Consider the following 72,089-nt stretch of genomic DNA (forward strand, 5'->3'; position numbering starts at 1 on the left):
AAATCAATGGAAAAAGTATCCTCCCACCTCAGGTGAGGATTAAAAATATATATTTTTTAAAAACTACTTTCATAATGAGGATCTCATTGGATCCTCACACTACTGTGGTCAGTAGAACAGATACCAACCCTATCTTATAGATGAGAAAGCTGAAATCAAAAGAATTTAAAGGAATTTCTGAAAATCTAGGGGAAATTCTATTAGGATTCATCACACAGCATCAAAAGTTCTCACAACTCCATTTCTGTGACTTAGCCAAAGTGGAGAGAAATGTTGAAGAAACTGTATCTTGAACTTCACCTTGTGTTGAAGCATACTTAACTCTGAGTTTTAAACTTTTAATTCTCAGGAAGATCACTAAGAAAATGCAGTGAATGAGGATTAGGGGAGATCTGGGCCACTGGTTTGCTGGAACAGACTCTCTGGGACTCTGTTGTTTTTATTTCTCAAAGTTGAAAGAGAAGTGGAGAAGGGACCACCTGAACCAATGAGCCCTGTAATTTAACAGTGGGGGATGGGAAGGGAGGCGGGTGAATGGGAAGGTTCTGATGGTGCTGAGATCTTTGACCCAGGGTCACAATCAGGTGTTGAACAAACAGTGTGCGAATGTTAGATTTAACACAAAACAATTCTAACTGCACATCTATTTGCCTAATTTAACATTTTGGCCCTAAAAAGTATGCTAAAACCTTATCAATAATTTTGGCAAGAAATTTCCCTGAATGATTTAGGCTCTCAGAACATCAGATAATTCTTCAAAGAAGAACAGTACATAGCCATACAGGCCTACCTCGAGAAACAAGGAAAATCCCAAATAAACCATCTAACTTTACACCTAAAGGAATTAGAAAAAAGAAGAATAAACAAAACTTAAAGTAAATAGAATGGAACTAATTAAGGCCAGAGGAGAAATAGAAATTTTACAAAGAAACAATAGAAAAGATAAATGAAACCAAAAGCTGATTCTTTGAAAAGATGAACAAAATCGGCAAACCTTCAGCCAAGCTAATCAAAACAATCAAACAAAAGAGCCCAAATAAATAAAATCATAAATGAATGAAAAACCACAACAGACACCACAGAAATTCAAGGAATCATTAAAGAATACTACAAACAATTATATGCCAACAAATTCGACAATCTAAAAAGAATGGATAAATTTCTAGAAGCATACAACCTTCCAAGACAGACTGAAACTAGCAATGAAATTGAAGCAGTAATCAAACTCCCGGCAAATAAAAGTCCAGGACCAGATGACTTCAAAGATGAATTCTACCAAACATTTAAAGACGAATTCATACCTATCCTTCTTAAACTATTTCAGAACATGAAGAGGAAATTCCAACTCATTCTATGAAGCCAGTATTACCCTGGAGGTATTACCCAAGGTCTAGTGTTACTTCACATGAATATATAATACTACCGTGTTTCCCCGAAAATAAGACATCCTCCGAAAATAAGACCTAGCGCATGGAAAGATAAGACATCCCCTGAAAATAAGACCTAGCGCAACTTTGGGAGAAAAAAATTAATATAGGACACTGTCTTATTTTCGGGGAAACAGGGTATATCTAACAAATCCCCTATTGTTAAACATTAAGATTGCTGGCGATGCTTTATTACTTACATGTAGAAATATGTATATTAACATGTAAATAAAAATATACATAATTTATGTAGATTATAAATAAGTGTACAGTTCATGGAATATACAAATAAATACTGTTTATAGGCAATAAAATACTTCACATATAATGTATAAATATAAAATTCCATATATAATACAAAATGTATATATGAATCTTTAGCTGTTCCTTGTTTATTTTCCTGAAATAAGTTGGATCAACAGCAGGTCCTGATTCTGAATTTGTGTGACTCTGCCTCACTCACTTCATCTAAGCAGTTATAGAAAAGCATTTTGAATGACATATGAGAGGTTTAAGCCTTATGTGAAAGCTTCATAATGTACTAGAGGCCCGGTGCATGAAATTCCTGCACTGGGTAGAGGGTTGGAGGTCCCTCGGCCCGGCCTGTGCCCTCTCACAGTCCAGGTCTCCTAGGGGGATGTCTGCCCGCCAGCTTAGGCTCAATCCCCCCTAAGCCAGCAGTCAGACATCCCTTTCACAGTCCAGGGCTCTCACAGTCTGGGACCCCTCACTGCTTGCCACCCGTTTGCAGCAGAGGTGGGAGAGGCTCCTGCCACTGCCACTGCCACTGCTCTCACAGCCGTGAGCCTGGCTTCTGGCTGAGCGGCACTCCCCCTGTTGGAGGACACTGACCAACAGGGGGCAGCTCCTGCATTAATGGTCTGTCCCCTGGAGATCGGTGTGCTGTCTGAGTGATGGGTCTTTCTGCCACCGTGGTTCCACAGTTCAACTGATTTCCATATGAGGGTTTTATTATATAAGATGATTACTTTTCCTTGTCTCAAGGGACAAAGAGCCTGTACCAGGAAACCTGCCCCACAGAAACAAGTTCAGCCCCACCCACTGAACACACCCAAACTGATTAAAAGCCTCAGCAGGGAAACAGATTGAACCTCTACCTTTGCACAAGGTGAGAGGCTGGAGCACAAAGCCTCTGAGAGTTCAAAACACTGGTGTCTTAAGAAAATATGATACCAATAACTGCTCGCCAGAGGACTAGGAGAGTCTGTTTCACAAATTGGATCCAGATGTCAGGGACTAATAAATGATTCATGGGTGGAAAATGTTCTTTTTCCTTCCATTATTTTTTTCTCTTACAATACCTATTCATTATAGGGAAACTATAAAATGCAGGTGAGCAAAAATAATAAACAAATTAATCAATTAATTAAGTACTTAATTAACTACCTAACATTCCCACTACCAAAATATAATTGTTGTTAGTAATTTGGCACACGGCATATCTTTCTAAGCTTTATCTATGCAAATATATGTAAATTTTTCCCGAAAATGTCAATTTACACCTTTAGGTGTAAAGTTAGGTGAAGTAACAATAGTTACACTCTGCACACTATTGTTCATATATCGATATCCAGAATATATTGCCAGAGCATGAGTGTACTCCCCACGACTGTGCTGTCCGTGTGACAGCCTGCCTCTCCCTTTCAGGCATACCTTGACAAGTACTACACAAAGAAAGGAGGCCACCAGGTTGGTGAGATGGTTGTGCGAGGAAGCAACTCCATAGTGAAGAAGATTAAGGAGCTACAAGCCTTCTTTGGCCTTCAAGTCACGGGGAAGTTGGACCGGTCCACAATGGACGTGATAAAGAGGCCTCGCTGCGGAGTCCCTGACGTGGCAAACTACCGCCTCTTCCCAGGTGAACCCAAATGGAAAAAAAATACCTTGACCTACAGGTAATGAGACCTGAGTCTTCCCAAATTCAGACAGAAATGCTTCTCTCATTTTCCTTCTTTTCTTTTAAAAAATCTTCCTTCTGTTCTGTATAAATATCGTGACTCATCACAACCACAAGAAAGAATGTCTTGGTCCGATCTTTAGACAATGACAATGCAGAATTCACTAGAAAGTAAGATTTCAGAGTGACTGCAATTGCTGGCCATCTTAGGTATTACAATCTTACCAGTTAGAGACAACACATTTATCTTTTAAAGAAAAATAATCTAGTCTAGGGTTTAATAACCTGACAGTATCTACCCATGTCCTTAAACAACCTGTTCAATCAGAAGGATATTATATAACTCGCCTATCGATAAATTAATTGTTTTCATGGATTGAAAAAGTCATTTATTGATGACTTATTAACTACCTACCATAGGCATTCAATTTTGGAAATAATTTGTCCTTTGTGGGCCCTTAGCCCCAGGTTCCTCTCCCCCCCCCCCTCCCTCCCATACCCCTCCTCCTCCCCCTCCACATTCACTGTCACCCTCTAGCCTCCTCCTGCCCAGAGCAAGGATTCTATGTAGTCCGAGGGGACATGGCCAACCAGAACCTGCATTCCCCCGGTGCCCTAGGTCATCACATAGAATTCCATCCCGGCAGCCTGGCCCCACTTCTGGGGTCAGCGCAGGCTTCCCTCGCAGGTCCGCTGGAGGGACCACGGTGGTGCCCATCCCTCCGCCTGGGGGTGGGGTGGTAAGCAGGCAGTCTGCCAGTGGACCTACGGACCACTTGCGTGCCAGACAAGAGGCAGCATGGACACAAGGCAGCTCCTGTTTCTATTTTTGCCAAAGACCTCTCAAACGTAGAGGTTTTCCAAGTAGAAAAACAGACCAAGCAAATAGCCGCAGGGAGTGTAATGGCCTGGTGTTGGAGCGGCAGTGCAGTAGGCAGGCAGGGCGTGCGGAGGAAAGAGATACAGGAAGAGCAGTGGGGGAAAGGGAGGATGGGGCAGCGGAGGGCGCTAGAACAGGAGGCTAAGCAGTTTGGACTTTAATCCAGGGCTCCGGAGAGCCAGACCAGGGTCGGGATCAGATTTCCTGGTCTGGAGGACCACATCTGGGGGATTTCTGGGCCTGGAGAAAGGCTGGGCTGTTAAAACAGTGGCAGCGGTGGTAGTGGGAGCTGGTTGCTAACAACTCACCACAGCCAATCCTGGCATTGTCTGCAGTGTTGCAGCCAGTTGTTAAGTTTCCAAGAATTTTGCGAGCTGGTTGCTAAACCGAGCCATTATTAAAAACTAAGTTATACAATCTTACAATTTAATAAATTACATTAAAAACAGAGGTAAAAACGCGACATTGTTTTTTAACTATTATACTACATTTACCTATGCTCACGAAGTCATCGACACCTATTCATTTGTATGGGGAAACTGAGGTGCCAGTTGCTCAACTCTTCCCAATTTTGTGCTCCGTGGTGGCAAGTTGGTAGCTAGAAATCAGCCATCATGAGAGTGTTTAGAATATGAAAATCTGCAAACCCTGCAAATCAAGGTTTCTCAACTGAGAGCCAGTTGTTGAACTGAATCAGAACCCCCCTGTTAGTTCCCCTGATAAAATGAGGGTCCAAACAAGGCCACTTCTTAGCTGCTATGAGCTTCTGAGTCCATAAGGTGGAGCTCTGAACACAATTATTAGCACTGGCTTCAGCTTAAAACACACACAAAAATCAAAGCATTTGTTCCCCTCATGGGAAACAACCCATAAGTGATTATGAGATGATTAGGATAAGTCAGGGAAATTTTATATAAACCCATGGAATCTTTTCCTTCATTTTCTTGAACTGTATCACAGAATTTTAGTCTGTGAATATGCACAGCAAAACAAGGGGCATAGATCAGGATAATTTAGGGCTCGGAGAAGTATAATATTCTTGTGATAAATTGGACAGCCTCAAAAGGGCCTCAACACTCCCACTGCCCATCCACACTGGCTCCTGAACCACTCCCTTCCCCATCACCGAAGGCCTAGTACTCTGTCCTACTGGATCCTAGAATAACTTCTTACAACAGAGGATTTTAAAAGTCAAAATATATCAGTGCTTGTGTGTATAAGCTATGAAGTCAGATAGAACTGGGATCAAATCCTGATGAATCATAAAATATTGATTATTATGATTAACTCTTAAGGTGTGAAAATTTTCTGGTGTGTGTTTTAAAAAAAAAAGTGCTTATATTATTATTATTATTATTATTATTATTATTATTATTACTTGGGTCAGGATTTTTCTTGTTCTCTCCCTTTCTTTGTCTCTGCCTTCTCCAGCCCAGCACACAGTTTGCTCAAAGATATGGTTGACTTGTCCTTACTGTAAGGAAATTCAAGGTGCCAACTACACAGAATTGTGATAAACCACTGAGTCTTGTTATACAGGGATCTTGGCCTATTGTGAACCCACAAAATGGCCCCTTTAAGGGTCCTTCTGGTTTCCCCTCTCTGGTGCTGCGTTGAGCTATTCACCATCCCCGGACTCCATAAGGCATGGCCCCTTCTTTTGGGGCCTCCAGGATCACCTCTGAAGGTTTCTGGTTGATATTTCACCACTTGCATCAGAATAACCTAGGACACTTGCAAAAATGCAGATTTCTGGATCACACCTGTATAATTTAAAAATCTCCCTCGGTAGTTATCGTAGGTCCTAAAATTTGAGAACCACCAAGTAGGCCCTAAAAACCATTAACTTTTATTCATCAGTTCATCCATTTATCAAGTATATTTGCTTAATACCTACTGTGTGCAAGGCACAGGACTAAAGGCTGGAGAAAGAGAGGCAGTAGGCTCAGTCCTGCTCTCAGGGTTGTCTGTCTCTCACAGACCCAGCTTCTCATTCTGCATCTGAATGCCATCCCAGCAAGGCCCCAGGTGAAGTTCCCCTCACCAGCCCTCCTATTGAATGCTGCCAGAAACCAACCCCCACTCCCACCCCACCCCGCCCCAGGGCAGCCTGTGTTAGAAAACCAACTGTCTCTTTCTACAACTGTTTGTTCCACCCCGCCCCCCCCCTCTACCCTCCCCCCAAAAAACTCCTTAATTTTGTGCCTGCAGATGTCACTGTCATACCAGGACTTGATGAAAGACTCAAGCCTTTTCCAGTTCAAGAGAGCACTTCCTCTTTTAAAATGTGTTATTTAAATATTCCCCCCAAGGCCCTGGGGGAATCCTGATGGCCTTTGAATGGAAGTTTGCAAAAGTTTCCAACTCCACATTTTTATTTTTTACAATTGAAAATTCTCAGTCCTCCCTTAGGGGAAAAAAAGGAGCTCTTCTCAATTAAAACCACATCAGGGAAAATGGACTTCTTGGTACTTGTCATGTTTCACAAGGTGTTATTCTTCAAAATGAGAGAAAATATAGTAATAATGAAAGGCAAACTCTTTCAGCACCAGATTATCTCAACTCTTCACTTTATTTTTCTTATTGTTTAACGTTTCAGTACTTTAACAAACATGAAAACAAAATAAGAATTATTGTATTGAAGAACAAAACCTACATTGAAAATCTATGTTCAATATTTAAATTTTTAATACAGACAATATAATTTTTGACTTCTTCACACAGGAGCATTTACTGAAAGAAAAACATGTTCCTTTTATTTCCCAGAATATCCAAATACACGTCTTCCATGACTTCTGCTGAGGTAGACAAGGCGGTGGAGATGGCTTTGCAGGCCTGGAGCAGCGCTGTTCCTCTGAACTTTGTGAAAATCAATTCAGGAGAAGCAGATATCATGATATCTTTTGAAACAGGAGGTACTGTGGTGCTTCTTTGATTTTTTTTTTTTTGTCTACTAATCCAAAGGAGAAATGTCCCAATACTCTTCCTTCTACAATACTTAATCCAAGTGATCAGCACAATCCTTCTTCACGCAGGAGTGTGAAGGGCAGGGGCCAAGATCACAGCAAAGTCATGATCTTCAGCTGGAGAGAGAATAGAGCCAGAGGAGTTCTTAGCATTTCTCATCTTTTTTAGACGGAGCTGTAGAATGGACTCCGTGTAACATGTTTTCATTATGGTTTCGCCCCATTAGGGACAGAGAATGTCAGATTTAGCTTTCCCATTGGTTGTGGGGGGGAGGGGGAATGACCTCATACCATCCCCATGACGGTGTTCATTGCTTCATATCCCCTTCCACATTAGTGATGAATCTCCCACCCTGAATTCTCACTGAAGGAGATAAATGTTTCGGTGGCCCTGACAGTAACATTTATTTCCTGCAGTGGGTAAGAGAGTGGGATTGCTGTCTGGGCCCCACTTATGGAATCACCAGGCCTGCCTCCTATTTGCCTGCTTCTGCATCCCTACTCACCCTGGCTAGCAGTAGAGGCATAACTTTGCACAGAGATTGGTGGAGCTCTCTGAGCCCTTTTCAAGAGGAACCTTATCTAGTTAGTAGACAAAGTGTTAGAAATAAGGTGAGCCCCTCAAGTCAGGGGTTCTGGTAGAACACAAAACACTCAGGAGCCAGGCAGTAAGGTAAACATATTTACTTCTACGTAGAAGGGTGCGCACCTATGTGTCCCGACCAGCGGGAGATCAACGTGGGGGCGAGGAGGCACCTAGAAGGGAATGATAGAGGACAGGAGACGTGAAGAAATGGAGGCAAGACAAAGTTCTGATCAAGCCTCGACTTTATTTTTTGAAATGGCTGTATATATACAGCAGGAACAAAGCGGGGCAGGGTTGCCTATGCAGAGGGGTCTTTGGCAGTGTATAATTGGTTTAGGCACTGAGTGACAAGGTGGTAAGGTATCTGGCAACACAGGATTGGCTAACTGCCAGGGCGGCGTAACATTCCAAGGTGTAACATTCCAAGGCTGGGCTAGCTATGGGGTAGGATCAGGAAGGGGAAGTTGCAAAGATGCTAAGCGGCAGGTTAATCTTAGCTTCTGGCCAAACCCTCAGGGCACCGCATAACTTCTGCTAGAAGGAACTTAATTCTATTTCCTTAAGACAGAGTTGCTTGTCTCAACTCTGATGGCTCCCAACACCCATGGTCTGGAAATGTGTGCACACCGAGCAGACCCTGACACACGTGACTTGTCCTTTGCTCTTGATTGGAGCTCAGGTGCATAGTCTTTAGCGATTGGCTAATTCAAGGGGCGGCCCCCAGGAGAGATGCAAACCATGCGGCCAACATGGCAGCTGCCAAGTCACATGATCCAAAATGGCTGCTGTCTAAACTGTTCTTTGACAGAAAAGATGACTTGTTTATTCTCACAAAAGGAAAGGCCATGAAATGACTTTCTCTTTTTATCGTCCTTATAAGCAAGCTTCCTTAGAGGCAAGGTAAGTCATCTCCCCTGCCTCCTACCTGCCAAGAATAACATTTCTAAGTGCTTCTTTTATTTCAAGTCTTGATCTTAATTTTAATCTGACGTCACTGGGAACCCTGCTTGGAACTAGGAGAGAGAAGATCCAGCAAGTGTTGCCTGAGCACAAGCCCTTTAGAGACGGTCATGGTGGGTCCCGCTCCCAGAGGACCAAGGCCACCCCAGTAGAGAGGCAGGACAGTGTGGCCAGGGCAGCTTGGGGTGATGGCATTAGCATCTTTCATGCTTGAACCCTGTCTCCTAAAACGCAATCTGAGACTAGAGTCTCTGCTGCCACTTCATTAGGGGACTCAGGTCATACAACCTACAGTGCATCTAAATCCGGAAATGACACACCAGATCTTTGTGTTGTTGTTTTTGTTTGTTTGTGTGTTGTTTTCAAGTTTTACTTTTTTATAACTTAATTTTTATTGTTGACACTATTACAGATGTCCCTATTTATTCCTTTGCCCATCTCTGCCAACCCACCCCCTCTCCCTTTGGCTATCACCACTCTGGTGTCTGTACCAACAGGGTGTGCATATCTATTGTGAGTTTTTTGTTGTTTGATTTTTTTGTTGTTGTTGTCTAAAGTTTTATACATGTCTCCTTTTTCCCTGATTGACCCCCCCCCCATATCTGTTGTTTTTTAATAAAACGTTGTATCATCACTAAAATCCTGATAAATGTTAAAACACAGCTTCTATACTATCCTCCTTTTATTCTTCCTCCTTTTCTGTTCAGTTTGTAAAGAAGTGCTCATTAATATAGATAATAAAACAAAAATATATGAAGCTTTAAAAGTTAGGATTTTAAAAATACTGATTACTTTCATGAGTTTTACACATGAAAGTCTATCAAAATTACAGAGAAATTTTTGGCACTTCCTTAAATTGCATTGTATTGTGTTGTGCTATTCAAACAGAAAGCCCACACATGTTCATTTTGCTGTTACTGTCTTAGCTAAATCATATGCTGAAAGCTGCAGTCTACCAACGCACTCACATTCCAACCAGTGGAAAAGATCACAGTCAAATGATCGTCTGTGCTTTCTCCTTTTGTAATCCGTGGCGTGCGTGCAATTCACAGTCTGCCACACATCAACTAATAGATATCACAGTAAAAATAATAACAGGAGAACAATTTTTTATTTGTAATGCTTACTATCTTTGAAATATAAAATAGCCTTTTAATTTTCCAACTAACAGGTTACTCATGGACACTAAACTTCTTATTTTAAAAAAAATGAATATTGAAAATCCATTTGTATGAGAAGTGTCAGTGCTCTTCAAAAAGTTGTTCTTTTAGGTACCCCCACCATTGCTAGATGGACTAAATGCTGTTGGCATTTCTCCCCACTTGTTTAGATCATGGGGATTCCTACCCATTCGATGGGCCCCGCGGGACGCTAGCCCATGCATTTGCACCTGGAGAAGGCCTGGGAGGAGATACGCATTTCGACAATGCTGAGAAGTGGACTATGGGAATGAATGGTATATATGCACAATTCACCATAACCTGGAAAATATTGTACCTTCTTCTGGGCCTCCATCATGAAACCCTGAGGTTCAACGTCCCAGGCCACCCTTTAACTAGGGGGGCTGGCTAGGAAAAACAAGTAAGCCAAAAATCCAAAAGGAAAGACCCTCCCTCAGTTGTGCTGTAGACTTGTCTGGTCTCTGATTCATAGCATATGATCTCAAGAAGCAGCCATCCCCTCCTCCACACACAGCTCTGTTTCTTCACCTCCATAGCATTTACTGTTTTTTTACTTGTACTTGGAAATAGGCTACATTCAGAAATGCCCTGAGGGAGTCAGGACTCTCCTGAGAAGTGATGGGGATGGGGATAAAACTCCAGAACATCTGGAATTCTCCAGTGTGAAAAGTGTGAGGATAAAAAAAAGAGAAGGCTGTAATAGCAGGGAACTAGAAAAACGCCTGTGACCTATGTCTACATATTGTTGCCACTATTATCATTTTACCACTATTGGCTCTGATTAGACCCTTGTTTATCAACCTACCGAGCATTTTGACCATGCACAAAATGGGTTGATTTACATTTCCCTCATCCCCCACCCCGAAACCCTTCCTAGCCAAGGGGGAAAGATCTATATGAAACTAAGCAAAGCTAAGTGCCAGGATAACACACTAACCTCGGAATAATCCAGTTATGGGAAGAAAGTGAATTAACTGTAATTTGGGTGTAAATTTTCCTGTAAAGATAGAAGCTATTGAAAATAAAACCCTATGCTGATGCTGCTTTTTTCTCTCTCATGTTGTCTAGGTTTCAATTTATTCACCGTTGCTGCTCACGAGTTTGGCCATGCACTGGGGCTGGCCCATTCCACAGACCCCTCAGCACTGATGTACCCAACGTATAAGTACCAGCATCCATATGGCTTTCACCTCCCCAAGGATGACGTGAAAGGGATCCAGGCATTGTACGGTACAATCACTATACTTCTTTGACAACTAACTCTGAAAGTAACAAGTGTTTGGTCTCCAACTTAGAGAAAATGTACTTTGCCAGGATTTATCTGCAGAATTAAGATCAAACTAGAGACCACAGCCCCAACTATGCCCTCTGGTGAAGAGCTTATTTACCAGAATGAATATTGCTTTGTTTTAAGATGTGCAATTAACTTTCATATCTTTCCTCCAGGGCATATGGTCCTACAATGACCATAAAAAATTCAATCATTTGTGTCTGAGTGTAGATCAGGATTTAGACTTTTGGAGAAGATGGGTGTATTTTATAGTTTATTTATATGGTGCTTTTACCCATTTTCAGATAAGTGACCTTATTTTTCTAAAAACAAATAATTATGACAATAATAACTACATAGCTCAGTTGCACAGGCAATCTGCCGTTTACAAAAACATGTCATGAGTCATCCCACACCATCCTCATGACCAGCCTGTGGGGTGTAAAGTGTTTCTCTCATTTGGTAGCTGAGGAAGCTGAGGCTTAAAGATAGTAAGTATCCCAAGATACTCAAAATTATCTCATGTTAACATTCTTTCAAATATAATAAAGGATTCCTAGAAACTCTATACCCAACTTCTTTAACAAAAGACAAATCCATTAGTTCACAAGAATGAATCTTGATGCACTTTTAGACCTTGACACTTTTTCTTTAATGGCTAAAAGGCAGCAGAAAATTCTAGAAACTGATTTTCCCTTAAGCCTTGGAGCTGAGTTTTTGGACTTAACTTGTCCCCAGAGGCAATGACTCAGCTCATGCTTCTGTTGCTGGCAGATAGTCCCTCAGGAACAGCGTGGGAGATAAAAACCACCAGCAGTCCTCCCAAGGGGTGGGTCCAGCAGAAGATGCCTTTTCCCGCCATTTATTCTCTTGTGTGGCAGGGGGTGTGGGGAAGTGTGTTGGTGAGAATAATAAACCCTGGCTGCTGAAATAAACACCTTCAGGAACTCAGGGGCCTAGTGCAATGCACAATAAAATGTATTTCTCACTCATGCAAAGACCAGTTCAGATAGTATAACTGTTGGATAGCTCTTCTCCATGTAGTGACACAAATGGACAGCCCTCTTCTAGGTTCTATATCCTTTATTGCATAGTGCTTCACTTCTACCCGTAATAGATCAAAAGCTTGGGGGAAATTATTCTCTACCTAGATGTTTCTTGGCTTCCAAGTTACTCATATCAGAGATAATGCCTTTAAATAGCAAATACCTTCAGCGTACCTCAAGGCACAAGAATTCTCCGTCTTTCCCGGGATGCTTAAAAAAAATAATTATGCACAGTGTAGGATGCCCAGAAGTGGCTGGAAATAATATGAAAACACATAAGAAAGTTATCATCTTACTGAGAACAAAGTACTTAATTACAAAGAAACAATCATTGGCAACTTTTAAAATTTCCAAGTTAGAACACCTGTAGTTATCAAAGAAGTTGTGTCTAATAATAAAATAATAATAAAATAATAGCTGTCATTCTTTGAACCAAGCTCTGTACTAAGTCCTTTCAGGCATTCTTGAATTCTCACAGAAACCTGAGGTAGGTTTTATTGCACTGCCCGTTTTGCTAATAAGGAAACGGAGGCTTCGAGAGGTTTGATAATTTGCACATTTTTCACACACTCAGTAACTAGTGAAGCTGGATGCAAACCAGGGTCTGCCTGCCATCTACAGACATGCTCTTTATCACCTTGTCATTTGCAGTGAGAGGGGGGTCTCGGGGGCAGAACTGTACAGACTCCATTCCTAGTGCCATTTGACCAAGTCGCTTTGAATCCTAGGCCCTCGGAAAGCACTCCCAGGGAAGCCCACTGCGCCAAATGTCCCCCCTCATAACCCATCCAACCCTGACCTCTGTGACTCCAGCTCGTCCTTCGATGCGGTGACCATGCTGGGGAAGGAGCTCCTACTCTTCAGGGACCGGTAAGCCTTAAATGCGCTTAAGACACGAGGTTGTCCTAGAAGTGTGGAAAAAATCCTATAGAGCCCGGCCGGTGTGGCTCAATGGTCGGCCTAGGAACCCGGAGGTCACAGTTTGATTCCCAGTCAGGGCACATGTCTGGGTTGCAGGCTCCATCCCCTGTGTGGGGCATGCAGGAGGCAGCCAATCAATGATTGTCTCGCATTATTGATGCTTCGATCTCTCTCTTCCTCTTTGAAATCGATAAAAATATATTTTTAAAAACAATTTGTAAACTATTTTCACTCAACAACACCTTATTTTTCTATGTCAATGAATTTTCATTTTTATCTTTATTTTATATATTTATATAGGGTGGGGGGCAAAAGGAGGTATATAGTTGTGAGTATGCAAAATACAGTTTATTCTTGTACTATTGTTTATTAATTATCGCATTCTTTTCCATACAGACAACTGTAAATCTACTTTAGCCCCTCTCTGTATATTATTCCAATCAATGGATATATTATTAGTTATTTAAGCAGTCCCATATTTATGAACATCTAAATTATTTCTAATTTTTTTTAAATTAAGAACAGTTTAAACTAAATCTTTAACAATGGATGGGCATCAACTTTTCAGAGGCAAAGTAGAGCAGAGCCCAGGAGCCCAGGCTTACGCATCAGGCTAAGTTGGTTTAAATTCTGGGCCTGGACAAGGTCTGTGTCAAACACATAGTGATCACAATATGTATTTAGGAGTGGGAATCAAAAATTATGTACACTGGATTGAGGCTTAGAAATTTGAGGTATTTTATTATTTATTTTTATTGATTCATTTTTATTAAGGCATTGATTATTGACTTTTTATTGACTATTATCAAAAGTAAAACTAGCCCTAACCGGTTTGGCTCAGTGGATATTGCTTTGGCCTGTGGACTGAAGGGTCCCAGGTTCAATTCCGGTCAAGGACATGTACCTTAATTGCAGGCACATCCCTAGTAGGAGGTTTGCAGGAGGCAGCTGATGGATGTTTCTCTGTCATCGATGTTTCTAACTCTCTGTTCCTCTCCCTTCCTCTCTGTAAAAAATCAATAAAAATATATTTTTTTTATAAAAAAGTAAAACTGAACAGAATTGGTAGGCATTGATTCAGGAGTGACTGCCAAGAGACAGAGCAGGAGGAACCTGGAACACAGTGCTCAGTAACGTTGGCTTCGAAGGGACAACACTGTCAGATTCTACATTCCCCAGAGGGGTGCATGTAGCAGCGCTCATTCACTGACAAAGAAATGAGGCTCTAGCCACCCTGTAGCATGGAGCTTATTCTTTGGCAAATATCAGTGACTGTGGTAGGGATAAAGGATACAGTGGAGTTAAAGATATTCGCCTTTCCATGCAATTATAACTGTTTTTTCTTTAAAAAGCATATATATATATATATATATATATATATATATATATATATATATACATATAAAGCCCTCTATCAAGCATTTAGCAATTCCCAATGACTATTTGAAGAAGATACATCTTTTGACAAAGTCTTGAGTTTAAATACTAAGGGTGGTAACAATAAAAAGGGAGGCATAGACACAAGAGACATGTAGAAATGAGGGGTCAGGGAGGGATTGTGCGTGGTGTCCTAGCACTAGGCTTGCCATTAACTCACCCTGGGACCTTGAACCTCTCTTCCTCCGTCTTAAAATGAGGTGTTACCTGACATTGATAGTGACTGGAGTGTGCTCAGTACTTACTATCTAAACACTTTGTTACCAAGTCCTCACAACAGTCCTGGTGACGTATGAATTATTATTCTCTTCTTATAAGATACAGAAAGGATTAGCAACCTCTTTGAGCACACGTTGCTCGTGATGGGTAGAACTGGGACCTGCACCTACACTGTCCCAGGGCAGAGCCTGTGCTCCTGACCGCCCTGCTCCACTGCCTCCTACATGTCGTGCAGAGAAAGAATCCCATGGCTCTGTAGCTCTGATCCTTTACCGGCTGTCGCCAAAAGTCCCAAACCGCTTGCTAAGCCTGGACAGAGAACAAAGAATTCTTTCAAGTCACAGCTACAATGGCAACCTGGGGGCTGTTATGAAAGAGCTCCCGTCTGTTCTCTCCCAACCACAAGCCTGGGATTTCCCATCACCAACATTGTCTGCTGATGAGACATTTCAGGCGGTGGATGGAATAACCACATTATTTGTTTCCAAAGCAAGATGGAATGCGGTACCTTGTAAAGTCACTGTGAGGTTGTTTCATATTCTCCATAGTGTATGAAGGTACATTGCTACATTCAAATGTTCTGTTTGGAGAGAAATAAACTTCAGGTGTAACAAGTGGAAAGGCATATATATTTAATTGATATATGTTTATTCTTTATAATAATAGATGAAAAAATATTGAGACTATCCCAGATTTCTTGAAGCACTTAGGGAAGAGAAGAGGTAAATGAATAACAGCCACACCAAAACGATATTTGCATCTCTCAGAAATATTCTGAGTTTTACGCAATATCATTTTAAGGATAAAATCAAGAATATCACCATCAACTAGAGGCATTGGAAGAGTAAAAGCATTTTACACATGGAATAAGTATAAAAGTTGTCATGATCCAATTCTTCATTTTAGAGATAAGAGAGCTAGACCCCCATCACCCAGCCTAGCAGATTCTCCACTGTGTCCCTGGTCTTCTGACTCCCAGTCCGAGCCGATCCTGTCACTTGTAAGGAAAACCTTCGTATTATGTAAGGAAACTACCAATAGATGCTCTAAAAAATGTGGATGAATGTAAGCCTTTTGACTTGATGAACTTGAGTTAGTAGGAAAGCATTAAGGACTGCTCCTGGGCTCCTGGGCTCCTGGGCCCTTGCTGCTGTCGGCTAGCCAGCCACAGGAGGAGGCTGTTCTTAGTCACCAAGTTTCCCAAAAATGTTTGATAGGCCTTTCCACATTCTGTTTTATTCCCCAAATAGGATTTATTATTTTAAAAAAAAAATCTGTCAATCACTCCTGTCACACTTTGAAAGATGTTACTACGTGTCTTAGATTAGAACGCGCAGAAATACAAGTTTAAGAGTATGCAAGTTCCCCAGGGGATCTAAGAGAAGGATGAATGAGAAAGACACTCAGGGAGGCACCGCACTAGCACGGTAATTTGCAGAGAACAATGGAGGAAAGAGTCAAAAGTAGGAGCAAAAGTTGGTGATGGGGGTCTAGCTCTCTTATCTCTAAAATTCACATAAACATGGAGTCAAGATTTGTTGGGCACACAAAGAAAAACTCAATGTTAGATGTGCTGAATTTCAGATGATGACAATCCTAGTGGGGTTTTACAAAAATAAACTAGTGCTCAGAGGAGACCTGAAGGCTTCATAGGTTATGGAATCTCCACATGGAGAAGACAGTTAAAGAAAAAAAAAATAATAAACTCCAATAATAATAATAATAATAATAATAATTGACATTGTATGATTACTTACAGTGTGATGTGTATTGTGCATTTAATCCACATTGTTATTATCTGGAATTTTAACCTAGGTCTACTTGACATCAGAGACAGAATCCCTGCAGTGGAGTACCAAATAAATCAGAGAAAAGAGGCTTTTTAAAAAAAATTAATAACAGTGGAAATGCTGCTGAGCATGCATTTGAAAATTTTATTGATAACAAGGGGGGTAAATCAATAGTTGGAGGAGGCAGCAGTCTCAGATGAGGATTTATCAAGATGGGAAGTACCTGGAAACATTCAGAGACATGAAAAGGAGCCAGTAGAAAAAAAGAAATGCAAAGTGCCATGGGAAGGAAGAATAATAAACTCAGTAATCATTATTATTAGATAGTATGTTTGGAATCTAGCATTTCCCAGGATTCCATGGGCTTAGGGAAAGCTAGCCCAACTAGAGATGTGTCTTTTCTATGATGTTGCATCATTGAAAGTCAACAAGCATCACTGTATTGACTTAAACCAATTCTCTGTTGTGTGTTAAGAATTCAAAGAGGCAGAGGATATGCTAAGATCCCTGACTCATTATTTCTTCTGAAGTCCCTCCTTCTAGCTAAAAAGGGGGTCCTTTACATTTTCACAGGTTGTGGCTTGTAAATATGATTCCCCATCATCTTCTCAGATGTTATAGACAGGTAATTTAAGGGCACCATGCACAGCTTCCACTATTTTTAACCCGCAGCACTGTCTCAACATGGGCTTTCAATTTTATAAGCTGTATTTTGCTTGGGTTTATGTGATGCTGCATGGTGAACTTCTTGGCCCCTGTAATATTCTGATAGAAGCAAACCTGGTTAGTGAACACCTCAGAAGGAAATGCTGCTCAGCCAGAGGTGGCAGTTTGTATTTCAAAGTTTTCAGTGACAGAAATGTTTTCTATCAGGAAGATACATATAGAAGGAAACTTGACTCTATTGGTAAACTCTAAGTTTATGTTTTATTTGTTATCAATTAATGAATTTATAGAGCAAAAAAACCTGTCTTTCTAAAGTATATACAAATAATTGTAAGAGTAGGTAGTCCAGAGTTTATAAAGCACTTCCATATGCATCATTTCAATTGATCCTTTCAAGTATTATCACAGATATTATCATTGCTCTCACTCTTATGTAACTGAAGGTACTTGAGTCTCAGAAAAATTAAGTGACTCTGAGATGAAACAAGGTTTCAAGCATCCCTTGGTTCTATCACTGCACCACATTGCCCAATGTCAGAGCAGAGGAGCAGCAGTTCAATTGTGAGCATCAAAAAGATAGGAAGAAGAAAGCTACCTCTTCCCCCCTGAAACTAGGGAAAAGGATAACAGAGAACAGCGTCAAGGAGAGTAAAAGGTTGAAGAGGATGGAAAACCAAGGTGTCCATTCAGCTCGTGCTGAATTACCTTGACAGTCCAGCAAATCGGAGATGAAGGCATCTGCCGAAAATGAGAGACTGGTGGGACAGGTTAGAGAGGTGGGAATAAAGATGGTTGGGTATCACAAAAAGGAACAGAGGTTTAACAAACATACATCAAGTCCCTAGATGTGCCAGGCACTGCTAAACCAATATTTAAAAGATGACTAATACATGGCCCTGCCCGCAAAGAGCACACAGGAATGGCATAGAGCAGCAAAGGGCCAGGTGACAGTTACAAATGGCCTAATCTCAAACTTCATGAAGTAGTTACTGTTCTTTCATGCAAAGGAATGAAAATTTCAGAGACTATGAAAATCAATGATCAAATAGGTTCTACTCAGCATCCTGAAACTGATATATTTCACCCACAAATATTTATTGAGCCCTGACTATATGCCAGGTATATAGTGTATATAGTGTATATAGTGTTGGCTCCTGGGAACACAAAAATAAACAATGAAGTTAAATATCTAATCTGCAGTTCCACAAGATCAATAAGTTCCATTGTTTTGTCTTCTTTATCAAAGATCAGATTACAGACTATTGATATGATGTGTTTATCTGTTTTCATTACCAGTTCAATATATCCTGCAGCTGTTCTTTTCCAAATAGCTCATGGATTTGGGGGTGTGGAGCTTATATTTTTTAAAATCCATTTACAGATGTATTAAGAGGTTATTTACTATACTATTATGTCAATTTTAATTTATTTGTTATTGTAATCTACAGCTCTAAGGTTATAAATCCTCTGAATATGTGCTCTGTTGCTTTATTACCCACCAGACATAATGTTTTTTCATTAATGTACTGAAAATTTTCATGACTATGGATTCCTCTGGAATTTGTGATACTTTAAGTGATGACTAGAGTTTATTCCTGCCTTATGCATATTATAATATGTCATAATAGTGCTTAAACCAGGGTTTCTCAACTTGGGTACTACTTATACTTGTGTTGGGCTATCCTGTGCATTGTGGGATATTTAGCAGCATCCCTGGCTTCCAGTAGACTCCAATAGTCCTGCCCAGCCCCAGTTGTAACACCAAAATTGTCACCAGACAATTCTTCTGGATACCCAAACCTATGCTCATCTTCATTTGGTGGTGAAGAAAAAGGACAAGAGAAAGCAGTCTCTCTTGCCTTCAGAAAAAGGTTGGCCTGATTGGTCAAGTTATAAACAAAGAAAAACCAAAGATCATAGCCTGAGAATGAGCAGTAGATGAGATTATGTATGTGATGAAAATCAGGACAGCTGAAGTCTAATTCGAGTCTGTCTCCCCGTAACCACCAGGTGAACTTTGGGCCCTTCAGCCATTCTGGGTCTGTCTTTCATCTGGTTATGTGTTCTAGATAAGGTTGAAATGTGTAGGGCCTGAGGCGTTGCAGTATGCCCTAAAAATGGACTCCTGCCCCCTGCGTATGGTCTACGGTGGGTGCCCAGTTAGTGGATAGTTAAGGCCTAAGTAAATAACATTTTTTATAATTATAAAATTCTAGAGGCTCAATGCAGGAAATTTATGTGAGAGGTTCGACCCTTGAAGCTACTGCAGCTGCCTTGGCCCTCACATTGTGGCAGCTGCCTTGACTTTGTTCAAGGTTGTTCGGCCGTCCAGACTAATTAGCATATTACGCTTTTATTATTATAGATAATATGTTTATAATGCACTTTCATATGCATTATTTCCTTTGATCCTCAGTGACCTCATGGGTTAGTCCAGGCATTATTTGCATTAAGAGATGATGAAACTGAGGCTTGGAGACACTGTCAGAACTCCAGCCTACACCTTCTGAACACAATGTGCTTTTCTTTCTGCCACTTAGGAAACACCAAGAATTGTCTTTCCCTTCTCAGTGTAGGTCTCTTTTAGATTTCATCATCGGTGCAAATTGCCTCACCGGGGATACCTTCACCAAACCCTTAAGTGCAATAGGGTATCCCTCTGTGTGTTCTCAGAGCATCCGGCACTTAGCTCTTTGTAGAACTAATCACTCTGAATTAGAATGTCTTAATGGCTTATCTAGTAAATCTCTACTACTAGATTTCAAGCTCCTTGAGGGCTGAGCCCAGGTCTCATTCAATGTTTCATCTTTGATGTTCCATAAATATTGGTTGAATTAATTGAATAGGAAAACCCAACATAAAATTTGAGAAATTTCTTAAGTCACTACATAGAAAGTTAAATGTCAAAACTTTATTACAGTTTCCCCATCCACTTGATAATTTTTCATATTGACTCTAGCTTTTATGGAGTCAACTATTCATATTTTTAAAAAAATAATTTTTATCTGAAAGATCAAAATGGACTACATATACATTGAAAGTTTCAACTCACAAGCCTCATGTATCCTGCCATATTTTATGGAAATAATATTGGGTAAGTGGATTCATGAATTGATAAACCTCCAGTTAATTTGTGTGTTGCTAGATTTTCTGTTAATTAGCCATCCAGTTTGAAAGCACAAATACTTTCAATAGATAAATATACAAGTAACATGATAATTTATAATTTAACATTTTTGTGTTTTTACTGGGAATAATGAGCATCTTCCAAACACAAAGTGTGGGCTTATTTATATAATGTTCATAATGCTCACCTGGACCATAAATATCTTTGTGAGATTTTAATTTTTAAAAGCTCAGAATATGAAAAGGAAGTTTGCATCAAATTATTGCAAATAGGAAGGTGCATAACTTAAGTGTGCAAATAATTTGTGATTTCCTTGTTATAACCTTCAGTATTTTAATCATCCTTACATAAATAAAGGAAAGGAGATTATAGACATACTAAGAAAATGGAAAGGGAGAAGAAACTGTTTACCAACATCAAAAAATGTATATTCCGCTTAAAAACAAGACAAAGGCAAGAGACATGTAGCAATGGCCTCTGGAAGGGTGGCTTGCAGTACATTTTCATTCAATTTTGGATCTAAATCAACTCTTGATCTTTATTTCTTTCGGGTTGCCCAATAGGATTTTCTGGCGGCGGCAGGTTCACTTGATGGCAGGAATCCGGCCCAGCACCATTACCAGCTCCTTCCCACAGCTCATGTCCAACGTGGATGCAGCTTACGAAGTGGCTGAGAGGGGCACCGCTTACTTCTTTAAAGGTACCCGACGGATTCCTCAGAGAGAGAGAGTGGCAGGCCGCAGTGCCAGTGTGTTTGGAACATGTAGCTCTGTCAGCATTTGTTCAGTAACCATGGAGCATGCTTTGGTCACTCCTTCTCCTCGGGTGGGAGAAATACCACCCCATTGTATTGTAGCAATGACAGAATTGACAATGACTATCAAACTGTTCTCAGAGCCAACCCTTTACCCTAGTGAGGCTTTGTGCTAGGGGACAGTGCCTATGGAGCTGGTTTATGCCCCTTCAGGTCCTCTTCTCGGAGTGGCATGGCATACCCTCCTGAGAGCCTCTAATGAACAAAAGCCAACATTTACCCAATGTGAGGAGAGCAATACCTTTCCTGCTCTGCCAGAGCATTTTATTTACCTTTGTTTTATTTGTGGATGGGGGACACATTTTAAGTCTTTTACTGAATTGAATAGTTAGAGACTTATAGCTCCTATTGGGTTATAGCCATGGCAAATATCCCAGAAATGCCCCTTTTATGAGCCAGCATAGAAATCCTTGTGAGTGAAGCGCACCAGTAAGAGGTACAGAGTTTTTGTAAGCTTCAACTTCTGCTTTTAGGCCCCCACTACTGGATAACAAGAGGATTCCAAATACAAGGTCCTCCTCGGACTATTTACGACTTTGGCTTTCCAAGGTACGTCCAGCGAATTGATGCTGCCGTCTATCTCAAGGATGCTCAGAAGACTCTTTTCTTTGTGGGCGATGAATACTACAGGTATGGATCTCCTCCTTTTTATTGTCCAGAGGTATTCAATGGGAAGAAAAAAACATTTTGCAGACATAAATGCAAGGCAAGTTTGCAATAGGCACCTTGACTCTTGGCCATTTACTGATGGTTGACACTGCCTTGAAGATATGGAGCCATCCAAATATCGATAATAGTGATATGTTAATTCAATAATACCATTCTTTGGTCACTAGGACACCAAACATCCTAATCTTTTAATGCACTCATTAACTGGACCCCCGGTGACCTAAAAGAGTGGATGCGGCACCCCCAAATACGTAACTACCCACTGGGAATGCCTGGGAGGAGAACTGGCTCCCTGTTATGTGAGCACCAGTGCATTTCAGAATACTCTGATTTTGTGCAATAGGACATGGTTATGACTATGGGCTCTTTCCTCTGACTATAGGAAAGTTCTGCTAAAAGGGAAAGGCCTTATTCCTGAGTCCTTTTACCCAACCCAGAACATGAAGATTCTTTTTATCCAAAATTAATTATTAATCATTTCCATTGCCTGTCTTGCTGGAGGTTATTATAAGCAGATCTGAATAAGGTGTCATATGTCAGCTAATCACTGCACACAGGGTCACATCTCATTTCACCTACTGAGTTTCTATCCTTAATTGATTCATGTTGAAAAATGAGTGCAGGTCTTTGCCAATCTCTCCCTCTGCACACCTCCTCTTTATTCCCAGTTCTCACTTTGGTGTTGCTTTCCCCCCTCAACTGCTAAAGAGAGGACACAAGTATATTCTAAGTGACTATACTTAGGGTTTGGTTGGAAGCAGGAGGTTTGGTCCAAGGGCTTTTATTTACCAACCAGGCTACTTCCCCACACAACCATTTACTTTTATTCCTTCCTTTCCTCTTTCTAATAGAACCCAGTTTTTGTTTTGTTTTGTTTTTTACATTGCTCCCATCACCTATGGCTAATTTCTCCTATAAATGTTCTCCCTTGCCTACCAATAGCAGGTAGAAGCCACACTAAGGAGTTTCTGGGGGTGTATCAATGCCATCATTCATTGAGATAGTCAATGTTTTCTAAATTTTATGTAAAGCAATTTGCAAATCTGTAAATTTTTTTCAGCCCCTTTGCACCCCTGAATCACTCTTTCTGTATGGACAGACTGAAGGCATAATTGATGCAATGTAGGACACAGTCTTCCACATTCCCTCCTTCCTGAATGCCCAGGAATACTGGAAATGGATCTGTATATGTAAAGATTTTATAGATAGTCATCATAAAGAAATAATAAAAACAAGAAAGATGAGTAGGGGTCAAATTTTGTCTTTTAATCGTAAATTTTAAAAAATGCATTACCAAACGACCACATTCAACCTATATATATTGGGCATAACTGTGTCTCAGGCTCTGTGCTAGGAACTGACACCAAGAGAGGCACAGTTTGCTGTCTGGGCAGGAGTGAGAGAGAATGTTAATCTTAAATCTAGCAGCAATCAATCCTTTGGCAATGTGGATTGCCTTTCTGTCTCTGTTTCATCATCTTCAAAATGGAGGTAAAAAACAGTATCGACTTCATAGACTTGTGAGGATGAATGGAAAATATGTGAAATGCGTATCATATAATAAGTTCTTAATTCATGTTAGGTGCTCTCAATGCCCTCAGCAAGTCTCACAATTGAAAGCAAATATATGAATAAATAACTAACAACAATTCAAGTGCCCTAACAGAAGACTGCACAGGGATCAGTGGGGCAAAACGAAGAGGAAATAGCCAAGAAATAACTCAAGGAAGCAATGACTGAGCTTCATCTTGATAGTAGAGTAGGAGTTTCCCAGTTAGGAAGGGGGACGGTGGCTTCCAGGCAAAGAGAGCAGTTAAAGGAAAGGCACTGATGTATGAAAGAGCCTGTGTGTGTGGGAAAACCCTGAAGAAGTTCACTAAGTTAAAACGTGGGCTGGAATGAGAGATGTGGCCCAGAGATAAGCAGGGTGTAGATCGTGGAGGACCTGTGTTTTTATAGGAAGATCATAGATCTTATTTTCTAGAGATGAGGGATACCATTAAATGTCTTAAATAAAGGAAGAATCTAATAAGAATTATGTTATAAAAAAAATCATTCTGCCCGGCAGTATGACTAAATTTGAGGGGGGCAAGATCGAAAGTCAGCTAAACCAGTTAGACCAGAAGGTAGAGGAAAACATGTTCAAAGTGTTCAAAGAAAAACTATTTTTCAAAAATGAAGGCAAAATAAAGGCATTCCCACACATACAAAAGCTGGAAGAGTTTATTGCTAGTACATTTTCAGGCTGGACATAAATGTTGTAAAAGGTAGTAATTTAAATCCACAGTAAAAAAAAAAAAGAATACCAGTAAATCTAATTATGTAATTATAGAAGATAACATCAATATATATATTTCTACTCTTAACTGATTTAAAATTAACTGTATAAAACAATATGGATATAAATATATTGCTGGGCCTTTATGACATAGAAATATATTTGTCAGTAACAGCACGAAGGCGTTGGGTGGAAGAAAAACTGTGTTAAGCTGAGGAAAGGACACCAATTAGTGATACTGGTGTCACACAAACAAGAGAACAAGAAAAGATACATAAGAGATTACAATAACAATATTTTATATTTTCTCTTTTTTCTTCCAGCTTCTTTAGAAGACATTGAGTTATATAAAATAGTAATTATAACAATATATTTTGGAGTTTGTAACATATTCAGATGTAATAGGTTTAACAGTAATACCACAAAAAGAGGGGTAGGGAATAGAGTTATATAGGAATTATGCTTTAATATCTCCCTTGAATTAAGTTAGTAGAAGCAGATTATGGTGAATTTATAGGTATATGGTATGCACTAAGGAAATAACTTAAAAAGTGAAAAAATTATGAAAGGAATTAAAATGGTACATTAAAAATGTTTTCATTAATGCAAAAGAAAAATCTAAGGGTCAATAGAGGAACAAAAAGATTTGAAGCATATAGAAAACAAAAAGTAAAATGGCAAATGTAAGTTCAATTACATTAATAATATTAAATGTGAATGGATCAAACAATCTTATCAAATCCCAGATTATCACACTAGATTAAAAATTCAAGACCCAACTATGCTATCTACATGAGACACACTTTAAATTTAAAGATACAAATAGCTTGAAAGTAAAAGGATAGACTATATCATACATATATATCACATATATCGATAGATAGATAGAAAGATAGATAGATAGGTAGATAGATATGCAATAAGAAAGCTGAAGAGTAACTGTATCAATATCGGGGGGGGGGGTAAACTTTAAAAAAAAAAATGTCAGTATGGATAGAGAGGGACATTTTATAGTGACCAAAGGGTCAATCTACCAAGAATTATGAGCCTGATAACAGAGCCCCAAAGCTGATAAAAAAAAAATAAAGGGAAAAACAACAATTGAATAATAATAATAATTGAAGGCTTCAATACTTCACATTCAATAATAGAACAACTAAACATCAATATAAATAAGGAAAAGACTTGGACAGCACTATAAATGAAGTAGATTAACATATATCTATAGAATAACACTTCACTCAACAACAGCAGAATACATATTTTTCTCAAGTGCATGTGGCACATTGTCCAGGATAGATGATGTGTTAGGCCAGAGTACAAGTCTCAATATATTTAAAACAATTGAAATCATACAAAATATATTCTCTAATAACAAAGAAATAAAGTTAGAAATCAATACCAGAAAAAAAACTGGAAATTTTACAAAAATGTGAAAATTAAATGGCAATACTCTTAAAACAACCAATGGGTCAAAGAAGAAATCACAAGGGAAATCAGAAAACACTTACAAATGAGTGAACGTGGAAACACAACATACAAAAATTTATAGATGAAGGGAAGGCAGTACTCAAAATGAAATTCATAGATATAAAATGCCTGTATTAAAAAAGAAAAAGAATTTCAAATTAGTAATCTAACCTTTTATGTTAAGACACCAGAAGGGAAAAGAGCAAATTAAACCTAAAGCAAGCAGAAAGAAGGAAACAATAAAAATTGCAGTGGGAATAACTAAAATAGAAAATAAAAAGGTAATTTAAGAAAATAAAATGTTGGCTCTTTAAGAAGACCAAGAAAATTTACCAACTTCTAAGTAAATTAACCTTTGAAACAGAAAAATCCAATTACTAAAATCAGAAATGAAAGGGGGACATTCCAACCAATCCTATAAAGGAATACTATAAACAATTGCATGCCAACGATAACATGAAGTTGACAAATTCCCAGAAAGATACAAATGATGAAATTGAGTCAAGAAGAAATAGACAGTCTGAATAGACCTATAATAAGTGAAGAGATTGAATTCATAATGAAGAAAAAAAAAAAAAAAAACTGCCCTCAAAGAAAAGTCCAGGCCCAGATGGTTCCACTGGTAAATTCTACCAAAACATTTAAAGAAAAATTAATACCAATATTTCACAAACTCCTCCAAAATAAAGAAGGGATGGAAGACTTCCCAACTCATTGCATAAGGCCAGCATTACCCTAATACCAAAGCCATCAAAGACATCACAAGAAAATAAAACTTCAGACCAAAATCTATCATGAAAATGGATGCAAAAATTCTTCAAAAATACTATCAAAGCAAATCCAGCAACAAATTTAGAATTACATACAATGTGCAAATGAGATTTTCCCTAGAAATGCCAGATAGGTTTAACATCTGAAAGTTAATATACAATAGCAATAGAATTTAAAAAGCGTAAGTATCTCAATAGATGCAGAAAAGCATTTCACAAAATCTCACACTGTTGTGTTTTTTTTTAAAAAACAACTCTCAGCAAACTAGTAATGGGAAGTGTTTTCAACCTGATAAAAGGCACTGATGCAAAGTTCACAGTGGATATCATACTCAGGAGTGAAAAACTGGATGCTTTCCCCCTACAGTCAAGAAAAGACAAAATTTTCCACTCTCACCAATTCCATTCAACATTGGACTGGAGATTGTAGCTAGGACAATTAAGCAATAATTAATGAACTAAAAGACATCCAAACTGGAAAGAAAGTAAAACCATATTTATTTGCAGTCACATAAATTTTGTATAGAAAAGCTTAAGTAATATTAAAATAAATAAATATATATATATATATATATATATATATATATATATATATATATTAGAATAATTGAATTCAGCAAATTTGCAGAGTATGATTTCAATATGCAAAAATCAATTATATTTCTGGCCACCTCAATGAAGAATATAAAAATGAAATAGAAGAAACAATTTCATCAAAAAGAAAAGCACTTAGATATATATTTATCTGAAAATTACAAAACATGGTTTAAAGAAAATAAATAAGATCTTAATGGAAAAATATATCATGTTCATGGATTAGAAACCTTAATATTTTTAAGATGGTGATATTCCCCAAACTGTTTTTACAGACTCAACACAATCCCTATCAAAATACCACCTGACTTCTTTGTAAAAGCTGTCAAGCTGACCTTAAAATTCATGTGGAAACTCATAGGATCCAGAATAGCCAAAATATCTTGAAAAAGAACAAAGTTGAAGCACTCAGACTTCCCCATTTCAAAACTTACTACAAAGCAATAGGTGATACTAACATAAGGCTAGACTTATAGATCAATGGAATAAAATTGACAGTCCAGAAATAAACTCATATCTATGGTCAGTTGATTTTATATTAATTTATATGTACATTAATATGCTTTTTACTTATTTTAGAAAGAGAAGGGGAGAGGGATAGAGAGAAAAACTTCAATGATGAGAATCATCAATCGGCTCCCTCCTGCACACCTTGACTGGGGATCAAGCCTGCAACCTAGGCATGTGCCCTGACTGGGAATCAAACCATGACTTCTTGGTTCTTGGATCCATGCTCAACCAGTGAGCCACACTGGCCAGGCAATGGTCAGTTGATTTTTGACTAGGATGCTATGGCCATTCAATAGGGGGAAAGAATGTGCTGGTGGGACCCAGGAATAAAAATGTCCACAGGAGAGTGGACATATAGGTCTTTAACTCCAAGAACTCAGGCTGGAGAGATAAGTTTGGATTCATCATATAATCAGGTAGTAATTGAGACCATCAATATTTTTCCATGTTCTTACAAATTCTTTGTTCCAAGACCTGGTTCCTGAACTCTTGTCTGGGATGGGACATGGCAGCTTCTCACTCTTCTCCCTTCTCTTCTTTCGGACCACTCTCCTCTCTATCCTTTGCTGCTGTAAATTACAAAGGTCCCTTCCTCCATGAAAGTCATATGATTCTTGGCTAGAAGTGGATTATTAACTTCAAAGGAGATTCCAGTTTTCCATTTCACTAGAAAAAACCTCCTTGAAGAAACTTCCTAAAAATATATCTCTTAGATACTTTATGAAAAAAAAATGCCTTTTTTGCAATCCTTCCTCACATTTTTTTTTTTAAGTATCCATTAGCAGACACAGCTCCTCATTTGATTCTTTAAAAGGGGCAGAATGGAGGCAGCATTGCCATTGACAAGCATCATCACAATAAAAATCCTAAGAAATCTGAGTTTTGAGCATAAAATTAAACACAGACTTTACCAAAATAGTGCCCAAAACCTTATGTTACAAAGGTGGAGAGCAGGATAATATGTCGAAAAATACCACATGAAGCATCTGTGGTACCATGCCATTCATAGTGAATTTAAATCTCAGAAATGACTATTTAACATCTATACACATTAATCAATATTAAATGATGAAATAATTCTAGGTCAATTCATTTTACTTGGTACTTAGGTAATTTGGTTGGTGTTTCTTGTTTCACAGACAAGACCTCAGTGATGAGAAAGCATGCAATTGATTTCAACAGGTAGTAGATAGTAAATTCATAATACAAATTCTGTTCTTTTTTAACATTTAAATTCAGCTAATATTTATTGATTACTTATTATGTGTTGGGAATTTAACACAGAATTCTAACACATAAGCAAGGCTGAGTATTTTCTCTTATTTTCCCATCCGCTTTCTAAACAATCTTGAGATATCGATACTGCAATTTCCTAATACAGGTAAAAACATTGAATCAGCCAAAACCGGTTTGGCTCAGTGGATAGAGCGTGGGCCTGTGGACTGAAAGGTCCCAGGTTTGATTCCAGTCAAGGGCGTGTACCTTGGTTGCAGGCACATCCCCAGTAGGGGGTGTGCAAGAGGCAGCTGATCAATGATTCTCTCTCATTGATGTTTCTACCTCTCTATCTCTCTCCCTTCCTCTCTGAAAAAAAATCAATAAAATATACTAAAAAAAACAACAACATTGAATCAGAGAGATTAAGTGATTAGCTCAAGGTGACACAGCCAAATACAATCTATCTGAGGCAATGTTTCATGTCTTCTGGATCCAAATTCAGAGGTCTTCCCCATTCACCACATATACTCATTCTTCATTCATTTAACCATTTATTTATTTACTGTTGATTAAAATACCCATACCCATGATCCTTACCTCATTATATAATTTCCTTTTACCTTCAGTAAAATCTTCAACATATCAGTAGATCTTCTTAATCTTTTTTTTCTTTATTGATTACATATGTGTCCTTATCGCCCCATTCCCCCCCTCCCACCCCACCCTCATTCATGCCCTCATCCCCCTGTTATCAGTGTCCATTGGTTAGGCTTATATGCATGCATACAAGTCCTTTGGTTGATCTCTCCCCTTACCCCCACCCAGATCTTCTTAATCTTAATCCCTTATTAAATTCTCTGGACTGCCTCCAACATTCTCCAGCCCTCCTTTCTCCACCTCTCTGTAGCCTTGCCTGCCATTGCAAACTGTTATCCTGATAAAGTGTGTTTGAAGATTAGGTAAAGATTAAACTCACTGATGATTTAGAATCCCAGGTTGAATCACAAGTTCACTTAACCTCATGCTAGCCAGTCAGAGTTAATGGTTGCTGAAGCTAACATAAACCACATCTTATGGTTTGTTTGTCTACATATTGTGTGTGTGGTGATGATAACATCTTAAATCTTATGTATGTATAAGGTATCCCCAAAATGTACACACACACTTTGAATAATTATAAAGGCAGTGTTTGTTAAAATACATTTCACATTCAAAGTTATCAGCTATTAAAGTGTGTACACATTTGGGGGGACACACACTGTATAGTGTGTGTGTGTGTGTGTGTGTGTGTGTGTGTGTGTGTGTGTGTAAAAATTGTCTCTCATCCTCATGACCACTATGATCCATATAAGGAAGCCAGAGCTCACAGCTCTGAGCACTTGCCCCTGATCACAGAGCCTGCTACAGTCATCTGGCTGTTCATGTTGTGTCCTTTGCTCTGTAACAGAAATCCTCAAGTGTGTGTCCACAAATCAAGGGCTAGCTCATCACAACATTTTTAGAAGTCCATAACAAAATAACAACAACATCACAATATTATGTATATTGGGGAGTGGGACCTGTGTCAGGATAAAGACACATTACTGGCAAGAACCATCTTTTATTCTGAGAGTATGTCCTTTCTGACTTTTTGGTATTAAAGTTTCTTTTCTTTGTGAAATGGTAATGAAAATAGGTGGTAATTTTTTTGATGGTTTGATGGTAATGCTCTTACTTGGTAAAATGAAAAGGTGAGCTGTATTAGTTATATAGGCCCTGTCTACATAATGTCTACATAAAAGTTCAAATGAAATATTAAGATGTTATCAGATAATCTCAAAATGGTGATTTTTGTGTCAGACTGGTACTTTGAAATGGAGTTTGTTGAGAATAATACTCTTTGGAAAGCAGTTATAGGATAGGAGGCAAGAGAGCAGAAAGGAATATATCAGTGGTAGAAGAGCTGGAGGAAAGGAATAGTAATTTCACAATTTTGTCAAGGACTTTGCCTAGGTTTCTATAGATATGATTGAGAATTAAAATTTGCATTGGACATTGCTTTGCTAATTTTTCTTCTGAAATTTTATTGACATATAATATTATTACCTTTGTTATCCTCTGAATATACAGGATGTCCTCAAAAAATGTATACATACTTCAATAGCTGATAAATTTTTAAATGAAATGTATTTTAACAAACACTGCCTTTATAATTATTCAGATTTTAAAGGGACACTCTATAGATACATAAGATTTTAGATGTTACCACCACCCACCTCAGTGAACTAAGCAGACAAATAAAAATAGAAATTTTTCTTTTTCAGATTTTCCTATTGTATTAAGTCATTTTTTTTCTTGAAAATATATTTCTGAATTATTTAAGCTTTATCTCTATTCTCAAGAAAGATCTTTGCTCTGTCCTTTCTTACTTTCCAGACTTCCGCATCCAATTTTAATATCATGCAAGCAGATCCCAACTTGTATTAGGTTTCCCTGAAAATATTCTTTAGTGAGTCACTTGTTTGGAACTGAGACAGATTTTACCCTACAGCAGTATAAATGGTGATTAAGTTCTCAAAATCACTCATAAATGTCTTTCAAACATACACAAATTATAACAGTTCAACTTCAAATCCTGTATCAGAACAGACAAAAGACGATAAAGATATAGGAAGATCATTCCACCATTTTTCCTGAGCATAGGTCAACATTAGGCAAAGAATTCAAAATAGGTTACGTGATCTATTACCCTCCCACTGTGATCCCCTCTGTAGCTACAGACATACCAAATGCCTGGTAGCAGCTTTGCTTTCTTTTACGTTCCATACCCCAAATATTTTAAGCTTTAAAATGATCTTCCTTGCCCTAACCGGTTTGGCTCAGTGGATAGAACGTTGGCCTAGGAACTGAAGGGTCCCAGGTTCGATTCTGGTCAAAGGCATGTACCATGGTTATGGGCACATTTCCAGTGAGGGTGTACAGGAGGCAGCTGATCGATGTTTCTCTTTCATTGATTTTTCTAACTCTTCATCCCTCTCCCTTCTTCTCTGTAAAAAAAAAAAAAAAAAAATCAATAAAATATATTTAAAATAAAATAATCTTCCTTATTCCTACCAATCAAAGCTTCCTCAATAGGACTTTCTCAGGGAAGTGGGAAAGGGAAAACACCCTGGTGAACAAAGATTAACATGTGAACCACCTGTGCTCTATTTTGAATGAAGAGCTCCAGATGGAACAAAGGGAGCAAAAGAAATCTAAGCCCTGAGGGAGCCAACGTGCCTGGACTGTTCCTTTTTTGTCTCTATTTTTTCCCTAACTTCACACCTGATACCTTGCAGTCATTCCTTCTCATAGCGCACAGTGCCAACCCTCTCATCGAGCTGGCATGTCGGAAGATGATGGAATCCAGTACATGGTTTCTATTTTCATTTGTGCTGCAGTGAAGGTTCTAATGGCTCTCCCGGAAAGGGAGTTTGGGAAAGTTAGCTGTCACGCCCGTCCTCAGAGCCCCGTATCAATCTGGCTAGTTTCAGCTTGACTTCCTTCCCAATGCTTAACTTCTGCTCAGTATCCTAAGAGATCTGTCAATGGCCTGTGTATTCTTAGCCACAGGAGAAGACATTTCAGGAGGAAGTCTGTATTATCTGTTGCCATAGGCAACTGCCCAGTGGTTCAGACACCAGGAAAAACTGTCTAAGCTTTTGGTTGGAAAGGACTTGGGTGTCCTTTCCCTGGGAATGCCATCGCTGAGAACTCTGTGCTGAGGAAGAAGGGACTTCCTTACACTTTAATGAAGTCTTCCTGAAGAGATGAGAGTTGCTCTGCCCACATACTGAACTCATACAATGATTCACAGGATGATTCATGCAAGTCACAGTCTTTTTTATTATACAAGCTGAGTAAGTTTGATCACAAAGAGATGCATTGACTGATTTTGAGAATTATCGCTGAATGGTGGTTGCTGATCCAGAAAAAAAATACCTAAACTATTCGGTCAGTCATGAAATCTTCCGAGAAAACGAAAGTGATGTGATTCAATTAAACTGATTTAAAAAGCAGATCTCAGTTATTCCAGGTTTTCTTGTGTCTTATCTTTACCTATTGATCTTTCACACATTTGTTCATTCATTGTGCATTTTTTGTTCAGTCCCACCTCTGTGGGCGAATAACAAGAAGCCCATGAATCAAAGCCTCTCTGAAGAACTTTCACCTGTTTGGTGAGCCAAGAAATTCATACATGGGGTGGGGATGGAGGAGAGAGAGGAAGAGAGAAGAATTAAAACAGTAAATAAAGCATGAAAATATATGCAGAGTTCCTTTTGAAAGGCAACACTTTTTAAATTATGGGAACATTTTGCTATAATATATAGAATAACTACTTCTAAGCAATATATCAGCCCAGAAACTCTTTAGAGAAAGCTAGTGGTTCCAGAATCTCAAGAACCTGGGGGAGGAGGGAGGAGAGAGAGAGAGCGAGAGAGAGCGAGAGAGAGCGAGAGAGCGAGAGAGAGAGTTAAAGTAAATTATATACTAGTCAGGTATATTCAGCCATGGCTAAATATACCTGACTAGTACAATGTCACCACAATTAATAAAAACCTCTTTTATGAAATAATACTTCCTCCAGCTATGATGAACGAAAAAGGAAGATGGAAAAGGACTATCCAAAGAATACTGAAGAGGAATTTTCAGGAGTAAATGGACAAATAGATGCTGCTGTGGAATTAAATGGTGAGTATTTTCACCAAAAACTTTCTTTGTGCAATTAATCTGGGCTCTAATGTTAACAGAAAAGTGGGTTCCCAAATGGAAGTCCTTCATTCTTATCTTTGGTCCCAAGTCCCTTATAAATTTAGAAACCAGATTAACCCCTAGAAGAATAACTATAAAAGGTCTGCCATTATGGTTCTCTCTTTGAGAAAGGGAAGTTTTAAAAGTATAGCTTCAATCCATTAGTCAGCTACATTATAAAGTTTACCTGGTCAAAATTATCATTTTTATCTTTAAAATGCACATACTCTCAAGTTTCCCAGTATCTTTCCTCACTCCATCACTCAACTTCTGAAATTCAACACATAGTTTACAGTTTGGGAAGGTGATTTGAATTAAACTGGGTTGAATAAATTTAATTGAATCTTTTGGACCAGTCAGCACATTCTTTTTGAGAATATAGCGCAGAGCTGGACACTTCAGAAATGTAAAGACAGTTCCAGATATGGTCTCTGCTCTGCCAAAATGGTTAATATCTTTGGGAAAACCCTCCATCCAACAGAGATTAAATTGCTAGAAAACAAGGCTATTTATAATCTGGTGTTGAATCATGTGGAGGTCTTCACAATAATAGCGAGAGGTGATCTGAGAAAGAAAATATCAGAACCAGCATTCATAGTTGGAGAGTTCATGGTGGGACTTCAGCTAGAGGTTTGACTAGGGAAAGAAAGGGGAGGGGACTTCCTGGAGGGGAACAGCCTGAGCAAAAGCACCAAGCATCACTGAACTTGACACATCAGATGACCCCAAGGAGAAGGCTAGGCCTGGCTGGAAGAGAGAAGGAGAGAGGTGATTGAGAAGTTAGAGGTGGCAGGTCACAGAGCTCAGTGAGAACCATGCAGAGGGCTTGCTAACTGCCACCTGACACACATTCCCAATTCCCCTTCGGTGCCACATCAAGAAAATGACAGTTACAAATCCTCCCATTTATAAATTTGCAAGTCATTTTCAGTAACCACAATTTCAACTTTGTCTCTTTTAGGCTACATTTACTTCTTTTCAGGACCAAAAGCATACAAGTATGACACAGAAAAGGAAGATGTGGTTAGTGTGCTGAAATCTAGTTCCTGGATTGGTTGCTAAAGAGGAAGGTCTAATCTTTCCTAAGGAATGAAGAAGACTGCAAGCAGCTGGTAACTGAATTAAGGACTCAAGCAGAAATTAGGGTAGGGATTCTTCCCATAGCCTTCAGTTCTAAGGGCAACTTAGAGTTCATTGAAGAGAATTATACTTCTACATTTTTTTTATAGTTGTGGATTCATAATTTTAATCCAAATGAGAAATTCCTATGTGGTCAACTTCACATAAAATCAGAATCAAAATAGTGTACTCTTCAGTTAGACACTCATTTCTTTTCTTACCTAATATCCTGAAGTAAAATGATAACTTTGGATTTCACTTCCAAGAAGAGCCTACTTGTGGATTCCCTGACATATAATTTTTTTTTTTGTAGGAACTGGCCATTACCATACAAATTATAATTAAACTTGTGGCTTCTGTGGCCTTAACATTTGCTATGATGAATACGAATTTATCCTTTTGTGCTTTAAACATATCACAAACAAAAGTGTGTAAGTTTTGTTTCTCATTTTTGTTTGTTTATGTGTAAACATAAACAAAGTAGGTTATGGTCTTTAAAGTAGGTTATGGCAGGAAAACCTATTCAAGTAAATTTTCATATGAGGCCAGAGGTAGGCATTTTGCAACAGAAAAGCTTTTAACAAAAGCCAATTAAAATGTTTTATAAGAACAATTTCTTCATTTCTCTTTTCTGTTCATATTTACTAGCTTCTATCACATTTTACTTGGCAACACATTCCTTGTGTATATATATAAACACCTCAAACCTTGAGATAGTATTGTGAGTATACAGAGCTAGAATAAATATCAGTAATTCCCTCTACTTCCTGCTTCCTGACAATAAAATGCCCTCAATGAGTGAGGCTCTTCTGAACACTTCTTTATTTAAGGGAGTTCATCTTTTGTTTCTGTTTTTGTCACTTCAAGCTAAACCTTTTTTTCTATTTGTCATTAATACAGATAAAACATAGCTGCCTGTCATTATTATGATTTTTTTTTTTTTTTTTACATTTAGAATGTAAGGATTCTAAAACACATTAGTGGTTCTGAAATTAGATGATAAAATACATTTAACATGCTTCATAGACTGCATGGAATATCTGAAGTGTTCAACAGATGTTAGCTATGATTGTTACTGTCATTTGTTAAATTTGTTTCATACGCTACACAGACAATAGTGTGGTAGGCAGAGAGACAGGGTTGAGGAGGTCAATGGGAGAGAAAAAGCAGGTATCTGTAATACTTTACACAATAAAGATACATTTTTAAAGGTAAAATAAATAAAAATAAAAGCTTTGGGGCAGTTACGCAAGGGTACGCTAAGCTTTCCATTGGTGTCCTTTATTGAAAATGGTTATTTACGGCTCACATGTTGCATCTTTGACTATTGAAGAAAACTCTACTGTGCCTGTTTTCCAGTGTCAACTGCCTTTATAGAGTTAGAAAAGTCACTTTTGCAAAAACCACCTGAGGAGAACTTCTTAATATTAGTAAACAAGAAGGCAAACCAGCCTGGCAGTTGCGCAAATGGCAACCCTGGAGTTACCATATACTAGTATATATCAGCAATTCCACTCCTCTGTATATACCTATGAGCAACAAAAACATATGTCCATACAAAATGTGTACACAAATGTTCATAGCAGCATTATCCATAATAACCAAAAAATGGAAACATGTCCATCAAATAATGAATGGATTTTTTTCAGTGTGGTAAATTCATACAACTGAATTTTATTCAGCAATAAAAAAGGATTAATACATACTTCAACAGGGATGAATCCTGAAAACATTACACTAAGTGAAAGAAGTCAGACACAGGAGGCCACACAGTGTACGCTTCTATTCATATGAAATGTTCAGAAGAGAAAAATCCACAGAGACAGAAAGCTGACTAGTGCTTGTCAGGAGTTGGGGAAAAGGGAATGGGCGGTGACTACCCATGGCTATGGGATCGCTTTGTGAAGTGGTGAAAATGTTCTAGAAGTGATGGTGATGGTTGCACAGTTCTGTACACTTTAAATGGATGAATTGTATGGTAGATGAGTTATAGCTCAGTAAACCTGTTGTCTTCCTTGTGTTGTGTGCTGACCCAGGAACATGCACATTTTATTTTTTTTAAATATATTTTATTAACTTTTTACAGAGAGGAAGGGAGAGAGATAGAAACATCGAGTCATTGATCAGCTGCCTCTTACACACCCCCTACCGGGGATGTGCCTGCAACCAAGGAACATGCCCTTGACCAGAATCGAACCTGGAACCCTTCAGTCCGCAGGCTGATGCTCTATCCACTGAGCCAAACCTGTTTTGGCAGAACATGCACATTATAGTCACCCCACCAAATAAATTCATGTTTGGGGGGGAGGGGGAAAATGTGCTCTGAAATCTGACTGACGGGATTCAAACCCCAGATCTTCTATCTTTAGCTATGTGATGTTGGTCAAGTTCCCCAAACTGTCTCAATTTCCCCCTTTGTAAAATTAGAATGGAATAGTTCTTACCTCCTAGGGATAGCTGGAATCTTAAATACAGGGGTGGGCCAAAGTAGATTTACAGTTGTTCTAATATAATAATTAATAAATAATTTAAAAAATAGACTCTGTGTTTCACATACTCACAACTGTAAACCCACTTTTCCCCACCCTGTATAAAAGCCAAAACATGAAAAGCTCTTAGATAGTCCCTAGTACCCTACAAGGGGGCTCTCTAATTGTTGTTGTTTTGTTTTATTTTTAAGTTTATTTTTATTATTGATATTATTACAGATGTCCCCTATTTCCCTCCTTCTCCCCTCCACCAAGTCTCCGCCCCACCCCCAGTCTTCACCACACTAATGTCTGTGTCCTTGAGTTATGCGTATAAATTCTTTGGTTATCTCTTTCCATCCTCCACACCGCTTCCCTCTGAGATCTGTCAGTGTGTTCCATGTACCCATGTCTCTGGACCTATTTTGTTCATCAGTTTATTTTGTTCATTAGTCTCCACATATGAGATCATGTGATATATGTATGTTCATAGCAGCATTATTTACAATACCTAAGTTCTGGAAACAGCCCAAGTGCCCATCAGTAGATGAGTGGATAATTGTTGTTTTTGAAGCAATTGGAATTAATTTTTGTTTTGAGATATGTTGGAGGATTTGTATATATCCTTTCAGATAGCTGAAGGCATGATGAGCTGTAGCACCTCTAGAACCAATAACCAGTGACTTGAACTTTTTTTTCCAAATTCCAAATTAAATCAATAATCAAATAATATACTGACTGTGATTGACCCCCATTTCCCAAAAAAATAATTCTTACAAATCATCATTTCTTAGTTGGTTCCCAGATATAATTGTACATATTCTGGACAGATAGAGTCTTCCTAATGCTTAAGAAACAGTGATTGTGTACACAAATGTTCATAGCAGCGTTATCCATAATAGTGTCAAAGCTCAATCAGAACAGTTACATGCTCATTTGAAACAACAAATTTTGTACAGAAATAACTTACAACATAGACTCCCCACTTGGCCTCAGAGAAACCGAGTGCAAAAACGTTTTGTTAAATAACACGTTTGAGGACAGCGTGGCTGAACTGCTCCGTTGAGGATCAGGGTTTGTGTTCTGATGACCTCCATGTACTGTCCTGTTCACCTCAGGGATGACTCTGTGGGGGTGGCCCAGAGCCCTTGGGAAGCACTAGAAAGGTTACCGAAGGACGGATGGATTCGCCGGGGCGGGAAGCTTTCCGAACAGCTCCACATTCAGCTTTCTGAGGCTGCCCTGCCAAATGAGCTGCGCAGTCTTTTATTTGCCATTCTGTGTGAAATATTTCTAAGTTACCACACGATCTTTAAGTGCTTTCATTTATAGATTATCCACGTGTTTTCTCTTTACTCCTGTTTTTAGTCATTTCCTTCTACAGGCAATGATACTGAAGATTCTTTGTGACTACTATGTATAGCCAAAATTACCCAATGAAGTGCCATTGGAGACGAAATACGTAATGCTGGTTAGTGGGTTGTCATTTTTTACTTTCATAATGAACCATTGAAAAGTCTAGGCCAAAGATTTTCTGTATTTCTCCCATAGAAGCCTCAGTAAGAGGAAGAAACCACATCTTCCCACCATCTTTCACCTCCCGAGTCTGTCTTTGTTCCCATTGCCTTCCCCAAGTGGTTTATTAGCATGCCCTGACTCAAGTGCATCCTATTGCACTCAAAATGCTGCGATGCCTGATCCCTGCCTTGCTCCCAACACCTAGACTCAAATCTTAAATAGAATTGGAAAACTTGTTGGCAAAAGAAAAAAAAAATTGAAGTAGGAACTTAGTGAATGACTCTGAGATCCAAAAGAGGACTCTTTTAATGCACATATTGTCTCTCATTCTAATCTCTTCTCCATTAATCTTTTTTTAAAATATATTTTATTGATTTTTTTACAGAAAGGAGGAGAGAGCAAGAGAGAGCTAGAAACGTCGATGAGAGAATATCGACTAGCTGCCCCCTGCACACCCCCTACCGGGGATGTGCCCGCAACAAATGTACATGCCCTTGACCAGAATCGAACCTGGGACCTTTCAGTCCGCAGTCCGACGCTCTACCACTGAGCCAAACCGGTTTCGGCTCTTCTCCATTAATCTTAATCTAGCATCCTTTCCTTTAATTCAGTATATTATTTTAAATGGTTGGGGATGAAATTAAGCTTTTGTTGCACATTACAGAGTGTTATTCTGAGAACAGGCATGATGAGAAGAGAAAAGGACTGGAGGAAGTCAAGGAGAAAATAATTGCAAAAGACAAATTGAGAAATGCAACATTTAAATCCATTTTAGATCATCTGTAATAGGGGGTAAGGGGGACACACCATATCTGTATAAATAGCAATGTGTTTATTCTTGGGAAATCCCAGGCCCTTAATGCAATGATTAATAATGTAAGCTTTTATAAATGTGTAATAAATGTGTTTATAGCGGCCTCTATAAAGGATGAGATATCAAAAGTCCTATTAGAGCACATTCCACACACATGACTTGCAGACAGCCCAATAATTGTAATGGTCACTGCTAAATTTTAAATGTATATCCATAAAGAAACTGGCAATTTCTAGAAGTTGACATTATCAGCTGTTTCTTTTGAAAGACTTTCTCTCTTCCCTAAAATAGTTTTATCTCCACAAATAATCAATTCAATCTTCTTTGAGGAATCTAGGTACCCTTCCATATCCACCCTCAGTATTCAGTATTTTTAATTTATTAAAAAATACTTATTAAGCATTTACTTTATTTTGGCGCCACCCTAGGCTCAGTTGCTCTCTAGTGTGAACCTCAGGGAGCTTACATTTTAATGGAAGAGACATTCCCTGTGAATAAATAGATCCAGGTACAATGAAAGACATTGAAAATGCTTTGGAAAAATAAAGCAGAGAAGAGGATAAAGGACATCAGAGTATAATTTTATAAAAGCACACTTTGGGAAAGAACAAACTGAGTCAGAGATACTTATATAGAGAGGTGAGCAAAGGGAAGGAAGGTGTCTCTAGGTTTCATGTTAAGAAAGTAGCAAGTATGAGATCTCAGGTAGAAAGGCCACTATGGCTGGAGGCAGTGAGGGAAAAGTAGAAAGAGGTGAGGTAGAGAGGAAGCCAGCCAAACTATAGAGAGCCTGGTGGGCCACCTAAGGAGATCAGATTTCATGCAAATGAGATAAGAAGGGTTTCTGAGCTGGTGGATAACATGATCTCCCTTATGTATCAAAGGGTCACCCTGACTGCTGGGTGGCATGCAGCTTGTAAAACCATCATGAGTGGATGCAGAGACCAGGCCAGTGGCATTTTTCAGGGTAGAGATGATGATGACATTGACCTAGGAAATATCAAGAAAGATGCTAAAAATGGTCAGATTGAGGAAAATTCTTCAGATAAAGCCAATAGGATCTGCTCCTAAAATGCATGTGGAATTTAATAAAAACAAGGGAGCCAAGAATGACTCCAAGGTTTTTGGCCTAAACAAGTGACAGCATGAGGTAAAATGAGGGGGACTAGAGGAAGAGCCCATGTATGAGAGCTGGGGAGATGTCCAATTAGGTAGATAAATGTAAAAGCTTGAGTTCAAGGAAGAATTTGCAGCTGGAGATAGAAATTCTGGAGTCATAGTCCTTATATTATTATTTGCAACCTTTTGAGCATCCCCTCCCCGCAAATAGACTACCATGGAAATTGAGGCAAAAATCAGTTATAAAAGAAGGAAGCGGATAAAAATATTCTAAAGTTTTAAATCACTATTCAGCATTCAATCTACTAACCCATGCTTCCTTTCCTCATCAAAAACATGGTTTAATTTTCTTTTCTTAAAAAATCTTTATGGTTGAAAGTATTACATATGTCCCTTTTTCCCCCCATTGACCCCTTCTAGCCCGTCCCCATGCCCCACCCCAGGAATTCACCACCCTATTGTCTGTGTCCATGGGTTAAGGGTGGGTTGGGTAATTGATACATAACCCATGGACACATAATAAAATGCATACAAGTTCTTTGGCTGATCTCTTCCCACCCACCCTCGCCTTTCCTCTGAAGAACTGGTTTCATTTTCATCGAGAGTTTTTGAGGTTTTGAAGGATTTTTTTTCCCCTCAGTTTTTCTTTTCTTAGTACAAAAATATTTTATAATCACAAAGGAAAATACAAAATCTTAAGGACTGCTCTTCTAGAAGAAAGTTGTTGGTAGTCTAGGAATTTATTAAATAAGATAAAAAAAACTTTCAAGATTTTTTAATTTATTTTTTTGTTAAGGTATTACATATGTGTCCTTATCCCTTCATTGCCCCCCACCCCACTCCTGTTCATGCCCTCAGCCCCCTGGTGTCTATGTCCATTGGTTAGGCTTATATGCATACAAGTCCTTTGGTTGACCTCTTTCCCCTACCCCCACCCTCCGCTACTTTCCCTCTGAGATTTGAGCATCTGACCGATGCTTCTCTGTCTCTGGATCTGTTTTTGTTCATCAGTTTATGTTGTTCATTATAATCTGCAAATGAGTGAGATCATGTGATAGTTATCTTTTTCTGGCTGACTTATTTCACTTCACATAATGCTCTCCAGCTCTGTCCATGCTGTTGCAAATGCTAGGAATTCACTTTCTAGATTTTTTTTTTAAATCCTTTTCATTCTTACAGTGAAAACACCTGTGTAATCTCACCAAACCTTTCAGAGATAGTGATCAGCAAGGTCTCTACCACATTAATTGGTGTTTATCTGAACACCAGACTCTCTGTGCATTTACCTGAAGGTCAAGGCCTTTCCCAGCACTCAAATCAATCTTTGAAACAAGTTATGCCTGGAACCTCAGTCCATCATTCTTGCTCACCCATGGGCCAGTTCACCCAGGCAAGGATGAATTCCAGTTATGTCCACCCTTTCCTGCCTGAACCAGTGTGTGCAACCAGGCCCCTGCCTTGATTTCCTTTCCCAGTTAACAGATTTATAACCCTGCCATAAACCATAGATCACTCGCCTGGTATCCCAAAATTATATTCAGGGCCATAATATTTCAATCATCATTGCATACTGAATCTTCTGAGCCTCATAATAGCCCTGTATTATTATTGCTTCCACGGTTACCCAGATAAAACTAGACATTAATATGAACACTAGGGGCCCGGTGCATGAAATTTGTGCACTGGGGAGGGGTCCCTCAGCCTACCCTACCCCCTCTCACATACTGGAAGCCCTCAGGGGATGTCCTACTGATGGCTTAGGCCTGCTCCCTGTTGGAGCAATCTGGCCTCCCTTTGCGGGAGGCGACTGGGCTGATCAGAAGAAGGCACCAGCCCCATCACCCTGCTACTGCAGCCACTGCCAGTCACTGCAGCCACCAAGGTGTTTTCATCAACACGGACTCCAGTCCCTTCATCATGAAAAAATGACAACTTTCTTTAGGCATTTTCAAGATGTGCCTTTTATAAGATATGACATTTCTTTCTTTATTTTTCCTTTTATCCTCACCTGAGGATATGTTTCCATTGATCGCTTCCCCTTCCCTCCGATTCCAGGCTTGGCCGGCTGGGAGTGACCTGGGTACCAAGGAGGTTCCTGGGACCCAGGTATGTATGCAAATTAACTGCCATCTTTATTGGGTTAATTTGCATACTCACTCTGATTGGCTGTGAGAGTAGCAGAAGTATGGTCAATATACATGTTTCTCTATAATTAAGAAAGATATACAGAGGAAAAAAAAATCAATGCTAATTAATTGCCAAATGAATGGCATGGACCACACATGGTACAGAAACCCAAAATACGGGGAAATGTGACAAGAGAGGATGAAAGAAGAAAGGAAGCTTGGATTTTTCCTTCCTACAAATGAACATATGGTTGGATTTTGTTATTTTCAGAACATTAATTCTCTAAGTGGTTCAGTTTAACTCCCAGGACTTCCACCTTTTCATAAACACAACTAGAAAATCAGATCTCTCTCTCTCTCTCTCTCTCTCTCTCTCTCTCTCTCTCTCTCTCTCTCTCTCTTCCTTCCTACCTCCATCTCTTTCTCTTTTTGAGAATTACAAGTTAGTCACAAGAATATTTCCATAAGGTTCAGCCAGCTCAAATTTAGTTTGAAAGCCTGAAACTAAATAGGTTACATGTATGTGAATGAAAGTTTTACTACATCAGAAGCAAGCTTCAAACCACTACAGAAAGTAAAGGCTGTTCTGAAAAGTATATTACACAAAAAACTCCAACAACCTGTTTCTGGATCCTTCCATTATTCTGTATGTCCTCAACACATCAGCCCAAGGCTCTCTCTGTCTTTATCAATATGGGAAGAGAGGATGGAAAATGATTTATTAATTTATTTCTTCACTCAGGATACTTATTTATTTACAAGGGAAAAAATGCAACACCCATAACTAAAGTCTTTCCAGAAACCAAAGACACCAGCTCTGGAATACTTTTACATTCTAGGGAAGTCGGTCTAGGTTTATGGTCTTTGTTTATATGAGTTGTGTTTCCTAGGTCCCACTGCCATGTGATGAGCTTGTATTATATTTAACACTGATAAATCAGAGAAAAGACTAAGCTTCTTTCATAAAAACCAAGTTATTAAACCACTCTGATTTGCCAAAGAATTACTGTTGTTATGTGAACTTAAATTATTATGATGTTCCTGAGGTAACGTTAAGTCTCTAAAAAGGATTTGAAAAATATATATATATTTGCCATATTAAAGCTTCACTTTTCTTGGTTTGTGTTCATTTGGAAAATATCAGAATTACATAAGTGGTTATTTACCTCTATAAAAATGCCAGAACAGAGCTTCTTTAATTTAAGAGACATATAATCTGATTCTTCAATCCTCTCCAGTATTAATAACTTCCAGAGTCAGAGAGTGTTTCTCACTCTCACAATTGAAAGCTAGAGCCTTTTTCAGTTACAGCCATTCGCACAGAGAGACATATAAGCTTATGGTTTCAGTCTCACTCTTCAGCCACGAGTCAAGAATAAATACAGAAATACAAACATGAACTGTTCTAGATCTCAAATAATTATTTTTCTTCCTACTGGGCACAAAAGCATGAATTGATGTAAGCCACAAATAGATGAACAGACATACAAACAAACTAAAAACACTAATCAACCAGATTCTCTTGTTTATTTCTCACCCAATAGAGAATTCATCTCTATCATCCAGAGATCACAAAATGGGTACTCCATAAAACCAATTTCCCAATCATTGATGCAACCAGTTAGGGTTGTGGTTTTGTTTTTGTTTTGTGTGTGTGTGTGTGTGTGTGTGTGTGTGTGTGTTTTGTTTTGTTTTGTTTTTTTACTATGGGCAAACCAGAATGGAAAAACAAAAAAAAAACACCCAAAAGCAGTAGAGAGATGGAGGAAAGACTTGAGAGAGCAGAGAATAAGCAAATTCTCCGGAATTTACGCTGAAAGCTGAGAAGGGACGTGCCCACGTTAAGCAACCACTAGTGAACTTCTGAAACACAGTTTTCTTGATACTTTGTCAGAGGAGCCCATTCTGGCTTCTCGGTGGAACTTCCAAAACTGCTAAACGATCATTTTCTAAAAGGTAAAGTCATTCTCAAACAAATACACAATGAGCATGTGTCAAAGAATTTGTCTATTCAATGAATGTATATGGTACTAATAAAAGATTTGAACTATATATATATATATATATATATATATATATATATATATATATATACAATGAGGGAGGCTGACATGATTTTGCTAATAAATGCAAAACTGGTTAATATCCTGCAGGTCCATAAAATATAAATTTCACATTTCAAAATTTTATCTCTATAAGGCAATATGCCCCTGTGTTTATATGAACAAGATCGTTTGTGTTACTGTGGAAACAGAATGCATTGTTACCAGTGTTCCACGGCTTACTTTCCATTCTTGCAGAGCGATGAAATAGTTTAGTCAATTGGAGATAGAGAATTAAATAGAATCAAATAATCCCTGGAGGGGATTACACAACACTCAGGACAATTCATGGAAAGAACACTCAATCCTCTCTTTTTTATCCTTTCCAAGTCTGATCATTTTTTCTGAAACTTAAAATAAATTTTAAAAATAAAATCTCCCACATCAATGTCTTCAGTCTTGCATAATTAAGTCTTTGTTCAGCTGCAGCAGGGGCTTACATATGTCCATCTGGGCTAAGAAAAACAGCACTGGTGTTGGTAACTATAAGCATTCAACTAGAGTTCGCCATTATTTGAAAGTTTGTTCTAATATTAGTTTTTAATATGCTGGTGGAACTTTTGGGTTAATTTTTTTAATTTCTTTTATACGTAGTTACAAAATAAAATAATTTCTAATTAAATGAACACATTTAAAGTTAAAATTAAACAAAAGACAGCCCTCTAAGTCAGAACAATGCTTTCCCCTCCCATTTTGGCCAGACATATTCCTCAGAAAATTTATTATTAAGTAGAGTTACTGAGAGATGAGACATTTGAGAGGCAGGACATTTCCTGAAGCAGAATAGCTGATGTGGCCCCTGGAAAGTCATCTGAGCCCCTGAGCCCAGGGCTTGGTATGTGGTAGCTATTGCTCCTTCATATCTGGGAAAATCCAGGCAGGTCCAGAGCCTCCTGTCAGGGACTAGCAGCTGTTCCCTTGCCTGTATTTACCCAGAAACCAGCCTTCACTCCCACACCTGAACCCTGGCTGGGTGGCTCAGTTGGTTGGAGCATAGTCCCATACACCAAAGGTTGTAGATTCAAGTCCCTGTCAGGGCACATATGTAGGTTGTGAGTTTGATCCCCAGTTGGGGCATGTATGGGAGGCAAAAGATTGATGTTTCTCTCTGAACACCTATGTTTCTCTCTCGCTCTTGCTCTCTCTGTCTCTCTCTCTTTCTTGCCTCCTCCTTCCTCTCTCTCTCTAAAATCAATGAAAAACTGCAGCTGAGGATTTTTTTTAAAAACCCACACCTGACAAGTAGTCAGATCTATGTCTATTACTGAAGCAGTGCACCTGTCTCCAAAGGCAGTGGGCAGCCTGGCTCCCTGTGTGCTGAGGGCCTGGGAGGACCTCACTCACAGAGGTAGCACCAGCCCAGCGACAAGGAGGTTGTGGTGGCAGCGCACCCCCTCAGCCGGCCGCCCTTGCTCTCGCCCTCGCTGCTGGCTGATCTCAGGTGCAGCCTCCTGGCCCGGACAGTGTGTGATCGCAGGGACAGCCACCATGGCAGGTCAGATTGACGTGGAGGGCAGTTGAGGATGAGATCAGGCTTGCAGGGGAGGGCAGTTAGGGATGATCAGGCAGGCAAAGGTAGTTAAGGGCAATCAGGCCAGCAGGAGAAAGCAGTTAGGGGTGAGATCAGGCCAGCAGGGGAGGACAGTTGGGAGTGAGGTCAAGCTGGTAAGGGAGGGCAGTTGGGGGCAAGATTAGGCAGGCAGAGGCAATTAGGGGAAATCAGGCAGGCAGAGACAGTTAGGGGCAATCAGGCAGGCAGGCAGAGAGGTTAGTGGAGATCAGGTAGACAGGCAGAGGAGTTAGGAGCAATCAAGCAGTCAGGCAGACAGTTAGGGGAAGTCAGGCAGGCAGGCAGGCAGGCATGTGAGCAGTTGAGTCAGTGATCCCAGGTTGAAAGAAGGATATATACAACTGCTGGCAGTTAGATGTCCCCCAAGGGGTCCCCAACTAGAGAGGGTACAGGCTGGGCTGAGGGACCCACCCCCCATGCACAAATTTCATGCACCTGGCTACTAGTTTTAATGATTATCGGTTCCTAACCTCAGGAGGTCCCTGAGTGAAATTAGAAACTGGCCCACATTCACAGAGAGTAAGGAGAGACTGAAGAAAGGGGGCAGGCCACTCCAGATAGAAGGGGGGCGGGTTTAATGCACAAGGGAATTTTGGCTATCCTAGCCAACAGCAAATGGGTAGCTCTCCACAGGTGCCCGCCAGAATCTTAAAGTTTACACAGAGGCCTTATCTGAGCTCAGTTACATATTAAGTCCAGATGGTCTCAGAAACTCCTTACTCTCCCAGTGCTGCATCTTTGAACTGGCTCCTAGCTCAGGAAGGGTAGGCAGGAATAGGAAGCACATTCCAAGGCTGGGAGGGGCTGGGGAGGAAGAACTTCTAGTGCCAGGATCCGGCCCAAGGTCAACCAGTGGTCACATCCTCTAGATGACCTTCTCCAGCTAAGCTGCCTTTGCATTAACTGAGAGGAACAATTGTTTACGCACCTTATATGAATATAGTGGACTTTTTTTTTTTTTTTTAATCTAGAGGAGGAGGATAAGAAGAGAAATGAGGAGGAGAAAAATCAACAGCATGTGACATTATTGCAGACATAGTCACAAAAATTACTCTAAGAAAGTGCTTATAAGAGTTTATAAATGTTTACTCTTAAATTCTACTAGATACTTCATCACAGACTGATAGGAAGCAGTTTGCAGTCAGTCTGCGGACCACACTTTAGGTAGTCCTGGTCCACAGCACATAGCCATTCAAGACGATGAGCCTTAAACTACAACTTTTTATCATAACAATTTCATTCAACAAGTTTCCAACCTGAGAATGCCATCACTAAGAGTCACCTGTGAAGTATGCCTAATATATATATATATATATATATATATATATATATGAATTATCTAAAAAGCAAGTTACAGAGGAGAATATATTAAGAAAGAAAAAGGAAGAAATAGAATTGACTGACAATGTCAAATTGCACCAAAAATCATTTCAGTAAGACCTAATCATAAAACATTGTAATCAAGTAAAAAATTCTGCTTTAAACAATAAATAATTTTTAAAGTAAAGTTCAAAAAGAAAAGAAAAAAATTCTACTGAGGAGAAACTAACAGAACATTGAATAACATTTCACCAAATAAAAATTAAATGAGAGTTTAATTCTTAAGCAAGTAAGAATGTTCTCAATAGTGAAAATGGTTAAGCATTTCATGTAATACCTGTCATACCAAGAAACCCTAAGGACCTGGCATCGTGGGACTTACCCCTGTCTATTTGGAGAAGTCAGCCAACTCCTGCCCAAGATTTAATTATTCTTCTCGGAAAGAGCCCAAAATTCCCAAATATGACCACGTGGCTGACCATGGTGTGCCAAGAACTTCAGACCAGTGGAGCTCAGGAATTTCAGTATCAAAGAGCACCAAACCACATCACTAATAACAAAATATAGTACATTCGGTTCCCAGGTTTTAATTGGGTTGTATTTGAAAACTTTGATAGTTAATTCTTTAGAACTCAGAACATATTTCTTATGATAATGATCTTATAAGCTAACAAAAGACAATGGGGGAGGGATATTACCTATCAGAAGAATTGTTGGGTTATAATATAAGCATATGATCAGCTTTAATATACCACCAAATCATCTTCAAAAGTGGTTGTCCTGATGTACACTCCATTCAGCAGTGTGTGAGCTCTAGAGAATCATCATTTTAATTGAGTATTTGTTATATGACAGGCACTGTGTAAGTGCTTTACATGTGAGTTTAATTTATTTCAGAGAGGAAAGGAGAAGGAGAGAGAAATAGAAACATCAATGATGGGAATCATTGATGGGCTGCCTCCTGCACGCCCCCTACGGAGCCCACAACCTGGGCATGTGCCCTTGGCTGGAATTGAACCTGGGACCCTTCAGTCCTTATGGCCATGTGTTATTTAATCTTCACAACTCAGTGAGGTGGGTATTACTGTTATCTCCATTTTCAGGGTAAGTGAACCTGCCCCTGTCATATGGCTGAATAGAGGCACAGTCAGGATTGGAACCCATGCCTGGTGCTCTTAATCATTAGACCTTCCCTGGGAAGAATTACAGTGCACACAGAGCAAACACATATGAAAAATAACCCACATAGGGTTGCCAAATGGGACAGGGGTTGGAGGAATGGGTGAAGAAGGTGAAGGTACTAAGAAATGCAAATTGGTAGCTACAAAACAGACAAGGGGATGTAAAGTACAGCATAGTGAAACGGTAGTTTTGGGGGAATATAGGTAGGTTTAGGGAATTTTTTAGAATTGGGGTCCATGGGAAAAAACATAGGGCTTACAGACTGGGGGAAGGTACATTTCCATAACACAAGGAAGCCAGGTGCAGCTACATTTCCCTAAGACAAGGGAATTGGAAGTAGCCAAAAAAAAAAAAAAAAAAAAAAAAAAAAAAAAAAAAAAAAGGTTTATATCTACAAAATAAAGGAGGAACAAAGCCCAGAGGGAATAAGAGGACAATGAGGGAGGAAGGTCTCAGGAATCACTATAGTAACCAATTCAAAAGGGAATATTGACCAATCAGAGAGGATATCAGGACACAGGAACTGCAGCCTTTATAAACCATGGAAACAGGAAGTCTGTGGGACTCTTTTCCTCTCCCCACATGGGACTCTGAACTTGTTCTTCAATAAATCTCCACCTTTGCTAAACTATCCTCTGTCTGTGGATTCACTCTTCAACTCCAGTGGACAAAGAATCTGGGTTCCAGTCCAAAAATTTACTTCATTAGGAAATATAGTCAATAATCTATAATAATAAAAGCTTAATATGCAAATCGACCAAACAGCAAACAGCAGAATCACCATCCGGAGCTGCTGCAAAGGCCTATTCTTGCATAAATTTCTTGCACTGGCCCTCTAGTGTTATAATAACTACGTATCATGCCAGGTGGGTACTAATATTATCAAAAGGATCACTTTGTAAGTTATATAATGTCTAATCACTCAGCTGTACACCTGAAACTAATATAAGACAATATTGAATGTCAACTCTAATTGAAAAATAAAATTTTTAAAAGAAAAATACTCCTCATAATATCGTAAAGAAAGAGGTGCATTTGTTCCTGTGCATAAATCAACTGTCAGTTCTGCAGAGGATGTACGTCAGAGCTGATGAAAGCAGACAGGAGGAGGATTGAGAGATTTGGGAGGAGGGGAAGGAAGGCTTAGGAGAGGCTGGAAGATGGACCACACGCAAGTGAGGTCCCAGCGCTGGGATTTGGCTCACTCTGCCATCAGCAGGTGTAGCCTTGTGCATAGGCCACATTCTTGGTGGTGAGGGGTCTGATTTTTCTGTCTCCAAAACAATAGACTCCAGGACTCTAAATGAAAAGATGATTTTCACCCACACTTCACCTTTCCCAGGAGAGAAAATGACTCTCTCTTCCTGGAACTGCGCCCTTTGTTCTTCGGCTGTTTGTTGTTTCTGAGTGGGATTTTCTTCCCCTCTTCCTCATTCCCCTGGTGCAGGTCTATTCCCACCAATCTGGCAGGAATTCCTCTGAAAATGCAGCGGTCTCTTTGATGAGCTGAGCCTGGCAGACTTCTAAGCAAACCCCGGGACGGGTGCTCTGAGCCTCTGGCTGCCTGAGCACCTTCCCAGAGCCCACAGGCAGCTGTGCATGAATCATTGGATCACTGGGTTTTCCCCCTTCACATTCTTGAACTCCCCCGAGGGAGGGAAACTCTGGGAAAGTCAGTCTGCCTCTTTGAGAACCAAGTCGGTTTGGCCTTACTCTCTGGGGAGACACTTCCCTGAGGCAGCTTAGACTGCTGCATTCTAGCTCAAATGCCTCCGCATTTCCACCTTTGAGGTCACACTTTTCTCTAATATCCAAACACAGTAATGACAGCCCCGAATCTGCTTTAGGTCTCAAGTCATCATCACCCATGGCCCCTGCCTTTCGCCAAACACCATTACCACTCAGATCCTCTGCGAATTTGCAGGTTGCAGGGAGGGGTGCTTCCGTTCCCTCTCATCTCTTATCTGTCCCATCATCACTTCTCTCCAAGCTCCTTCTTGGAGCAGCATCAAGGCCATCTGGGCCTTGTAACCCTTCCTGGGCCTGCTGTCCTCTCCAGCATGGACAGAGCCCCTCTTCCCCAGGCCCCAGCTCATCACGTGCACAATGCTGATGTGAGTAGCGGGTTGAATGCAGGCTTAAGCAGAAGCTTAGAGCACAGAATAGGAAACAACTTACAGCTGAATATCAAAGCTCTCTGATGACATTTCCTGACATTCTCAACCAATATCCCTTCCTGGCTGTTTCTCTTCTCTAATCTCACAGCTGCTGTAGCCTCTTCCCTTTCCTCTTGCCTGTATTCTCCCTTCTCCCACTTCCCCAAATTCAGACACCTTTGAACACTTCCTTGGCAGCCCCAGGAAAAATGCGAAATTCCTATTACTTGATCACATTGATTAATTTAGCTTCCTCTGCCTCCATTTCCAGTTCCTGGGCCTGGACTTTCATAATCAAAAGGCCACAGATGATATTCCCAAAACTGTCCATTATAGGCTTCCAACCTCAGCCGTGGCCCCGATCTCTGCATTTATTTTTAACGACGTCAATGTTTTCAGTTCAAGTTTCATTAGTTTCGTGGTGAAAACACTGTGCTTTCCTGTCCCAGGAGTCTGTAGGTCGGAGAGCACCTCCCAATGTCATCTCCCCCCACAATCTGGTCAAAGGTCAGAGCTGAGACTTTTTTCCTCCTCTTTCGTAGGTAAAATTCTTCTCAAGGACATGGTCTTTGAGAGAGGACTCATATTTCCAACACGAAGCAAAGCTTAACTTAGGGATTGTCCATATGAAAGGATTCAACAATTCTTCCCTCCACTCTTCCCTCTGGGAACATCAGGCACCTCTGGATCATGGAGTCAATACAGAGAAGCTGCAAAGACATGGAATCAAACAATAGCAAACTCTCGTCACATTCAAAAGAATATTTCAGCAATCTAAAACACTATTCTAACTTCAAGATGCATGATATTTACCTATGAGATATTTGGGTCTTATTTCCATGGTCTCTATGAAAAAACTTATTGTTCCTCTCCTCTATGCCAAGAGTTTAATCTCAGAGGTCCTGGAAGGTGGGGATCAGTACTCTCACCCAGCAAGTGGTGTACCTGTGAGGAGGCTAAAAGGCTAATTCCAATGTAACCCTGATTTTTTTTTTTTAGGGGGGGGGGTGGGGAGAAGGAAGGTTACCAATCTGAATCCATGCCAGCAAGCCCAGTGTACATTCTTGAAAACCTATAATTAAGTCACTACCTCTTTCCCAGAAACTGGTCTTGCAGAACCTGTCACAGAGGCCATAAAAGTGAACAGTGCACTGCCTCGGAGGGAGGGTTATTAATGCTGGCACCAGGCCAGACCATCAGATATGGCCTGGTGACGCCCATCATCTGGGGGCCTTTTTGCAAAGCCCACGAAAAGGACCAGAAGCATAATCCATATTTGTGGGACAAAGACCCCAGAAAGATATGAAAGAGAAGCCCCCTTCATGTTACTTTACTCAGATTTGGAAAGTTATTCCTCTGGGTCAGCCGGTGTAAATAAACAGTGTAACTCCCAGCCCTGGCGGCTTGGCTCAGTGGACAGAGCAGCAGCCTGCAGACTGAAAGGTCCCAGGTTCAATTCCAGCCAAGGGCACATCCTGGGTTGCAGGCTTGATCCCCAGTGAGGGTGTTCAGGGGGCAGCCAATCAATGATTCTCTCTCATCATTGATGTTTCTCTTTCTCCTCCCTTCCTCTCTGAAATCAATAAAGAAATTATCTATATATACACAGTGTAACTCTTTTTCTCTAAAGGAGTTGCTTGGTTTTTCTTTGGTCTTCTGCAACAATGGTTGAGATTTTTGCCTCAAAAATGCCGAAAGAATAATTAAACCTTGCTCTTCAAATCCCAAGTCCTTAGCAAATTATGTTTCTCAAAAATACAGGAGACAGTAAGTCAAACATCCAAGTGGTATGCATTTTCCTCATATCCCAAGTCCTCCAAAAACTACATCAGAAAAGGAGACATGGGAGCAATGGGACAGTGATGTTGCCTTTCCTGGCCTTCTGACGGCAAGGCCCCTGATTCATGTTCTTCCAGGTAGTCAAGGGAGAGGCAGAAGTTTCTCTTGAGCCTGACACTAAATTTGCTTGTAGCTCAAAACTACCCACATACCACAGAAGCACATCTAGGGGATGGCTTATTCTGATCCCCCTCAGTACCCCGTGCTCCGTAACAAGAAATCTGAGTTCCAGTCCTGGTCTTCTGCTAATGAGCTCCATGTTCTTGGATGACTTGCTTCATTTTTCCAGACTGATTAAATCTCAGTCTGCTCTTATCTATCGCTACATGCCAGCAACTCTAAAAAAAATACCATCGATGAAATATTCCTCCTCTAAAAATCTTGTAGTAATCTATGTTCCAAACAAATGCTCAAGTTATTACCGAATTTTAATAATGCATATATATATATATATATATATATATATATATATATATATATATATACTTCCAATTAGTACATTTTTATTATTTATTTTCATGGATATTGTGCCCCACATAGAACTTAATTCAGAGAACGTTTAGCTAAACAGTTAACCTTGGACAAGTGAGGACTTGAAAGTTAGTTGGTAATGGTTCAGGCTCACTCTGGCACATTTGCTTCACCAATCTCTGTAATCCAGGATTTAAACAGTAGATTCAAAATATGCATGGGGTTATAAAAATGAAAAACAGAATTTGAATTTCATCAATTCTATAATTTCCTGTGACCACGTAGAGTTTTCATTTGTATTTTAAATTTTTCATTGGAACAGACATATGAAATATGTTAAACTCAATCCAAAAGACACAAACATATATAGCATTGTTATTTCTGCAATTGACATAAAATGAGATTTTCTTTATGACTCTGACAAGCTTATTCTTACGTTTAAGACTTTTCCTATGTGTCTATTTTTTGCTCCATGTGAAAGAAACTTTTCAAAAATTAAAATGAACAAAACTGTTCTTTAACTAACCATGACAAATTTTATACAAAAATCAATTAGATAAAGTTCTGGCTCAAAAACAAAAACTGTAATGTTATTCGCTATTATGATAGGTTATTAGGGGGAATAAAGGTGTTTTTTCTCTTTTTAGCATTAATGCAATATTCCCTCCTTTCTGCTTTTGTAAATAGTCTTATTGAAACACAGCCACATCCATTTGTATATGTATTGTCTATGTTTTCATGCGACAATGTAAGAGCTGAATAGTTGCAATAGAGACCAACACATGGCCACAAAGCCTAAATTATTTTTTTTTCTGGCCCTTTATCAGGAAAGTGTGCTGGCTCCTCTACTAGACTCCTTAAAGTGAGAATGCTGTCTTATTTTGCTTTGAAAGAAGAAAGGCAGATTAGCATAATGGTCATGATGCAGGCTTAAGGATAGATTAAAAAGATTTACCTCTGGTTCTGCTATTCCCTTACAAGTAACTATGTTCAAATCGCATATTCAAATATTTGTTTTATTTGTTTTCCTGGCATGATTATATATAAAATATTCAGTAACTGACAATTTTTCTTTCTGCATTTCTTTCATTCCCTGATTATAATTGAAAGGAGAAAGAGGGTCTGAAAAATGGCTCACTCATTTGCTCTGGCCTCTGATTTGGCACGTGGAAAGGGTGGCCCACAGGTGAAATCTAACTGAAAGGCATGTTTTAGTTAAAGTGCATGGTGTCCACCTGCATTGTGTTGTTAGCCTATATAATAAAAGGCTAATATGCAAATCGTCCAAACAGCAGACTACCAGTCACTATGATGTGCACTGACCACCAGGGGGCAGATGCTCAACACAGGAGCTGCCCCCTGATGGTCAGTGTGCTCTCACAGGGCACATGGCTGGCGAGTGCAGTGAAGGTGGCGGGAGTCTCTCCTACCTCCTTCGCAGTGCTAAGCATGTCCAACTGATGGCATAGGCCCACTTCCAGGGGACAGTAAGTCAGACATCCTAAGCCATCAGTTAGACATCCCCAAAGGCTACCAGACAGCAAGAGGGTGCAGGTGGAGCTGAGAGACACCCCCCCCCCCCCAGTGCATTAATTTCATGCATCAGGCCTCTAGTTTACTTATATTAGTTAAGACTTAAAAAAAAAATTGGGGTTTTCATGTAGGTGTAAGACGTTCTGGCATCTCTGGAGAAATTAGAAAGCCAGGTGGTAATGAGCTGCAGCTGAGCAGCAGTCCCACTGCTCAGCTGCCTGTGGGCTCTCCAGTCCATGTAGTCACCAGTTCCCGTGGCACCATCCTAAGCCTGAGGCTGAGTTTTGTTTGGCAGTGAACACTGTTTGGCAATGCACTACAAGTTGAAAGTCTCCTCATACAACATAATTTTTTAATATGTGCTGCCTCTTAACTTGAGGATCAAAGAGGCTAAGTAATTTCCCTACAGATTAGTGGAACCAGCATGTCAGATCTCTTGGCTAGAACTCCCAGGCTTTCTACAGTGTGCTTCTTTGTGTGTGTGTGTGTGTGTGTGTGTGTGTGTGTGTGTGTGTGTATGTGTGTGTGGTGGGGAGGTCTCCTTTTATGCAAGGAAGTAGGAAAATCTCCAAGACAGTGGAATTTGCTGCTAGAGAAGCAGGCAGGAGTAGTGGCACATGTGCAGGTGCCCAGAAGAGAAAGAATGCAGCATGCCAGATGTCACTACAAGGGGTGAAAGGGGTCCAGAGAGGACTATTTATAGAGGGTAATTTATTTCCAGGAGGACTAATTACTGGATCAAGTTCTGGGCCTTATTTCCTCTCTCCTTCTCTCAACAAACACATGTCTACACATACTGAGCACGTGTGATGTCCCAGGCACTGCACTCACTATTACCTTCACCCCTCTAACATTTCTGCCCTGAAAGTCTCCCAACCTCAGGGTTCCCAAACTTCATGCCAACGGACCTCCAGGTGCACAAGTGAACTCCCAAGAGAGTTTAACTTTTCCAGGGAGATGCAGTGACCTTTGACATTGTTTGGAGACTGCATGAAGTGGCAGCTCCAGCTAATTTTTCAGTTTCACCATGAGATCGTGCTACCTTCCTTTAGAGGTCATCAAATTTGGCGAAACTGGGTTTTCCACGAATGCTGTGAAAAATAGCAAGTACTACATAAAACTTAATATGGATTGGTTTTCAAAAACTAAGAAGTTGTGCAGTTTCCAACAGGTGCACACATCCCACTAGCAAGAAATCATGGTTATTTAAGAATAAAATTAAAATATCATTTTTTTTCTTTCCATGTCTGTGTATTCTTTTTTCAAATAGCTTCTAACTTGTTGGGAAATAAATAATTATTAAGGTGATTTTGGACCTAACTCGAGTCCCTAAGGGAAAAGACTATCCCCTACACAAAATAACGTGGATGGAGATATGAAGTCAGCTTAGGCCAGAATGAGGGCTGGACATGGGTTGTGGGAAATTCAGTGATGAAAAGGGAACTGGTGGAGTTTTATATTAGCCAAGGGGAATGCCTTGGGAAATTCTCAGACTAGAATGGCCAGGATAAGACATGATGTTAAAGTTACTTACAAAGGATATAATACAATTAGAGGAGTCTCTCTCTTTTTTTTTTTTTAATATAAGTGAAAGCAGCTTTATGAAAACAAAGAAGTAGGCAAAAAAAAAAAAAAAAAAAAAAAAAAAAAAAAACTTGATAGCAAAGTATTGCATTTATTACCAAATGTCACTTTGCATTTAGTACCAAAAATAGTAGTGGCATGATTTCTAATTTAATCATGATTTACATCAAGAGGGGAAAAAAAAGGCCAAAAATAATTGAATGCAAATTATCAAAAAACACCAGCTATTATACTTAAGGAAAGATCAGGGACTTTTCCCATGCATTGTTGAGCACAAAGCCCTATTCTCTGCAGGTGCTTAATTGTGAGTGGGGTGAACTAAACCAAATTATTGGACATTCAACTAAATACCAGAGTAAGTTTGAAAATTCTACCATGAGGTAAAACAAAACTCTAAGACTTCTCTGTTAAAATAAATAAATAAATAAATAAATAAATAAATAAACAAACCTACCATTAACAGGTGAATTTTATGGTATATAAATTATATTTCATTAATGCTGTGTTTTTAAAAAAAAAAAAAAAAAAAAAACCTACAAGGCTTTCCTAAAAATTGTGTAGGTGGTAGTTAAAAATTATTCCTTTATCTTGTAGAAAACTACTGATTTTCCATTCATATTTCTTATCACAGTTTTAATTTCTCCAAGATACATAACTAGCATGTGCCTCATATACATACTTACAATAAATTCAATAATGCAGGAAAATTGAGAAGGCAGTTGGACTAAATTAAGAGCATAAGTTTTATTATCACACTAGAAGTTACTTAAAACATCTGTGCCTCGCTTGCCTCATCTATAAAATGGAGATGATGATGATGATGATGATAAAGCAATTTCATGAGTGATTACCATTTTGTTAAGGGCTGTTCTAAAAACTTTATATCTCTTTAAACCTCACAACATCCCTATTATTTAGGTATCACTTTTATTTCCATTTTACAGATGAGAAAACTAAAGCACAGAGGATTTAAGTAATTTGTTTTAAGCTGACAGCCACACAGCTAGTCTGTTTCTAAGATGAGGGAAAAGTTTAAACTCTGAAATATCTATAAGCAGAAAGAGCCCACACTGTTAACCACCAGTGTCTTCCTCATGGGGATGTGATGAGTAAGTGAAATAAAACAGGAAAAGCTTTAGAACGGGGCCTGGAACATGCAATAAATGGTAGCTTTTATTAATTATTATAGAGTGAAAATTTCCCTTTATCTGTATTGTCCTGCCAAAAGATATCACCGTTACCCATATATTTTACATTTAAATATATATTCATGTAAATAGAATAACGTTAAGCATATTATGCAGGTACTTGCTTTTAATTTGTCCATGTGTCTTTGGATAGTTGGAGACATTTACATGACAGTGCATAAAGATTATTTAATTTATGATGATGGTTAAATTAGGTGGGGAGGATGAATTCGTTAATTAATGGAATAGTATTACCTTAACCTGTTTTCTTTTCTTCCATTGAATATTGGCTCCGATGGTCTGGGGCCTACAAAGCATTCCCTCCCAGGTGAAGGACAGGCTACTGCATCTTCTCCCTCCCACCGCTAAGAAACAGGCGCAAGGATCCTAGACTATGGTGATGGCAGATATCATTCTGGCCTAGTTACTGAAGGTAACTAGCTGCCAGACTTAAACAGGACCCTGATCCAGAGAGGTAATTTTATTGCAGGTTCAAACAATATGCAAGCCCCAAAAAGAGTCACAAGGCAGACAGATTCTAGATTCAGACCCCCCGGATTCTAGGATTCTGTAAAACTATTCACTGTATGAAAAACACACATGATGGAAACGGTACATTCAGACCGGAGCTGGTCCTGAGAGTACATGTTACTTGAATAGGTGGCCAAAACCTCTATGTCACCTACATATTTTACACCAATGCCTCTCCCCCAGATCAAAATCACAGCCCTGTGGTATTCTCTATGACTAGAGTAGAGGTGAAAGGAAAACATTTTTTCCTCTACCCTCCTAGGTTCTCTAGCTGGGGCCCATAGACTGACAAAAGACAGATTAACAAGGGGAAAACAAACAGTTTCATTAACACACATGCATCGTATTAATAGCTCAATATCCTACACAGATAGTTAGAAGTTGGGCTTATATAGCATCTGAACAAAAGAACAATCACTTTTTAGACAGGTGACAAGACACAGAAAAATAACTTTAAATTTTGGGGGACTGATGGAAGTTAAAGACTAGTTAGTAAAACTTTTTATATAAATTCCTCTGATGGTATCTCTGGGCTGATATAGGTCTAGAGATGTCTCTGGTAATGAACTTCTGTCCTTCCTAGTTGAAAGAGGAAGAAAGACACCTTTGCAAATTTATGTCCTGTTTTTAGGCAAATAGGGAGAGGGCAGAGAGCTTTTCTTGTCTCTGTTTCTCCTCAATTGCCTGCAGCTCAAAATACTCTTTACATAAAAGTGGCATATTCTGCTCCTTCCCACTGATAAATAGGAAAATGCACGCCTCGCTCACTGCCTCAGAACTATAGCCTCACAGAGGGCAATGCTTCCAGTAAAGACAGTAGAGAGGAGTAATCAAACATCAAGTAATACAGTTCATGTTGATGCGGATGATTATAAGCAGTCATCAGCTCAGTCTGGAGCCGGGAGTAACCGTAAGTAAGAATATGCGTAAATTCTGGGTAATCACAAGTCACTTGACTGGTTTATCAAGGTTTGGAGGGAACAAGATGGGAAGATTATGAGGTCAGGGGAAGTGGCACCCAAATAAACTTGTGCAAGTAAGCACAAAATGTGTGCATTTTTGTGTCTCATATCAATTCCCAAAAGAAAACATCTGCTGAGGAGGCAGCACTGAATGCCTGTGTGGATGAGATAATGCACAATCAATGGTGGTCAGCCAGTCCCTGTCCTCACCTGCCTCATGAACATAACGGGCCCATGAACAACATGGCATGGTAATGGCCATGACGGCTACTCATGAGCCCAACTGTAGTTGATCTAGCTGCTGCTGCTGCTGCTGCTATGACTTGTCAGTATTAAGGACAGATTCTGAGTTCTCAATAGGGTACCATTCCTCAAAGGGATCAACTAATCACTTACGAAAAGTTGATTAAATCAGATATTACATATACAAGTCTGTCTCACTCCCGTCAGTGCATCAGCCTGCACCTTCTCTATAGTCCTCCATTTCTCAGCAAACACCTTTATAGTTGCAGAGACCATATTGCACTATAATTTGGTATGTCTATTTCAATCAAGCTGCCAACTTCTTGAGGGCAGATTCTTCATGAGTTCCCTAGCCCTATCACAGGGCTAGACCACACACCATATGCTTATAAATATTTGGTAAGTAAATGGAAGGTAAAGAACTCATGCAAACAACCAAAGGAGGGCTATAAAGAGCCATAGCTAGGACAGTGACAATCTGTTTGGAGTCTCTTTGTCTCCGAGTGCATGCCCCTCTCACAGTCACCACACCACAGTCAGGTAGCTTTTTATAGCCACACTGGGATCAGGGTAAAGGAAGAATCAGAGTAGACAATAATTCAGTTGGTAAAATCTTTTTATTATCTTTTTATTATGAATAACCTAGATTGTCACAATGACACAAAAACCTAGTATTATAAGTTGGTCACGTGTCTCTAAAGCCCTGGTATTAGTATATGTGTCTGTACAATGAATGATTAAATGTCTGAATTAGCCCGCTCAGTGTAGCTCAGTGTTGAGCATCACCCATAAACTAAGAGGTCACTGGTTTGATTCCCAGTCAGGGCACATGCCCAGGTTGTGGGCTCATTCCCCAGGAGAGGGCTTTTAATAGGCAGATGATGGATGTTTCTCTCTCATCCATGTTTCTACCTCTCTATCCCTCTCCTTTCCTCTCTCCCTAAAAATCAATAAACATTTTAAATCTCTGAAATAATAAATGAGAGGAAGCATGGAATATTGAAGGGACTATAGGCTTAACAGACAGGCAGGCCTGGATTCAAATCCCAGCTCAGCCACTTATTACCTAGGTAACTTTGAAGCTAAAATAGAGATAATAATGCCTTTGTGAATTATTTAGTTGACAAGGTCAGAAAATCAGCCCAATTCCAATTAAAAAAAAAAAAAAAGCAAACAAACAAATATATGGGGAATTCTGTTGGCTTGCTTAATGGGAAAATCCAAGTACTTAGAGTCCCTTCAGCTCTGGTGGAATCCAAGAAACAAATGATATGATTGGAAATTTGAAGACCTCTGCTTAGTTTTATTCTCAGACGACCTTTCTCCATGTGGTAGCGAGATGGCCACTAGATGCTCCAAGCTCGCATGGTTCTTATAACTCATATTCCAAAAAATGAACAAGACCCTCTCTCAGGAAACCCAGAAAAGGCTTCTGATTGGTACTTCTGGAGTCCCCCTGCCCACTCGGGGACTAACCACTGTATCCAAACTCTGGCGAGGGGCGTGGGGGCCAGTGAAAGCACATAAAGAATTATTGAAGTTGGACAGAGATGGTTCACAAAAGGAAAAATTGCCAAGCAGACAAAAAGTAGCTACCTTTCAGCCGTGATGTAATAAATAACTGTAAAATCACATATAAAGCACTTACTAAACAGTCACAGGCATGCAATAAGTAGTAGCTATTATTACCAACAAAGCTTCTAAGGGGAGGCGGAGCTCAATGTAATTATAAGAATTACACATTAAGTTAGATTTTTATTCATTCAAATTAAAGAACAACTATTTCTGCCACAACCGATTTGGCTTAGTGAATAGAGCGTCAGCCTGCGAACCAAAGAGCCCCGGGTTTGATTCCGGTTAGGGTAGGTACCTTGGCTGCAGGCTTCTCCCCGGCCCAGGCCTTGGTCAGGCCTCATGCAGGCGGCAACCAATCGATGTGTTTCTCTCACAGTGATATGACATATATAAGTCATATCAATATATAAGTCGATGTTTCTCTCTGTCTTTCCCTCTCTCTTCCATTCTCTCTAAACATCAATGGAAAATATCCTCAGGTGAGGTTTAACAAAAAGAAAAAAGAAAAAACAGCAAAAATTATTTCTTTTTAAATGTTGGATTCTGTGTATAATACTACCCTAATTTAAAGAATGGAAAATTACACTGGTGTCACTAAAAACTAGAGAGGAGACCAGCCAGTGTGGCTCAGTGGTTGAATGTCAGCCCATGAACCAAGAGGTCACTAAAGTGATTCCCAGTCAGGGCACATGCCTGGGTTGTGGGCTCAATCCCCAGTAGGAGGCAGCCAATCCATGATTCTCTCCACCCTGATCTGCTCTGGCCTCTGCTCTGATCTCTCCACTCTGATCTGCTCTGGCCTCTGCTCAAGGCTACAAAGTTTCAATTATAGAAAATAAATAAATCCCAGATACCTGCTTCCAGATGATCCTGGCCTTCACTCAAGGAGGTAAAAAAAAAAAAAAAAAAAAGGAGGGGCTGGGAGCTTGGGTCACTGGGGGTGTGGCCAGCCTGCAAGCAGCCATCAGCCCCTCACCCAGGCTGGCCACACCCCCATGGCCCAATCCCTGTAAAAGGGCAGTCAAACATTCCTTGAGGGGTCCCAGATTGGAGAGGGTGCAGGCTGGGCTGAGGGACACCCTCCGCTCTCCCCACCCTGTGCACAAATTTCGTGCACTGGGCCTCTAGTATATATGTAAAATCCTAAAAGTTGAAGAAGGAAGAAGTGGTAGGGAGTTCTGTCATTGAAGAGAATGGGGATGGCAGCAATAAACTGGAGGGAAGGGGCTGAAAGAAGAGATAAACCCCCAGGTGATCATGGAACTGGCTATAATCTGAATTGAGATTTAAAAGAGCAAATTTCCTTAACTCTAACTATAAGAGAAAACTGAGGGAAGATGCCACCCCTGGAGAGACACAGATTTGACCTCAAAATTATTAGAAGGCAAGGTCCATCCAAAACCCAGGTGCTGCCCAATGGGCAGAGTAGCCAAGGCAAGCTGACTCAGAGAGGTGGGTGTTGCCATCCCTCCTCTTGCTGGGGTCATTCTAAGCCCTAAGGTGCTTGGCTTTCTTCAAAACTTATTGCTGGTTTATGTTTTCATACTGCTTGAAGCTATGGATATAAAACAATGCATGTTGTTTAGTAGCATATCCCAATAACTGTTCAGGCCCTAAGCAACAATCTAATTAATTAACGTGGGCAAAGAGGGGTCTGAATAAGGCAAATATTCCCAGAGTAATTGGTTGAAAACCAAAAATGTTCCCACCAAAAATTATATGTAGAGTAATTTATGCCGTTGCAGTTATAGAAGCAATCTGAGGCAAATTCTTTGCTTCTCTCTATTTTTTAATCACAAAAATCCATATAAGCATACACATCAATTACGTCTACAGAAACTCCAAGTGTAGTTCATGTTATTTATGATGTAGTTGAGGAGATAAGTTTTTTTGTTTTACCTGGTTCCTCTAGAGAAATTATTGTCTTTATTTAGACAAATACCTTGATGAGCCTCTTAATAGCGGAAAGGGAGGCCCTGAGAGCTTGGATTGTAAGGAGACAACCTGGAAATGACTAAGAGGCCCCCTAATTAAAAAATAATAATAAAACAAAAGTCTGGGGTTAGAAGCCAGTAGACATAGGAAAAGCCCAGCAGCAGGGCAGGAAGCAGAAGACCTAGGTGTTGAGAGAGTTTTATTCAGAACTGGGAAGACTAGCACTAAATGTTCAATTATCTACAGTACAGTGCTGGGCTGTAATTCTTCCTCCACTACCCCTATTCTCCAGTTAAATCTATTGTACAGTGCTACCCAGATGAGTCCACCAGAGGAGGTCAACCATGTCAAGCTATCTCCTGCCCCAGTTTTGGACTGGGACAAGGACAACCACTTCCCTTTCTTTCTGATGTGTAACTTGTAAACATTGGCACTGGTGGGGATAATAAAACCTAGCTCTGTTTAAGCATGCCCCTGCCCTTCCTCTTGCAAGTGGAGCAGATGGGCTTGCTTCAGCAAGGTCCAGCCCTTACCAGTTAGAGTTTGAAGGGGAAGTAAGGGATAGACAAAAAGGAAGAGTAAATGGTGCTAGTTTTGCTTTCCCTCTTGGGTGGTGGAGGAAAAACACTTAAAGAAACATGGGACCTGTGCAGAGGCTGTAGTCATTCTGCTCAGCCTCTCTCTCACTTTCTTCTCACTCACCTTCCCTCTGTGCCCTCCTTCCTCCTCCCCTTTCCCCGACCCTCACACCCCTGCCTATAGTTCTCCTCCCATTGGCTGGAGAGTGCTTCAGGAAAGTGTCCCTGGCACTGAGAGCCAACACTGCTCACCCAACAGCCTCTCACCCAACAGCCTTTCACCCAGATGCAGAGGGAGGGCTGCTCAGAGCATCAGCTACATCCGTGGCCTTTTTTTCCCTAGGTACAAGTCCATCTCCTGAATGTGAAATGTTCCCAAGCATTTAAAATTAAAGTTGTCCTAACATCTGATTTACCTGACTTCTATTTTGGTGACCTTTTCTTCTGTGGATATATTCTGTTGTTCATACTATCCACCCAAAGATGGTGTTGATACATACTACAAATGCTTTCCTTGTTCCAAGGTCAGCGATGCCTATGACAAGACTTCCTTGGTTGATTATTATAACATACTACATTGTAATATTTAAGAGAGTTACTTCCTTGTTTTTCAGACAGCATTGGCATTATCAATACAATAATATTATTGGAACAAAGCCATTTAAACCTATTTTCTTTTATATTTAATTATCTGATCACCATGCTAGACTAATATAGGTGACAGAAAGGGGCATTATAATACATGAAAACTCCTAGCATATAATGACAATGACAATGATACAAACTAGCATTTATAGAACTCTTACCATGCTCCAAAAACAATTATAAGACTTTTTTAAATTTAATTCTCAGTTCAACTCAAAGAGAAAGGTACTATCTCCATTTTTTTTCAGATAAGGAATGTGAAGCACAGAGAGGTTAAGTATTTTCTCTATGAGTCAGAAGGTGACTGGCCAGAGCGGAATGACTCCCCTTTAACATGATAAGTTAGATCAGCCTGGTCAGAACACCAAAACACAAAATCACATTGCAACAAGGGAGAATCAAAAATAGAAAAAGAAAGCTATAAAAAATAAAGCTTATTTATTCTTAAATAGATGAGCTAAAAATATAAAAATTTTTAGATGAGAACAGGCATAAATCTTGAAGACTTTGATTTGGCAGTGAATTCTTAATATGACACCAAAAGCAAAAAAAAAAAAAAAAAAAAAAAAAAAAAGAAAAGAAAAAGAAAGAAAGAAAGGAAAAATGGACTTCATCAAAATTAGAACCTTCTGTATATCAAAGGACACTATCAAGAAAGTGAAAAGAGCCAAAACTGGTTTGGCTCAGTGGATAGAGCCTCAGTCTGCGGACTGAAAGGTCCCGTGTTTGATTCCGGTCAAGGGCATGTACCTTGGTTGCAGGCACATCCCCAGCAGGGTTTGTGCAAGAGGCAGCTGGTCGATATATCTCTCTGATCGATGTTTCTAACTCTCTATCCCTCTCAATTCCTCTCTGTGTAAAAATCAATAAAATATATAAAAAATTTTTAAAAAATTAAAAAAGAAAGTGAAAAGACAACCTAGAGAAAGGGAGAATATATTTACATATTGTATATCTTATAAGGGTCTAACATTCAGAATATATAAGGAACTCCTACAACTCAACAACAAAAAGCAAACAATTAAAAATATGAGCTAAAGACTTGAATAGCCATTTCTCCAAAGAAGACTTACAAATGCTCAACATCATACATTAGTCATTAGAAATACAAATCAAACCCATAACAAAATACCCCTCACACCTACTAGAATGGTTATAAAAACATTTATTAAACACAGAAAATAACAAATGTTGACAAGGATGTGGAGAAATTTAAACCTTCAGACATTGCTAGTGAAAATGCAAACGGTACAAGCTTTATGAAAGTTTGGTAGCTCTTGAAGAAGTTAAATCTAGAGTAAATATGACCCAGCAAACCTACTCATAGGCATACACCCAAAAATAATTAAAATAGGAATTCAAACAGATATTTGTATGCTGATAATCACTGCACAATTATTCACAATAGCCAAAAAATGAAAACAACTCAACTGTCATTGACTGATAAGTAGATAAACAAGTTATGATATATTTTATTCCATAGAATATCATTCAGCCATAAAAAAGAATGATGTAATAAATACATAAATACATTTTATTTTTGAAATTGAAAAAAAAAGAATGATGTTCTGATACATGCTACAATATGGATGAATCTTGAAACCATTATGCTAAGTGAAATACTTCATATACAAAAGGACAACTATTCTATGAATACACCTAAGTGAAGTGCCTAGAATAGTCAAATTTATAGGACAGGATGTAGACTAGAGATTACCAGTGGTTAGGGGGAGGAGGAAGGAAAGAGTTATTTTTTAACCTGAGGCCCAGTGCACAAATTCATGCACAAGTGGGGTCCCTCTGCCTGCCCAGAGGCCCATCAAAGGGGGACCAGCTAGCTGGGGAAAGGGGCCGTGGGAGGTTGGCTGTGGGAGCGCACTGACCACCAGGGGGCAGCTCCTGAAATAAGTGTCTGCCCCTTGGTGGTCAATGCACGTTATAGTGACTGGTCGACCACTCATTCTGGTCGTTCTGGTTGTTCGGTCATAATAGTCACTTAGGCTTTTATATATATAGATGAGTATAGAGTTTCTGTTTGGGATGATGAAATAGTTCTGAAAACAGGTATCAATGATGGTTACACAACACTGTGAATGTACTTAATGCAACTGAATTGTACACTTAAAATTATTAAAATGGTAAGTTTTATATTATGCATATTTTACCGCAATAACAAAGCATGGTTTTTTCTTCTTTATAAATAAGTTCCTTACAACCTAAATCTACAAATCAGATCACTCTTATAAGCTCCAGGTTTGATTTCCCTGCTGAAAATATACAAACTCAATATTCAAAATTGATGTTATTGCTTAACCAAAACCAAGTCCCTGTTTCCCTCAAAAATTTATTTCTTGTTTTTTCTTCTATAAGTCTTATCTCTGTAATAACTGCACGAAGTCCATTACATTTAGATCTTCTTTAATTCTGTCTTCTTCATTCCTGCAACCAATCAGCTCTTAAATTTTTGTTTTGTTTTTATCAATCATAACTTCTATATAGTCTTTAATTTCCTTCCTCTTTTCTATCCCTCCAGCCAGCCTTAGCTGGGTTATAGTAATAACTTTTCCTTGTTCTGCTGTCTCTCTAATATCCCTCTACAGGGAGTCATCTCTACTTCCACAATCCATCTCTGAAATAACCACCAAAATGTTCTTGCAACATTTCAAATCTGATAAGGCTATGTCTTCCTTTAACACATTCCTTGATAACCCTTTAGGATCTAGTCCAAACTTCCTAACATACAAAACTGACTTTTCACAACTTGACCAGACCTGCTTTTCCAGACATTCACACATACCCACCAGCAACAGTGACTGCTCACTCGTCTCTACCCATGCTCCTATCTTCCCATGTACTCTTGCTGTAATTGCTTATCCAAGGAATTCCTAGTTACCCTCCAAAATCCAGCTAAAACGCCAACTCCAATAGAAATCATTCCTCAGTTCCCATTGGAAGGATTAACTGTTCCCTTCTGCTTGGTAGCATTGCATGTTATAAGCATTCACCACATTGTTTTTTTACATCCCTGTATCCCCACTCCAGAGCATATATTTCCGAAGGCAGAGACTGAGGCTTGATCCCTCTGGTTTGCTTTTTGTGGTTTTGTTTATTTGTTTGTTGTTTTGGCTAATTATAATTTAGATGAACAAGAGACAACTTCAAGAGAGTACTAATTTATTTAAGCCCTGGCAGGTGTAGCTCGGTGGTTAGAGTGCACTGAAGGGTCTCAGATTTAATTCCCAGTCAAGGATATATGCCTGGAATGCAGGCTTGATGTCAGTGCCAGAGGCAACCAAACAATGCACCTCTCTCACATTGAGGTCTCTCTCTCTCTCTCTTTTACCCTCCTTCCTTCTCTCCCTCCCTCCTTTCTTCTTTTTCTGAAAAATCAATGGAAAAAATATCTTCACTTTCAACAATAAAGAATTTTTAAAAAGAAAAAGAAAGAATATATTTGGTTGAGGATTAACAAAAAAAAGTATGTAAAATATTTGTAATGCTGAATGCCCTTTGAACTAATAAAAATAAACAAAAAATATAAAACCTGGGAATTCCTTCTAACTTTAATTCAATGCAAAGATCATAGAAAAACCTCATATAACTTCCAAATTGACTGATCCAAGTTCATAAATATTCATTTATTCTGTAAACACTTAACTGTGCATCTGTTACATACCAGACACTGACTAAAGGTAATAAGTCTTCAAGTATAGCTGAACTGTGATTAGGCAGAATTAAAGCAGCTATGTAAAGAAAGCAAATTTAATTAATTGATCTAGAAAATGTACCTTTGCTAACACACAGCACCCAATCACCAGATGGTTTCAAAGATGTCTGAATAATTAAATTTTGCAGCTCCAGAATATAGGTTGTGTTTTCCATGATGCATTATAGTACTCTTTCCCCCCCAAAAATGTATAATATAATGACAAAATGAACAGGTGGTGTGATATGCTAGAAAAAGCACTGGCTGGGAGTCAGGACCAATATTAACTAGCTGTGTGACCTTGGGGGAATCAATTAATCTGTCATCTTAGCTTCAATTTTATCTATGGTAAAAATGAAGTAGTTGGACTAGAATCTCCAGATCATGGTTCCTTTGTTGCTGTACATAGCATAACCATTATGTGTATCAAAGACCAAAACAGCTCTCCCAGTGGCTGGTTAGGAGCTACAGTCAGGGTGACTGGAAGAGAAAGTGTATAAAGTGATTTCCAAGTTGAAGGCTTACTTAGGATAAACTTGTTTCTATAGAACATAAAGCATGATAAGTATCCTATATAATAGGAGGCCAATAGGCAAATTGTCCCCTTCCACCAGGAGTTCAACAGTGAGTTCGATGAGAAGATGGGGCTGGCTGGCCAACCACTCATGGTCCTTCCCCTGGCCAGCCCCATCCCAGATCAGCCCTCCACCCCAATCAGGGGCCAGGCCAGCTGGACCCTACCTGTGCATGAATTCATGCACTGGGCTTCGAGTACTATATAAACAGCCAAGCCTTTGCATAAAGCTTTACTTATTTGATATTTTTTCATGTAATTAAAGAGAATTTCTGGGTAACGTTGACCACTAAGGAAAGAAGTAATATGATTAAAAGGAAACTTAAAGAAGAGAATTATCAGGGCTTCACTGGGGTCCTGGAAGGTGTGGGAATGGAGCACGGGCTCCATGGTGGCCACTGACTCAGTCACACACACATCTCCTTCCACCACGCCTGCCACAGCTCCTCGAACCACAGGATGCTAGCTGTGTTCTATTTCTTTTTGTATAATTTTTTAAACTTTATTGTTCAAATATTATATATGCCCCTTTTTGCCCCCATTGGCCTCCTCCAGCCCGCCCCTGTCTCCCACCCCATGAAGACCTGGGGTGTGTTATATTTCTTGACTTTGGTGACTGTTACAGAATGTTCAGTTAATAATTACTTTATTATTTTCATGTTTTGCATTCTGTTCTATGCATCTCAATGTTTTTAATTCTTTTAAGATATGTGGCAATATCCTGAAGGATACTCCCCAAATTTTTAAATTAAGAAGATATGCCACATATGTAATACCTTAATCAATAAAGAAAAAATAAATAAAATAATTTTTTTAAAAAAGATATGCCTGAGTCACAATTGATTCTGGTAAATAAAATGTGTTTTCTCATGGATTAAATTTATACAGCAGAAAGGGGGGGAAGGGGGCAGAGAGATCCAAGGATAAATGCATTGTGTGCTTCCTGCCAATAAAAATACAATACTTCCTCGTTGTCATTAATGAAAAATAACACACACTTCAAGGTTCTGTAGACACCAAAAAGAAAGAAAACACTAAAATGAGTCACCTGTTTTCACATTCAGGGCTGAGAAGCTATATAAATCTCTCCAGCCTTTGAAAGAAAACACCAAAGCAACCATAGGCCTGAAAACCATCCCTGAACCCAACCATGCAGCTGGCCGTGCTGTGTGCTGTGTGTCTGCTGCCGGGCAGCCTGGCTCTGCCACTTCCCCCCGAGGCAGGAGGCATGAGTGAGCCACAGTGGGAACAGGTGCAGGTATGTCACTGGCCCCCTCACCTGGGGCTCCACGGTCTTGCTACCAGCATTAGGGAGTATGCTCTTCCATTTGAGTGATGATTCTATTGTAAAGGCAATGTATGTTTTAATCAAGAAGCTATTTAATCAAGTAGCTATCAGGCTCTAGTGCCTCCCCACACTGGCTTCAAGTTCCACCTCCACTCACTATGTAGAGGAATATTATTAGCATAGGACTGTTATTAAATTCCTCTGAGCTTCAGTTTACTAATTTGGAAATGGGATATTATAATGCTATCAACCAAGTGGGGGTTTTGTGAAGCACTTAGCACAGTACCTGAAACATTGCCCCTCATCAAGAAATTGAAGTAATTATTTATTGTAACTTGAAATTCTTTTCATAAAGGCCAGAGAGCTGCCTCTTACAAGGAGGACTACATGTAACGGAGAGACTTGAAATCAGAAAACACAGTAGAAATGACAGCTCTGACTCCTTCAAGCGTGATGATGGGCAAGATATGAACTTTTGACTTGGTTTTCTCATGTGTCTAATAGAAATATTCATACTATAAATATCTTACTACGTGTTTTATAGTTCACAGGATTATTATAATGAATAAATGAAGTAATAATAATGCCAACTATCATGTAACAATTGTAAAGAACTTCATATATGTTATGTCATTTAATCCTTAGCTCACTCCTGGGAAAAGTAAGGAACCAACATTAAGTTGGTTCACACATTTGGTGAATACTGGTGGAGAATCAAAGATGAGTTCTGATAGGCGTCAAGGACAAGCTTTTCTGGTTCAAAATCATATTCTCTCCAATATACTACTACTTCATAGCAGCCTCATAAGTGTAAATAAGTATTATTTGGTAAAATAATGGGATGTTTACTCTTAAGTGCTATTTATAAATTTAAGCCTTAAACATAAGAAACATGAGGTTTTATTTCACATTAACTTTGACTTTTAGAACTATCACTAATATGATAGATTGAACCATAAGAAATTACTGATATTTTATTGTGTGTTTTTTACTTCCAAAAGAGCCATTTCATAGGGTTTCACCCAGTGGACTGTTTAGAAGGCGGACACTTGCAAATATATTGAATCCCTAAGCTTTATTTAGCGTATAGATTACCAATAAACCAGAGTGTGGTTCACTAGGTTTGACAGAAGGCAGAAACATTCATATCAAGGATGCAGAGAAATTTCCTCCAGAGGGTGTCTTGGCAATGCTTGTAGATCTGGAATGGATAAAATAAGTTGTTTGTTTTTAAATGAGATTAAATCCTAACTGTCATGGATGAACATGCAATCATTGGTAACAGGAAAAGAGAGCACACTTTGAATGACATGCAATCATTGGTAACAGGAAGAAAGCACACATATTACTAAGGTTACTCACGTAAAGTGTATATTCCTGAGAGGTTCTGAGACAGGTAACCACTTCACCTACTCCAAATTAGACTGTCAGTGAGTGAGCCAATGTTTAAATTGTTTCAACAATACTTTCATGCATTAGAAAGCCCAGTGCATTTTTCTAAGGAAGCGGGCTTTGGAATCAGAACACAAGTTCAAATACTGACTCCTTCAGTCACTCAAGGGGTGAACTTGCTTCTCTGAGCCACGATTCTTCGCGTGAATTAGGAATAACAGTGCGGTACCTACTTCACAGGGTGGTTGTAAGGTTTAAATGAGATAAGTATGTAAAGCTCCTAGGGTAGTCCTGCCACTAGTAAAAGCTTAAGAAGCATTCTTGTGAGGCCACAGCTGCCGCTGTTATTGCATTCACTTTTTTACTTCTTTACAGTAGCTGTCCTCATATCCAGGAACCAGGGTCCCTTAAGAAATGCCCAGAAACCAATGGTGTGAGGAAAACTCCAGGAGACCTGCTCTATCCTGCAGCCTCACTGTGGGTCTTGCAGGAGATTTAACAGCGGAAAGAACACAGGACTGGCAGTCAGGAAACTCAGTGCCAGTTCTGTTACTAGTTGGTTTTGTTTGTTTGTTTGTTTGTTTGTTTGTTTGTTTATTCTGTTACTCATTCAATATTTGACCCCAACCAAGTCATTTAGTTGCCTTGAGCTTTAGTTTCTTTACCTGGAAAATATGTACATTAAGCTAAGTAATTTTACAATGTCCTTTCCCAGGACTAAAACTTTAACACCCTTTACCATAGGTGGGACCAAATCTCCAGAGAGTCTTAGAAGGGGGTGGTGGTTGACTTGGTCTTTGATGCCAGGGAAGGCCCCTTGAGGAAATAGTCACTCTTCCTGATTGGCTATTACAGACGAGTCTATGTTCTATAAAGTGTACAGGGGGCTTCCCTTCAGAGCAGTTTAGGGGATGAAAGAGAAATGGAGGTACTTTTTCCTTTTTGCTCATGAAATAGAACAACAATGCTTCATTATTGATATTAAATTTTATTCTCATTAATGCACAGTTATTTTACTTGGTGACTCTATAAGTACTGTGTTTTCAAACCACTGTTTGAATCCAC

At 39.4% G+C, this 72,089-nt stretch overlaps 2 protein-coding genes across 3 annotated transcripts in view; both read left to right on the top strand.

The window, feature by feature from the left end:
* Positions 1-3,146: 3,146 nt before the first annotated feature.
* Positions 3,147-34,859, top strand: MMP20 (matrix metallopeptidase 20; the record flags this gene model as incomplete). Its single annotated transcript, XM_084894110.1, has 9 exons — positions 3,147-3,343; positions 6,992-7,140; positions 10,068-10,193; positions 10,987-11,148; positions 12,963-13,104; positions 20,958-21,094; positions 21,682-21,838; positions 33,324-33,427; positions 34,449-34,859. The coding sequence occupies 9 exons, from the start codon at positions 3,147-3,149 to the stop codon at positions 34,547-34,549; spliced, it is 1,275 nt and encodes a 424-aa protein (XP_084750236.1). The 3' UTR covers positions 34,550-34,859.
* A 23,953-nt stretch (positions 34,860-58,812) lies between these two features.
* MMP7 (matrix metallopeptidase 7) overlaps positions 58,813-72,089 on the top strand; it is a 19,330-nt gene continuing 6,053 nt past the window's right edge. The window contains exons 1-2 of one of the 2 annotated variants that reach the window (XM_084896143.1): positions 58,813-59,036; positions 69,409-69,602. In XM_084896143.1, the coding sequence (XP_084752269.1) occupies positions 69,495-69,602 (108 nt within the window). In that variant the 5' untranslated portion in view covers positions 58,813-59,036; positions 69,409-69,494. The remainder of the gene's footprint in view (positions 59,037-69,408; positions 69,603-72,089) is intronic. The other variant, XM_084896144.1, reaches the window with a different exon arrangement.

The sequence above is a fragment of the Pipistrellus hanaki genome (genome assembly GCF_964339955.1).
Source record: "Pipistrellus hanaki genome assembly, chromosome: 9".
NCBI lineage: Eukaryota > Metazoa > Chordata > Mammalia > Chiroptera > Vespertilionidae > Pipistrellus > Pipistrellus hanaki.